We start from the raw sequence: 72089 nt of genomic DNA, 5'->3' as shown, positions 1-72089 counted from the left end.
TGATGCTCACATCTTGTCATTGTCCATCTGTGCCCTGCTATATTTCTTTCTATTATTGTTGTTCTCGCTTAAAAGTTTGGTTCTTATTTAAGTGTTCAAATTGCCCAGCTGCATCTTTATCTAAGTTTCTAGAATTATATTGACATTCGTCAATACAACTACTACCACAAGTATCGTCACACTTATTTTCAGCTCTAGAAACTCGTCCATTTCTTCAAGAACGAGTGAGAAAAGTTGACTTGTTAATTCCAAAAAGTTATTTGCCTTTTTGCTACTTTCGGGTATATTATATATATATGCTTTCGAAATTAATTGCATCGCTTAACTACGGTGAAGTCTGAGGGGGAGAAGAAAAGAAACAAAATCATTTAAAATGTGATAATTTGGAGTTGATATTTTCCATCAAGACATTGAAGCTTGTTTTAATTTCACACGGAGGATGTAATAGTAGTCGGGCCAATAATTAAAGTTAAGTTTTCGCAACTGATTGAAAATTAGTTTGGCTTTTTTAACTGTTATTCCCTCCATCTATGTAGGTTAATAAATATAAATATATATATAATAGTAAAAAAAAGAAGAGAAAGAAAAGTGCGTGAAATCATTGATTTTTACTCCCTCTGTTTGGATATATTAGTCTTTTGACTTTTTTGCACGTACATTTAAGAGCTTTGACCGCACAACTAAAATTATTATTTTTAAAATTTTCTTTTTGTGAATAAAAGTATTAGTGATATATTTTTATTCACAAAAAAAAAAATTTAAAAATAATAATTTTTAGAGTGCGGTCAAAGCTCTTAAAAGCACGTGCAAAAAAGTCAAACGACTATTATATCCAAACAGAGGGAGTAATATATACAAAGGAGAAGAGGAAAGTGGAAAATGATGAGACTCATTGACTATTTTTCGTAAATTTTGAAATATAAAAAATTTGATGTAACAACTAAAAAACAAAACGTAAATAAATAATTGGGAAACATAAATAAATGAATGATCGGTACAGAGTACAAATTTGATTGCGTAGCCTCGTGTTAAAAAGTGCTCCCCGTTTAGATTAGACTCCAATGCGAAAAAGTTAGGAAAATGGAAAATACATAATGTAGATTGTATATTTTTTCTTCATAAATAAATTTTTATTTGTGAAAAAAAATTTAGTGAAACGGAGACATATTACATCTTTTTGAATAAATTCTTATTTTTTTTAAAAGAATATAAAACACCTCATTAGCATTTATATTTAATAATTTATATTATCTTATCTAATCATTTTAGAAGATGGTCAGGCATCTCAGACGGGAAAATATTTTTGGGGCCAAAACAATCCATTTAAAAAAGATGAACATTACTTCAATCAAATCTTCATTCTTGATTCAGGATATAGATTTGTTTACTTTTTATGAGCCTGTCACTGAGTACACAAATGCAGGGATGAGCAAAAAACCAAAATAAAATCCGAACCGAAACTGATAAAAACCGAGTTGTAAAAAATCGAGCCGAAACCGAAACTGAAAATTTATAAACCGATCCGAGTTCTTGGGTTCGGTTCCGGTTATTGATTAAAACCGAACCGAAAAAATCTGAACAGATTATTTAAATAATTAATTAAAATATTATTTTATACTCCCTCCATCCCCCTGAGTTGTATACATTGGGGGACGGGGACGCGGCACGGACTTTAATGCTCCTGTAAAATATAGTTGTGTAATTTATTTTTAAAATTTTCTTTTTCTGAATTAAAGTTTGGATGTTATATTTTTATTCAGAAAAAGAAAATCTCAAAAATAAGTTACGGAACTATATTTTATAAGAGAATTGAAATGCGTGTCGAGCAGTTGAAAAGAAGCGTATACAATTAAATGGGACAGAGGGAGTATATATATAATTTATAAGATTTCATGCTAGTGCTAGGTCAGTTTATGTACTCAATGATTCCAAACAGTTGTTGAGATAATGCATAGTTGCTTGCCTGCTTGTTGTTTCAGTGTGTTAAGATTACTAACACAAACACATGAAAAGCAAGATTGAAGTAGCACAGTTTTCCTTCCTTTTCCTACTAATTCCTAATTTCTTTCCCTGCAAATCAATATCAGAATGTGTTGTTTTTCGTTGCAAACAAATTTAGATGGACACACTGTCATCTCTTATTGTCTCTCAGATAAAAAAGTATCATCATTTTGAGGAACTGATGAATAATGGTGCATGTAATTAACTGACTTCCTGTCTTCTTCAAACAAAAGAAATAATAATGCATCATTTGGTGGTTTTGTAACTGAAACCGAACCGGTTATAACCGAACTGGGGTTTTTAAACCGAACCCAAACCCGAAACGGCAATTGCGATTTTCGATTTTAAAAATTGTAGATATATGATTTCGATTTTAATTTTATCCGAAAAACGAGCCGAACCAGTTCATGCTCTCCGGCGCAAGTGAACCCACCACCATATCGTTCAATCATAAGAGTTGTTGTACAGTGGAAACTGACAATATAATTAATTCACTCAACGTCTTTGGTGCTTTTAACCTACCAGTTGAAATTTTTGTAGTACAAATTATTTGATCATTGTTGCTAGATGTTCATCATAACAAACTCATCTTAATAAAACATTCATCACATGCACACAATACTTTATCAGAAATACTTTATCAGACTAAAGTTCTATGGAGACCATTTTTTTTTTGAGACCGTAAAGACCGTTTATGTTCTGCAAGTAAAATATGCATAAAAATATTGAAAAACTCATAATTTTACAAATCATGTTGTATAAATATCATTATATCATTTAAAATCTTGAATATCATGTATGTTTTGCATGTAAAATATTATATAATATTTTATCCTGCGGAATATGTTTAGTTTGCAGAACATTTGTTCAATTTGCAGAACATACACATTCTACTTATTAAACATAGATGTTCATCAATAATTTTAATGAATTGGTGATATTTCTTCACAAAATAATGTATTCTGCAGTATTTTGATTTGCAAAATTATGAGTTTTGTAATGTTTTTATACAATATTTTACTTGCAGAACATAAGTGGTCACCACGGTCTCCAAATAAAATGGTCTCCATAGAACTTTACGCTACTTTATCATCCGTAAATTATTATCCACCCTTAATCCACATGAGATTTATATTTAATACTCTCTCTGTCTCTCTCATTTCTTTACAATTTTTTCCACTACTTGACACATATTTTAAGACACATATAAAACATAGATTTGTAATTTATTTTTAAGACGCATATACATCAATTTTTTATTCAGAAAAGAAAAAAGTTCAAAATAATTTATCAAACTACGTTTTATAAGAGCATTAGAAAGCGTGCCGATCCCCCCTCCCCCAGTGTAAACAAATGAGAGGGACGGAGGGAGTATTATTATCCTTCCGCCTTCTTTTGTTTAAAATACTTTTTATTTGACATAGTTTTAAGAGATATGTAAAATATAATTTTATAAATTATTTTTAAAAATTTTATGTAAATAATTAAATATTAAATTATTATTAAAAAACAAATTATAATTAAGACTAAAATACATGTCAAGCTTCTATCTCAGCATGATAAGTTGATAACTAAGAAGAGCAAGAGGGAGTATAAGGGAGATAAGTTAATAATTAAGAGAAAGTCCAACAATGTCTTCAATTAGTGTCTTAATTTTAGCATTTGGATTAAATGTGTGCTTTAACAATGTCTTAGTTGTGCCTTAAACAACTACTCCCTCCATTCCACTGTATTAGACGTTTTTTGACTAGTTTTAAATTCCATTATATTAGTCGTTTTTGTATTCTCAATGACCCATTTACTCACCTACTTATCATTAATGGCTTATGTTGACTTGTTATAAAAACTTTTAATTGTCACACTACTTTCTTTGTCACCCACCTGCACTCTTTTATCTCCTTCTTTGTTTCCGTATAAACTCATATGCTCACCCACTCTATTTTTTTTTCTTTTTTTAAAATACTCTCTATTTCATTCTTATTTTTTATAGTGCTCATTTATGTATTTAATTTGATTTTGAAATATAACTAAATACAACAATTTATTTTTTTAAATAAAAGGAATAGGATTTTTTTTTCAAACTTTAAGGATATAAAATAAATTCTTGTAACAATATTAAATGAATACGGTGATATATCACTTAATTAATTTGATAATTTTTTTTAAATATTGTTTCTTTGATTGTGAGAATATATCACACTTTCCACACACACATGTATATTCAAACTAAATTACTTAAGAGTGGTTATATATGAATAAAAGTTAATTTCCAATGTAATTTTTTTAAATACAAGAAATTATTTAAAATATAGATTTAACCTTTATTCAAAACTTTGAGAATATAATTTTTTTTGTTAAGCAGGCAAATTCATTAATATAATAAACCCAGGATCTTTACAATGCCAATATTAAACAAATTCTTGCAACAACATCAACTAAAGATGACGATATATAACTTAATTTGATCATATTTACGGTAAATATAAATTGTAATTAATTTCAAATTAACTAGATTATATTAGAACGATCATATATAAATATAGAATATAAAATAGATTTTGTCTTTTCTCAAAATCTTGAGAACTTCAAAATATATTATTTAAAAGTGATTATATACGAATGAAACTCAACTTTCAAATGTAACTTGTTTAAATATAAGAAAATGATTATATATGAAAGAAAATTAACTTTCTTAAATACAAGAAATTGTAGAAAATATAGTTCTAACCTTTTCTCAAAATTTTGAGAATACAAAATAAATTACATAAAAACTTGATACAAAAACATTGTTATATTATAACTAAGAGTGGAGTTCTGTGGGTATCCATTACATTTGAGAATTTGGAGTCTCTTAGATCCACCGTTAAATTAGAAACAGATCCTGCGGTCAAGATTTAAAGAATAAAATACGGTTTACAAATTTCACCCAATATTAAACCTGACTTCCGCGCACATTTCTTCAGAGTCGTATCCCCCATTCTTCGGTGACAGATACAATAGCGGCCGTTACCAAGAAGCCCTTATTTTTCGCAGTGATTGACCAATCAATCACCTTATGCTTGTGGATTTGCAGGACACATTATCATTGTGGGGAAATGAGTTTGGGTATGCCTACTTTCTCATCATTTTGTCCTTTAATCGCCTTGTATGTCGGTTTTCTGGCCACTCAATTGCAGGATTTTATGAACCCATGTAGCACGCTTCAGTGGGTTGTCCAGCACTTGATGGCTTTAATTCGTCGATCCCCTCATGTTTTTTGGGGCATTTAAGTTTGTATGTGTTTTAAGTCGGCAATGCAACTAAATTTCAGTAGATTGTGATCTTTAGGACTAATTAGTGTTTCCGGTGAATTTGGGTCTTAAGCTGCGTTTTTTATTCTTAAAATTTAAAATGCAAATTGGTGTTTTGTTCTGCACTTGGTAACTGTTTTGTTATTGAGTTGTGTATGCCCTCTGGAAATTGCTTTTGATGTTCTGCATTTGGATGATGCGAACAAACTGTTTGATGATATTCCCCACACACGGAAACTCTTCTAAAATTGAGAACGTCTGTCCTGCAAGCTTGTAATATGCCATTTTAAATATCTAATGGGTTGTATTACGGTTGTGGTTTAAATATCTAGAGGAACTCTGTATGTTTTGTGTGGATATTTGGTACACTGTGAACCTCTGTTTGTAGCATACATGTTATTTTTTTTGAACTAGAGTGCTGCAGTAAGACATTGCAGAACATTTGTTTATAGTTTGGAGCATTGGTTTTTTTATTGTTTTTTTTCCTGTTTGGTAAAAGTCTACTAGCTATGTCATGCCTTTCTATGTTGCCGAAGTAGATTTTGGTGATGTTATTGTGACTTTGTACAGCTAATGTGAGAGAGACATGATCATGAAATTCAACTTTAATTGTTTGAATATAATATTAGTGTTTGAAAAGCCTTAACTGATGCTAGTATTTTTGTTAATTTTGCACGAAGTTAGGTGTTCTTTACGTGTCTTGCTAAGTGTATAATAAGCTTCTCTGCCTCATTTGCTTAGGTCGAAGAAAAAGCAGTAGACTCATCGCTAGCCCGTAGGTATACAACTGGACTAAGAAGAAACCTGAATACATAAGTATTGATGACGGCGGCTATAGTTCCAGGCCTTCTGGAATTGTTTCCGGCAGTATTTTGCTTAAGAAAAAGGTACGTGGAAGCGTGTTCAGCAAGTCCCAAGTGGAGGTGTCGAGACAATTGCCTAGATTGGACATACGTAGTGAAAGGATGGATGTAGATAGGATGCATTCAAACGTTCCTGACGAAGAAGACGATGAGTTTGTCACTCCTCGAGAGTGCTTTGATAGCTCTGGGAAGAAGATTGCAAGACGACCACATAACCAAAAGGCAGTACAAAAATTACGCGGTGAACCACGCAACCATCAAAACAAAGTACTGCAAATTCGACAGAAGCACTTAATCATATGTGCAGAACACAACGAAAGACTCATAATAAAATGTGCAGAACGAAAAACAACCATTACGTTGTAATAATGCAAACAAGTCCTGCACAAAAACTAAGGCACAGGATAGCTTGTAGTCTTGTAGTACAGGATTTAAAATGAACAAAAGATGCTGTAAAAAATCCGCAAAATTTACTTGATTCGGCCTTCTTACTAGACATTAGACACTTGTTATAAAGAAAAACACAGATGATCCAAGTATTATAGATATTGCCTCCTGATTATAAAAAACGAAAAGGAGAAAATGAAAGAAAAAAATGGTTTGAGCAGTGCAGGACCTTCTTCTACGAACTCTCATGGAAACAGTCACAGGCAGTTGTAACTGCCGCATGACATAAGGAGCACGTGACATTTACTCAAAAAATGCACAGGCTGGTGTTTAAAAAATATAAAACTAACAAATAAAAGATTACATCAAAAAACATAACAGCCATTGGATTAAAACAAATTGGATGGCCTGGATTGAGACTCCAAGACTCCAAAAATATATAGGACTCCGTATAACTTTTGTCTAATTTTAAACTAAATTATTTTAGAGTGATTATATATGAATAATCTATCTATTATATATATAATGCTGCAAATTAAATCATGTGAAATTACGATCATACCCTTCTTATTTATTTATATCTTATTATATATACCGCTCCAACCTTTCGGCCTTCCTCTTCAGTCTTCCCCATATCATTCATTCGGGTCCTGTTCCTTGCCAACCGGTTGCCGGGAAAGGGTTATCTAACACACTGTACGGGGGCCATTAGATTTAGATTTCAAGGGCTCAGATCCAATTTTGAGTTTGGAATGTATCCGCGGATATTATCCGCGGAAAGGGGAACTCCCATTCCGCGGATAATATCCGCGGAAAGGAAAATTTTCCTTCCGCGGTTATTTATAGCGGATCCTTTGAAAACTCAAATTGGATCTGAGCCCTTGAAATCTAAATCTAATGGCCCCCGTACAGTGTGTTAGATAACCCCTTCCCGGCAACCGGTTGGCAAGGAACAGGACCCCATTCATTCTGCAAAACAATGATCGTGAATCATTTATCTACGGTGATCAGCCGTTATTGCGCTTCGTTTGGCGACGCTGAATAACAATGGCACCGATTGAGATTGATGGCTTCGGCTTTGGAAGCGGCATGAGGTCACAGAACTCTCTGAATCGCAGTTGAACATTGAGCTCATCAAGGTACTGTACTATACTACATATCATTATCTATTTATTTTAGAGTTTATAGTTTAATCAGTAATCATTGGGTAATTGAACTGGAATACGAGTTTAGCAGGTTTTATTATATTTCGATTTTGTAGTTTAGTTACAAATTTTGATAATTAAACTGGAATAAGGGTTTAACAGATTTCAATTTTGTGGCAGACAGTTGCAGATTTTAGTTTAATCAGTAATCATTGGGTTATTGAACTGGAACACGAGTTTAGCAGGTTTTATTATATTTCGATTTTGTTGTTTCAATTTTGATAATTAAACTGGATAAGGGTTTAACAAATTTCAATTTTGTAGCAGAGAGTTGAAGATTTGCTCGAAATTCATCATGTTACCTCCTATGGACTAGATTATCTGAAGAGCTGATCTTTGATGCTATTCATTTTTTGCTAAAAATTGAAAATGAGTTGTATGTGATGTTTCGTCCCACTCTTCAGGGCCTGAGTCCGTGTCGAAAAAACTATAACGGATTGGATTAATGAGGAGCTTCATGATGAGTCATTTAATCACGTGCTTGATTCTGTTTCACTGAGGAAAAGGCTTGTGGATTTGGTTGATCGTTGACTCATGTTCTACACAGTTCGGAGCTGATTACTGCAGCAGTTTAAGCAAGTGAGGCCAGCAGGACAAGAATTTGGAGTGATTGACAGATTGAAAAATGAGAAAGCAAATGATGTGGCTTGGCAAGGCAAATGCTCTGGCACAATGTATGGCTGCTATTTCCTTTCTTGTTTTCTGAAGTTTGAGCAGGTGAGCACAAGGCACAGCTCACTATGTGGCAAACTGAACAATCATTTACCTTAGTGAATACACAGTGACATAGAGATGATGATCATTATTTCTGGTGTGAGGATATTCATTTTTGATTGCTGAAGTTCGGTAATTTTACAAAGAATTAATATTTTTGGAAATTTTATGCAGCTATGGTGGAGGCTGGAGGCACGGGTAAAATGAGTGAGCAGTTCACCATCAGATTATATATTAATCTTAGCATGGCCAACATCACCACAACAATTGCAACGACTTGAAGCTTTTAATTGATGTCGTCAGTTCCTTGCTTCATCGCTCTCTCGGACATCTTTTATCGCTCAAGGTTTATACATTTCCAATTCATCTCTCCATCTAATTTACATGTCTCTATCATTATTTCAGTTTCATTTTTAAATTCTCACGGCACAAATAGCTTGCTATAACAACTCACTAATCACTATAATTTAATTCAACATTGTTCTACTATCTAATTTACGGTATCTCTCCCGCGCACATATTTGATCGCCTTTAAACTTTTTTTGCTAAATAATAAATTTGGTGCTGTTTTTTGCATCCATCTCGGTGTTAACTCATCAGTTTGATCATGAAAATGTGTGGTATTTGATGTTGTGCATGTGTGTGCATTAAATTTGAAGTACAATTATATGCCGATTATCATGGCCAAAAGATGATGTTCTACAGAATGGTTTTGCCTTGGCATTCATTATACACTACACACTTAGCTAAAGTCGATAAATGAATAGTTTTAGAATATAGGTTACTTGACTCTTTAACACGTACTGTTAGGTCTTTAACCATATAGTTACAATCATTGTTTTTTAAAAAATTGAATAAAAATATAAGATTAATATTATAATTCAGAAAAAATAATAATCATAGCTATGCAGTTAAAAAACTTAGAAATGTGTGTCAAAAAATCAAGCAACTTATATTTCAAAACAGAGGGAGTGCATCATAGCAGGACGAAAGACTTTTTAAATGTATTTGCGGTGGACAAGAAAATGTGTGTTCTGTTGTGTGTGTTTATGTAATTAATCAAGTATGTTATGTCGTTGCCACAGTGGATGCTAAATTGCTATAAGAAGACCACAATATCTACTTAATTCTTGCATAAATTAATACACTCTAAAAATGGGATTAATTGGTAAGCTGATATGCCAGACAAGCATCAAGTGAGACAGAGATGTGTTTCATAAGGTCTTCAGTAGCAAACCACACCGGATGGCTCCTGATATACAGGGTTGTGATCTGCATGAAGGTGAATTTGGAAAAGTTGGTTCCATTATCATTTGGAAATATACTGGTAAGCCCAAATATGTTTCGTGTTTGGTTTTGAGCTACGTTTGCATAATATGTGAAATGTCATATATGCTTCAGCTACTATAATATATATAATCATGAACGCAAGTGTTTGGAGTTCATTTATATTATTTCAATGTAGGTGTGCGTTTGGTACATCTTCACGATATTTGGTGCACACGAGTGTCTATATTCTTCTGCTAAGCTCTCTGCGTCGCTGTTATATTCTAATGTCCAAAATATTTTGGAGTCAGGAGGGGAATTGAATATCAATATAGATTATGTCTGTAGAATTTGTTCAGGTATTTTACAGTTTCTGTACTATGACCAGCAAAGTTTGTTGGTGAAAAGTGGTTCTGCCAGGGACTTTACTTTGATGATTGCTGATGCTGTAAAGAAAGATTAGTTTGGTGAATCATCTTTTAAGTTTTCCTTATATTCTTGATTTAATATATCCAGGATAACAACTTTAGAAGTTATTATTACAATAAGTTAATTAGAACATATTGTGCCTATAACCACGCACCGTAGAACCAGTTTGGTATAAGATCTTGTAAGCAGTGGAGTGAAGGGGTGGCTTATTAACAAGATTGAAATCTTAGTGTCAGTAGAGTTGTTTGAACATGTGTGTTCTTCTAAGTTCATCTGAGTGTGCATTAGATGTGGACTATAAAACTTAGTCATGTCTTTCTTTTCTTCATATTTCACAATTAAAAAAATAAAAAATCAACCTTGGGCCTTGGATACTTGGAGTCTACTCTTTACAATTTTTAATCCTCTTTAATATTTATGATTTTGTGTTCTCTTATTAGAGAATTATTATATTATAATTGGAAATAAATTAGGCATTTAGCCATTGCCACATCATTTCAAGTTAATTATTAAAAAAAGTACCACTCTGAAGAATGGTATCAAAGAATTGTTAAATCTGAACTCATATCAACAAAAGAGTCTTGAAAATGTTTTTGACAAGTCCTCTTGAATCGCTAATTGTAATCTATATCATGCTCTTTCCTTATTTATTTGATTTTTTTGTCTAAAAAAAAAATTATGTCTGAAGAGCATATTTCAATTTCTTTATGTTCCTAAATGATAGGTAGTAGTATTATTGACCGGCTAAATTAAATATTTGTGTTGTACAGGGTGTTAGATCTGGTATGAGCTCTTTTCGAATTCGTTGGACCTACACTAATCTTGATGGTTCAAATAAGGGAAAGAGTATTGCTGAGAAAGTTCAGTGCAATAAGAGAAGGAAACAGGCACGCCAATATTTGTAAACTCCTCCTTCATTATTTATGTTAAGATTATACTGTTTTATAGATAGATGATAATTTTTTCAAGGTTGTAAGTGCTCTAAACACAAGTTTAAACTTCTCTGAACAATTAGAGCTTTCTAGATTATAAAAATTTATAATCATATTGGCATCCTTTTGCTACCATTTTTTATTTAAATATCCTTTGTATGTTAGAAAATATTTATATTTTGGAATTTATAATCTTATTGATTTATAAAATATCAAATTGTAGCTGAAAGTTACTCCATCTTGCTATCTTGTTAATGTTACCCTTTGTCTTATACAAGTAAACAGCCATCAGACTCATGCACCTACCTGTAACTGGGTAAAAAGGAGGCCTTCTTATACTAAAGTTTTTGATCGCTTCGAAAAGGTTTTATCTTTTAAGTTTGCTCATACCAACCCCCTGCATTTGGATGTCTTCCATAGTGTTGTACGGTTTGAGTCTGGAGTGGTTGCAATGACAGCTGCATTCCTAGGAAGTAAGAAAAATGTTCCAGAGGACAAAATTATGGTAACATGATCTCTGGTGGGATTGAAAGTATCTTAATGGCATCCACAGACCTTTCAAATCACTGCAAAATAATTTCTTTACTGCCTAACACTGCAACAACATTTTTGCAAACTAACTACATGCACTTTCTAGAGGATTACAAGCTTGCGTCACTTGCATACCTCCTAAGCTACAACTCTTAAATAGTGATACTGACAAGAAGACAAAGGTAACATTTGAGCCAGATCCACAGCCGTCGAAGCTGGTTCGAATGGCAAACTTATGTGTTGTTTCCGGGCGTGCAATGAATGGGATCGGTTAGATTCATAGTGAGATAGTTAAGAATGAAGTGTTTAATGAATTTTACAAGGCAAGTACCTTAGTAAGATACTACCTTGCTATCTTTCAGCCACTGCCTTAGTGGAGTCGGTACAGGCTGACCTTATGATATAATGATAATGCTTTCTGATTAGTGTACTGATATTCTTTTACAGTTGTGGCCTGAGAAATTTCAAAACAAGACTAATGGGGTCACACCAAGAAGATGGTTACATTTCTGCAATCCAGAGTTAAGGAAACTCATTACCAAGTGGATAGGAACTGAAGACTGGGTGTTAAATACAGACAAATTGGCAGGACTTAGAAAGGTAATCTTCATTCACATTCTAATTTGTAATACTCTTTCACTTTGTTGAACTACAGTATAAGAAGTCAGCCTAGAACTCCAGCCAAATGTGTCCATAACTATAAATAATGAGATCTTGAGCATAGTTATATTGACAAATGCATTTCACTTTAGAGGTGCTTTCTTTTGCTTATTATTTAATGACCATCATTGAGCTTGCCATGTATTATAGTTGGTTTAGATATACATGATACGTCCAAGAAAAATCTCCGGTTATAAAAACATGTGGAGTTGGAAAGTAAAACCCACGTCTCAAAGTTCATGTTGGTATGATGGATCTCACTGTAGTTTATTAATTTTTTCCACACGTCATTGCTCAAATGATTCCAGTTGTTTCTCCGTCTACTCAGAATGTGGTGCAAGAAAAAGCCTTGGAAACTCCTACCAAGAACTAGAAGTTGATCAATTGACTTTCACATTAATGAGCCAAAAGTGAATTACAGGATCTGCAGACTCTTCACGTCGAGAAAATGACACATTCAGAAAGCTCTCCGACTAAGGATACCAGCCTTGCGGTTACTGCTGGCTACCTTGTAGATGATATATTCTAAGAACCAAAAAAAACTTGACAGAATGATACCATAATTCTGTGTTTGATCCTCAATAATTTCTATGTAATTTATGATATATATTCAAGAATTTCAAGAACACTTTTCCTCTAAAGAGAGTAATAGTTTATCTAAGCTATGCCTCTAGCAAATTATTGGTGTTCTACTTTTTTTTATGATATTGGAATGTCCAAAAAATTATGATTTTGAATTCATTCTAAATATTATCGTTTTCTCTTGATAGTTCTTTTGGAAAGTGACTATGTAGGTAATGCTGACTTATCTCTCCTATCTCCGCAGATACTAAAAGCATTTCCTAATTTATTCCTACATGTTTTTGTAAAAGCCTATGATAGGTTGCAGTTGTCCTTGCCATGGCAAGGAAAACTCTGCATTTAAGAATACAAAAGTGGCTATATATTTTTAAACTTGACGTATATGTAATTTTCCACCCTGACATTAAAACCTACAAGAAATGAAATTAGAGCATGCCTGTGTCTCGCACGGGCTATAAAGCTAGTTAACTTTAAAAAAGTAACGAGGAGTTTCTTCATGATTAAATATTTAAGTCAAAAGTATAATTTATGTTACTCATCAAAAAAAATAATGTAACTCATAAACATATTTATCCTTCACTATATAGAATAGGAAATAATATCAAAATAACACATAAAACCAAAATTTTAATTTTGTGGAGGGAATAGAATTTTATTGGAGGGAAGAAAAAATTTTGTTGGAAAGTTCACAGAGGGGAAAATGGATGAGAGTAAAAGAAAAGTAAAGGAGAGAATTTAATGTTGGCAATTCCCGTAAGCAGTAACATGAAATCTAAGCTGTATTAATTACAAAAACAGGTCATAGCTTCACTTCTTAATACTAGCTTATAGCCCGTGCAAGGCACGGGAGCTTTTTAATTATTTATAATTTTTTTAAATATATTTTAAATGGTGTGAAAAAAATTAATTTATAAATATTAAATTAAAATTGTATGTATCATGCCAAAGTATTAAATTCTTTCTATCAAATTTTAAATTATTTTAAGTAGAATATGTGACGCCAACTCCTATTAGATTATATTTATAAATGTATTTTATATTAAAATTATTATAATGTGATTTAAATATGTTTTTAAAATTTTTTATGGTTCGAGATTAAAATTGATAAACATAATTTGTTTTGAATTAAGAAGATGGGTCATAAACATGCAATAAGATGGTAGAATTTGTTTTGGATTAAGAAAAAGTTATTGTATTCGTTCCTCATATAAATCGGGCTTATTAATCTTAAAATATATGAGATAAAAATAATTTTGTGATGGTGCGATTTATATGATTCTACAAATAAAACTGGTAGAAAATATTTATTTTGGATAAAAAAAATCATAAACACGTGAAAGATAGAATTTGTTTTGTATTCAGAAAAGAAATTATAAACATGCAAGTAGATATCAGTTGTCTTATGAAACAGAAGTTAATTTTGTTCTAATCTAACGGTGCTTATTTGTTCAATATACGATTCGATGGATAAAATTAATTTTGTGACGGTGCGATTTATACGATTCTACAATTAAAATTGGTAGGAAATTTTATTTGGGATTAAAAAAACCAAAAACACGTGAAAGACAGAATTTGTTTTGGATTCTGAAAAGGAATTACAAACATGCAAGTAGATATCAGTTTCCTTATCGAACATAATTTAATTTTGTTCTAATCTAACGGTATTTATTTGTTCAATATACGATCCAACGGATGATAAGCTTTTGGATCATAGGACTATGCGACCAAATTATCTCCCTTATGCTTATTATATATAAGTATATAATATAATGCGTGCAAAATAACAAAACGACTAATATAGTGGAATGGAGGGAGTAGGACATCCAACAAGTATCTCATTTTTGAGGCACTACTAAGCATGTCCTAAATCAAATTTCACAATAAAATATTAACTTCTCACCATTTCAATGAATCTCTCTCCTCTTACTTTTTCACTTCCCTCCGATACTTATTTAAATAAATTATTAGTTTAATAATAAGGCAAAATTATAGGGCATATTGTTGGAATTCATGTATTAAAAAGATGTCTTAAATCATTAGTATACTAAACAATCGGACTACAGACTAATGACAAAAAGTGGGTGAATCTGTTTTTTCTCTCCGTAATATGTGAGAGTCATATCTTTTTCTCTCCGTTCTGTTTCTTCTGAAATCGAATCGTGTGAGTTTTTATGTAATCATGTCTCGTTATAATGATTTGAATGATCAGTTAGCAGGCTTGGATATAGAAGATGAGGAGAATGCAGCGTTTACTTTTGAGGGAGTTGTGGAAGAAGAGGTCAATAAGTATGAGCTTTGTGTCGTGGGAAGATTCCTGACAGAAAGGAGTGTTAACGTCCGTGCAATGAAGACCAAAATGGCTGATATCTGGAGGCCTGCAATGGGGATTAACATAAAGGAGATTGAACAAGGAATCTACTTGTTTCAATTCTATCATAAGGAAGATATGCATTGGGTCTTAAGAGGCGGTCCGTGGTCCTTTGATGGAGCGATGTTAGTTTTGGCGGAGGTGCCAAAAGGCGAGGAGCCATTAGAGGTTCCATTATGGCATGTGAATATGTGGATGCAGATTTTTGATTTGCCAACGGGGTTTATGTCGGAGGAAGTTGGAAAACAGCTCGGTAATTTCTTTGGTGAATTTATTGAGTATGATCATAAAAATAACACGAGCATCTGGAGGGAATGTATGCGGATTAAAGTAAGACTGGATGTGCGAAAACCATTGAAACGTAGAAAGAAGATCCTGAAGAGAAATGGTACTGAAGTTATTGTCTCATGTAAGTATGAGAGACTTGGAGACTTCTGCTTTACATGTGGTATAATGTCGCATACGGAGAGATACTGCAGGAAGTTTCTGTCCCGTGAGAATGATAGCGAGATTAAAGAGTGGGGAAGCTGGTTAAAGGCGCCATTGCGAAGAGCTTCAGGTCCAGCCAAAAGCAAATGGCTTCGGGAGGATGGGGATGCAGACTGGGAACGACGACAGGAGAGAGTCAACGATAGCAAAAATCACGGAGAAAACAGTTGTGTCAATCCCGGAAATCAGCTAATCAGGGGGAGCTTATCTCGGCCAAAGATGCAGTCTGTTACAACAAACTTATCTCCTATTAATGTGGAAAATATAAGCGGCGCATTACAGAAGGAAAGTGCAGATTCAAATTTGGATAATGGGCCAGAGGAGGATGAATTGGATGGGCTGCAAATAACGGAAAGAAAAAGAATGAGGGGAGGCCCAAGTACCTATGAGGTGATGGACACGGAAGGGGGACTTAAACTTAAAGCAGGAGTAGACGATGTTAGCATGGAAACTCATGATAGTTCAAAAAACTTGTCAGTGGCGGGTGCTGTGCAGCAGCCCCGCCTAGCATTATGACGGCCTTAAGTTGGAACTGCCAGGGGTTAGGGCTTCCCCGGAAGTTACAGTTCCTTAAAAATGTTGTCCAACAACATAAGCCTACGTTTGTTTTTCTTTGTGAGACGTTATGTACTAAGAGTAAGATGGAAAAGGTTCAGAGATATTTAAATTATGAAGGTATGGTAGTGGTGGAAGTTCAAGGTAGGAGTGGAGGTATGGCGCTTCTCTGGAAAGAGGAGGATAATGCTATTCTTAGGAGTTTTTCGAACAATCATATCGACATTGAAACAAATGTTCTGGGAATGGGGAGTTGGAGGTTCACAGGCTTTTATGGTGAGCCAAACAGAAACAATAGAAGAAGGACTTGGGATCTCCTGAAGAATCTATCAAGAGATGCTAACCTCCCGTGGTGTGTCATGGGGGATCTGAATAACATTGTAGTCCAGAGTGATAAAAGAGGTGGGGCCCCTTATCCAAATTGGTTAGTAGAAGGTTTTAACGAGGCCTTAACTGAAGCGAGCTTAATAGATATGGATATAATCGGTCATCAGTTCACTTGGGAGAGAAATAGAGGTACTGATAACTGGGTAGAAACAAGGCTGGACAGGGTGCTTACGACCGAAGGTTGGATAGACTGGTTCCCTATGTCAAAGTTGTACAATTTAGAAGGAAGCCCTTCAGACCATAGTCCTATTTATCTAGATACGAGACGCATAATTCAGGACCTCAGGGTGGGCAGAAAGTTTAAATTTGAGAATGCATGGATGGCAGAACCAATGTGTTTTCAGTTGGTAAAGGATAACTGGGAGGAATATGCTACTGAAGATATTCGTAACAAAGTGCGGCAATGTGGTCTGAGATTGGAAGCCTGGGGTAAAGAAGTGACGGGGAATTTTAGCGGGAAAGTCAAAGAATGCAAGTTAGAACTAAAGTTACTGAGAAGCAAAACTGATGTGCAGTCTGTGGAGCGATTCAAAGCAGTTAAACAAAAATTGTTTTTGATTCTAGATCAGAGAGAAATGTTTTGGCGTCAACGTTCTAAACAGCTTTGGTTGAAGGCGGGGGATAAGAATAGTCATTATTTTCATGCTGCTGCAAGTGAACGAAGGAGGTTTAATTCATTTCAAAGACTCCAGAACTCGGAGGGGGATTGGTTCGAATGGAATGATGGGCTGCCAAATTTGATTTCGGCATACTATGAACATATTTTCACTGCCAATGAGACTCAGTGGGAGGAAGTGGTAAATAAGGTGCCAATATCTATTACGGAGAATCAGAACGCAGAGCTCTTGAGGAGTGTGTCGGAGGAGGAGATTAAATCTGCATTATTTCAAATGCACCCGGATAAAGCTCCGGGCCCGGATGGCATGACTCCTGGTTTCTTTCAAAAGCATTGGTCTATTGTAGGGGCAGATATAGTGGCAATGGTCAGAAAATTCTTTACTGAAGGGGTGCTGTTAGATGGTTTGAATGAAACGAATGTGGTTCTTATCCCAAAGAAGAAGAATCCAAGCTCTGTAAGCGATCTTAGACCCATATCTTTGTGTAATGTGCTCGTTAAAATAATTACTAAAGTTATGGCAAACCGGCTTAAGGTGCTGCTAGACGTAGTGGTGTCAGAAACTCAAAGTGCGTTTATTCCGGGAAGGCTAATTTCTGACAATATTCTGGTGTCTTATGAAGTAATGCACTATTTGAAAAATAAGAGACAGGGCAAGGATGGTTTCATGGCCGTGAAGTTAGACATGAGTAAGGCCTACGACAGGCTAGAATGGGATTTTTTGAAAGCGATGTTGGGTAGGATGGGGTTTAGTGCGCATTGGATTAAGTTGGTGATGGCTTGTATCACCTCAGTCAGATATAACATTGTCCATGGGGAGCATATCATGGGTCCTATTACTCCGTCTCGTGGGATTAGACAAGGGGATCCCTTGTCTCCATATTTATTCATAATGTGTGCTGAGGGATTATCTGCGCTATTACATCATTATGAAGCCAATAAGTGGATTCATGGTATCAAAATCTGCCGTCAAGCTCCTGCAATTTCTCACATGCTGTTTGCCGATGACAGTTACTTATATTGCAAAGCTAATACGGAGGAGGCAGGTCGAGTGGTTGAGTTATTGAAATTGTTCGAACAAGCATCAGGGCAGAAGATTAGTGTGGAAAAGTCGTCTGTGTTCTTTAGTACTAATGTTATTCCATATAATCGGAATAATATTTGTCAAGTTCTTTCAATGAACGAAGCAGACATGCATAGCAAATATCTGGGTTTACCCAACTTATTGGGCCAAAAGAAGTCGGTTTTGTTGGGTTTTTTGAAGGAGAAGTTAGAGAATAAAATTCGTGTCTGGGAAAGAAATCATGTGTCGAAGTCAGGCCAAGAAATATTGATTAAAATGGTGGGTCAAGCCTTACCTACCTACGCGATGAGTGTCTTCTTGTTGCCAATGGAGTTAATCAAAAGTTTGGAGAAGATGCTTACTAAGTACTGGTGGAATTCTACGCAAAGAGGTAAGAATAAAATTCATTGGGCTAGCTGGGAGAAGTTATGTAAGCACAAATCAATCGGAGGCTTAGATTTCAGGGATTTTAGAAGCTTTAATCTTGCTATGCTAGGGAAGCAGGGCTGGAGGTTCTTGACTAACCCAGATAGCTTAGTATCCAGAGTTTACAAGGCTAAATATTTTAGAAACGGGAATTTTTTGGATGCTCAGTTAGGTGCAAGTCCCAGCTTCACTTGGCGAAGCATATGGGAAGCTAGGGAGGTGGTGAGTTCGGGAGTCTGTTGGAAGATCGGCTCAGGTGAACATATAAGAATCACAGGCCAACCGTGGCTAGCTAAGTCAGATAATGCTTATATTACTACGGTGTGTGAATCAATTCAGAACGGTACAGTACAGGGGTTAATGCATTCTGACAGAAGGGAATGGGATCAAGAGGTGATCAAAGATGTTTTCAATGACAGAGATCAGAAGTGTATTCTGGAGACCCCCATTCAAGAAGATGGTGCAGAGGATACTATTCTTTGGATTCATGAAAAGTCAGGGACATATTCAGTAAAAAGCGCCTATAGGCTTATTCAAAGGTTGAAAGGAGTGTTCAATGCAGAGGAGAGATCGAAAGTCCTTACTTATCTTTGGAAGATCAAAGCTCCCCCTCGAGTTTTAAATGTTGTTTGGAGAGCAGTTTCTGGGTGTTTTCCAACATTGCTACAGCTGTATCAGAAGCGTGTCCCAGTTAATACTCAATGTCCAGTCTGCTTATCGGGTGAGGAATCGATTTTTCATATTTTAGTTCTTTGCCCGTTTGCTTACAGTTGTTGGAGCCGAGTTTTTCCAGGGATGAATTTGCCTCAGGTGCAGGATTTTGAGAGCTGGTTAGGGGCTATCTTTGAGAAGAATGATCAGACTAAAAATGCAGAAGTGGTATCGGTCTGTTGGGCATTGTGGAAAGCCAGGAATGAGTTGGTGTGGAACAGGAAATATGCCAAAGTTAACAGAGTCATAGCTTCAGCAAAGCAGTACCTTTTACAATGGAAATTTGCCCAAGTTAATTGTTCGAGTGCTCCGTCCAAGTTTGCGTTTGAAGGGGATGGTGCTATTACTTGGGTTAGACCTCAAGGGAACTCAATAAAGGTAACAGTTGATGCGGCTTTGTTTTCAGACAGCAGAAAGTATGGTTTAGGTGTGGTAGCTCGTGATTCAGCAGGTAGGCTTGTTGCGGCTATGACAAGATGTTTCCCAGGAGAAGTCACAGCTGAATACGCAGAAGCAGTAGCCATTAAAGAAGCTCTGTCATGGATCAAAGATCAGAACTGGCTGGAGGTTTCCCTCGAATCAGACTGTTTGGCGGTCGTACAGGCAATCCGTAGTAAGGTGGAGATGAGATCGAGCTTTGGTCAGGTGGTGGAAGATTGTCGACGGAGTATTCGTCTTTCAAACATTAGTTCATTGTTATTCATTAAACGATCTGCAAATGTAGTTGCTCATTGTTTTGCAAGGGCTTCTTACAAATATCCTGATCGTAATTTCAATGGGAGTTCTGTTCCTGTTGATCTCCAAGATTGTATTTTGTCGGAGGCTGTTAGTGAATAAAATTCCAGCATTTTGTCAAAAAAAAAATCATTAGTATACTACTCCCGCCATCCAAATTAGATGGGCTAATTGACTTTGGGCACGTAACTTAAGGTGCATTGACCGTCTATATCTAAAATTTGTTATTTCAATTTTTCTTTTGCAAACGAAAATTTCATATTTAAATTTTTATTTACAAAAATAAAATTTAAAAAATAAGTAATGTAGCTATGCGGTCAATAAACCTTAAAATGCGTGCCCCGAAGTCAATGAGCTCATCTAATTTGAGATTGAGGGAGTATTTTTTATTATATTTTTAAGACACTTCCTAAGACATTGTTGGATTTACTAGAAGGGCAACAAGTATAAGAGAATTGATGTAAAAATTGAACTTCAAACTAGGGCTGAGCATTCGGTTCGGTTAATCGAATATTGAACCGAAATATTTTGGTACCTAATTCGGTTATGGTTTTCTGGCTATTTCGGTATTTCGATTTTTTCGGTTTTTTTACCGAATTAACCGAAAAAATCGAATAACCAAAATATTTAAAATAAATAAATAAATAAATAAATATATATATATATATATATATAATATTATATATACATAAAAGTTTATTTTTTAATAAACCTTAATATCTTAAATAACATATTATGTAACCCTGTACCCTACTGAGGCACACTAATGGCTAACCCAGTTCGGCAGTTCAATTAAAAGTTCAAACAACCCCCAAACCACCCTCCCTACACACGCTCAACGATTCACCTTCACCTTCGATGCGACCCCGGCGGCTCATTACACACCATCTTGCCGTCTTCTTCACCATAATCGTTTGACGATTAAGGTATGCTGTCAATTCAATCGAACTTCACCTTCGATTTTTGGGAAACCCAGTTCAGTTGAACTCATGGGTTATTTAGTTCGACTCATGAGTGGGTGTTTTGTTGCGTCAAACTGTTAATGTAGATACTTTGAAGTGTTGTTATTGATGACTAGTTTAAATGATGCAGTGATGTTTTTCTTCATTATTTTAGTGATTTTTCGCTATTGTTTTTGTGATTTTTGTTCACTTTTATAAAATTTCGGTTTTTTTTTCGGTATTCGGTTTTAACCGAAATAAAAAATTCGGTTCGGTAAAATAACCGAATTAAATTCGGTTCATTATTTGATTATGGTTTTTGAGCCTATTCGGTATTTCGGTTATTTCGGTTCGATTTTTACCGAATAATCAGCCCTACTTCAAACACAATACACTGAAAAGAAACTAAACTTCTAGTGCTATCGTGTCAGCAACAGTAAAAATATCCGTGAAAAATGGAACCCAATTTCCAGAACACAGGGCATCTTTGTTTCCAAGAAGTAGGAGCTATTTATATTTACAAATAAAAAATTTTGGAGTTATTAGATGCTTTTTAAAAAAGAGATTTTTAAATTTTTAAAGAGTTTCTATAAACCCATTGGAGCTCTATTTTTTATTTTGTTTTTTAAATTTGAAGTTAACGTTTGTTTAGAGAGCCCGTTTGTTTAGAGAGCCCATTGGATATGCTCTTAGAATGGTAGCTTCTCTCTCAAAGTTCTACTTCTTTTCCAAACTCTTTATTAACTTATTTAATTCTCAATTTTAATCCACTTCTTTACTTTAAGTAATTAATCACTTATCTTAAACTTGTCCAAACGGTCCCATGATATGATATTAGATACTCCTTCCATCCCATTTTAAGGGGATAAATGTCACTCCTTTCGTCTAAATGTATCAATTGAGTCACTGATTCCCAAATTGACTGAAATGAGCACTCATTAAAAAAATTTGTATAAAAAATATCACTCTATCGTTAGTCGAAATTTTGAAAGTATGAGTTTCACACATTTTTTATGAATAGTATTACATCTAAATGAAATATTCCGAGTTCTACTATTTTCGCTAATATTTTCAGATTTTTAAAATTTTATCAACTATTTATTTTTAATTTTTTGATTGTTTTATTTGATTTCACATTTTAAGTGTCCACTTTGCAAATTTCACACATATTAAGAAACAATTAATGAAATGTTTATATCATTATCTTCACACAACACAACTTTATTTTCATACATATTAATTATGCATAGCAACACTCTTAATTAATTACTCTCTAAATACGTGTAAATGTGTAGTTGGAGTATATACTCCCTCTGTTTGGATATATCAGTCTTTTGACTTTTTTGCACGTACTTTTAAAAGCTTTGACCGCACACATAAAATTATTATTATTAAAATTTTCAATGTGAATAAAAATATTAGTGATATATTTTTATTCACAAAAGAAAAAATTTGAAAATAATAATTTTATGTGTGCAGTCAAAACTTTTAAAAGTACGTGTAAAAAAGTCAAGCGACTATTAAATCCAAACAGAGGGAGTATAACAGTAGTGTAAAATGAGTTTTTACTAGCTCTTCGTTTCTTTGCATTAATGCACTAGTGTAAGGTTTGTTGGTTGTATTCAATATTATATTGGAAATAGTATAAATTTTACATGGGTTAAAGATTATGACACATATTTTGAGAAATATTTTTTATGCAAAGTAAACACTTAAAATTAAAATGAGATGGAGGGAGTATTCAAAAACTTTTGCAATGGTCCTCAGATTGAGAAGGGAGTCCATGGATGACAAAAAACGATATTCAAAAACTAAAATGGTCCTCAGATTAAGAAGAAAGTCTGTAGATGACAAAAAACATACTCCCTCCGGCTAGGGCTGTAAATCGATACGGACTATCCGGTGTCTCGGCTCATATCCGGCTCGAAAATATGATACATGTCTCATATTCGTTTTGAAAACGATCCAAATCTGGCGGAAAAATTAAGCCCGTATAATATATGATCCCGGATACGAGCACACCTATACCCGCTCAGATTCGGGCTCATATAACTTTTCATAATATGATCCTACCCGAATAACCGAATATGATCCGCGGTTCATATTCGATTCAAACTCATATACATATTATATTTTAACACCATCATATTTGCAAGTAAATAGTTATCATTTTATAAAATTTTAATATCTTATTTAAGTTTATATCTTCATAAAATATGATTTATTTAATGTGATCATACTTATTATCTTCATATATATTTAATAAATGATATATATCAATATATAACTATAAGTTTTAATTTAAAATTATTATACTTTATAATATTATGTTTACTTAGACTAATGATAGTTATTTGAACAACTGAAATAATAATGATACTTAGTGTTAGTGGATCATATCCGGCTCATATTCGATGGATCATAAACTACCCGGTTAAAAAATAGAAAATATGATACTGGATCATATCCGGTTCAGATCCGAATCTCAAATACCCGGGATCGGTTTAGATCCGAATAAAACGATCCCGGACCCAAATCTGGACAAGCTAAAAATAATATGATCCGGTACTTGAGCAGAGGGGTACCCGGGATCACCCGGATCATTTTACAGCCCTACCTCCGGCTCCGTCCTCCCGGATAGTATACATTTGAGGACGGGGACGCGGTACGGACTTTAATGTTCCCGTAAAGTATAGCTGTGTGATTTATATTTAAAATTTTCTTTTCTGAATTAAAGTTTGGATATTAAATTTTTATTCAGAAAAAAAAATTACGGAACTATATTTTATGACAACATTGAAATACGTGTCGAGCAGTTGAAAAAAAAACGTACAGAATTAAACAGGACAAAGAGAGTAACATTTAACCAAATTTATTTCCCCATTGATCAGACAGACAAGTTTAAAAATTCAATCTATAGGCCAAACAAAATTTCTCAAAGGAGTTCCAAAGAATCATACAAGAAACATATAGATTTCAACCTACCATTACAAACTGCTAATGTTCTATATCTCATAAAGCCTCAACATTCTGATGATTACACAAACATGCACAAGGATTGCAAAAAATAAAAGGAACCAGTCTGTCGGGGAAGGCTATTTTTTATAGCTATCAGCAGAAACATCCTCCTGATTCTCCTTGTGACTGAGATGAACTTACCGTTGACTTCAGATTGACATCAACCATATCTTCTTGCTTAGCAGAAGATAATGTTTCCATTCCTGGCAAGGCTGCAGCAATCTTTCGAAATAGTGCCTGGACGCATCATCATATCAGGAAACAGTTGATCAAACAAAGTATCAATATACAGACAAAACATTACAAGAGATAGAAAATCCTTTACAATTACCTTTACAGTGGTGTTATTGTTACAAATAAGAGACCAGTACATCCATTTTTTGCTTTATTTATTTTATATATATATTGACTCACACATACTACCAGTCTCCGGGAAGGCTGAACCCTCGTGTCTCAACCACTTGTTGAACAAGGGTGAGTGTCACCACGAGGGCAAGTGCCCTTCAGTAAGACACCCAGGTTATTCGTTTTAGAAAAAGCAAGGTTGCAATAGACAGATGGGAATGAAATTTAAAGCACGACTATGCTTGAAATTTTTAAGGCCCTCCAAACTTTTAATTTTCAAAGGATTTGCATATATAAGGATTATAAAGCTAGAAATTCACCTTTATATTGAATCCTGCTTTGGCACTGGTTTCAATAAACATGACATTTTGGTCACCAGCTTTGGCTTCTGCTTCCTCTATAGAGACTTGTCTGTAGATAGCCACAGCATGCAAAAGTTTGATTTTGAAACAGAAATGAAATAAATACTACAATTTCACATTAGAATGGCATACCAAGAAATTGGCTGTCACATTTAACAGAGCATTTAAATATACTAAGATATAAAAGATTAGCTAAACAGGTCTATTGATCCACAAAAAAAAATTTAGTCCAGCATAAATCACATGCGATTTTTCTGTGATTATATGCTTTAAAGTCAGAGTATCTACGAACTGAATATTAATGACAACCACCATATTATAAAATGCTTCTTACGATTAAGTATATACTGCAAATAATAGAAAAGTCTCATCTGACTACTGAAGGTCCTATCCACATATGTTCAACATGCCTTGTACACATTACAATTTCAACAGACTAACATGCGATTGTTTTCGAATGTATTTTTGTCATTTGTACTATCTGATTTTTTCATGAGTACAGCAAACTTGTGAATATCAGCTAGTAATACTTTTTAAAAATAAATAGCTTAAAGTTTCTATAAAAATAACTTGTGTACCAGCGACTAGTGATCAGTTTCATGAACACGAACAGTGTAAAAACAGTAGCACCGATCAGAAGTCAAATACTATTTGAAACAATGAGACCCCCAATATCTCTCTACAAGATGAATCCACACCTAACTATACATACAAAGAATTGGTTTTTCATCATCTAAAACAGATATAGCCTATCCATATATATGCACACTTGTGCAATTACCAAAATTTGAATCTACTTTGCCCATTGCTTTTTCTATATTTTTGGGTTTTAAATGAACATGGTTTACATCTTCTGTTAGCTTGAAATATATGAATATATGTCTTATGTACCTCTTATCCACAAGGTCAGTTTTATTCCCAACAAGTACTATGATGACATCACTGCCTCGCTCACTGCGAACCTCCTCAATCCATTTGGCAGTGTTCAGGAATGATTGCCTACCTGATAAAATTGATAAACTTTATCATTCAAAATACAAAGCATAAAAAGTGAATGCAATTTATATCAAGTCATATACAATGTAGAGGACTCATGCTATAGGAATTAAGTTCAAGGGTAACGGAGTATTATTTGTTGATGTACTCAGCTTGTAAATTGAGATTTTCAACAATAATTACCAGAAATTGATATGGAGCCAACTTTTATAATCAAATGTTGTTTTCCCTCAAATACATGTTATCTATGGGTGCCTTGCAGTGTTCTAAAATTAAACAAGGGAGGGACATTGGTAGCTTGCATAAATAATATGTGTGTGTGTGTGTACTACTCCTGGTCCTATTTACAGGTCATTTGACTTTTTGCCCGTAGGTTTATGTTCTTTGATTATCTGATAAAAAAATTTAAATTTTTAAATTTTTAAAATTTTAAAATTTTCATTTCTTGAATAGAAATATTAATATAACATCAATACTTTTATTCATGAAAAGAAAATTTGGAAAATATCAATTTTACGTGGTCAAAGCTCCAAAGTTACATGCCAAAACTGAGAAGACCTATATAAAGGACCAGAGGGAGTTTGATCATGGATTAACACTGAATTAGACCAAGCAAGTTTTCGAACTTGACACGTTTTACTTATCTAGTAGGTTAGGAGAGGTAATTGTCAACCACTGCCAATATATGAAGATAATAGACATCTACTAGTTAACCAAAGTTAACCAAAGAGAATATAATTTTTCATACGTCAGCGGGCATAGAAATATAGAACAAATTGCATACTTGCAACATCATATACAACAACTGCAACAGAGGAATCCCTAATGTAGCTTGGAATGAGACTCCTGAATCTTTCCTGTCCTGCTGTATCCCTGTAGATGAATACAAAAACAAACTATAAGCATCATATCAACAACAGCAATCTATAATTGCAGCTAAAAAGCTACAGAAAACATGTAATCCTTTCCACTAAGAATGACTTCATAAAAAATATGTCCTCACGGCCCATAACCTAAAACATGTTTGGTCACAGACACAGACACACACATAGAAAATATTCACAAAAGTCTTAATTTCTCTTGAGTCCAAAGTTCCTAACTGTATATCAAATATTACTTGAGGACATTCATACTTGATGCTTTACTTAATTACTTTTAATCTCAGTCTGGCCTCCTTCATTAGTTTTGCATATTTCCAACATAAAAGGCAAGAAAACAATTACTAATAACATTAATTAAAAGGACATGTAACAGCATATCATCATTTAATGAGATCAGGTGTTATATAATGAGTTTTTTCTATTAAAAAAGTAGTATGCCATCAAAGAAAAAGAAACAAACTTAAGTTTTTTACTTGGAAAATAAATGTTTCAACTATTTGTCCTCCTGTTACTATTTAGCATATACCCACTGCTCAAATATGTATATAATTATAGCATGAGATAAAGACAGCAAGTATATACTATACAAATCGAACTTTCTAGCACAATATTAAATAGAAATGAATATAATTTAAATTTCGAGTGAACAAGAAAGAATGCATTAAATATAGGCCAGCAGAGATGAAGCCATGCAGGTTACCTGTATGTTGTTTGCTATTAAATTTCAAGTAAATTTCACTATAAACTACAGAGGACTGATAAAGATGCCTAGATGATAAAGATATACAGTATTACTATCAACAAGGTGATTATTAAAATTCAAACTATCTAAATTTATGGAGCTGAGCGCGATTGGATAGTCCAACTGGTGGGTTTAAACTTTGATGTCCCGGATACTTAGGTTCAACTGCCGCTCACACGAAAAGTATTAGAATATATACTTATTTTGAAGGCATATAAGCCTAAATATTCAAAAATAAATAAGTTATGGAGCTCAACTACTTCGACACCAACAAGTCAACAACACTAAACTTCAATCAGATAACCGAAACATAATTAACAAGGCACGAGAAAGTGTTCAAGCTCTTAAAAGCTAAGGTGTCAATATTAAATAGTTGCTTCACTAGACATCTACACAAATGTTGAACCAAGCCTGTGATGAGTTAAATATGATTGAAAGTTTCCATTTCCCGCGTAAGGACATTTTCGATTAAAATACATCAAAAAAGCATTAAGTAGTGCATAATACTATATACATCACTCGTATGTTCTTACCAGAGCTGCAATCGGACAGTTCGATCCTCAAGGTACATAGTTTTGGACAAAAAGTCTATCCCAATCGTAGCCTGGAAAACAGATAAGGACAAACTAAATCAGGATAATTAAGCAACAGATGGACAAAAAATTTCTCTGTGAAGAGGAAAGCATATGTTGAGCACCAAGTCACACATACAATATTTGACGAAATTACGAACATGTACATGGATAATTCGCTATAAAAGAGAACATATACATAGATATTATATGACACAAAAACATTCAAGTTGTCGACCATTTTTTAAGATGTTACGTTGTCCGTACAAACCAATATTCAAATTACTTATAACATTAAAGTATAAAGAATCATAATTGCACTGAAATAATCAATAATCATAATTAATACATGAACCGACGATACATGTAAATTATAACACATGTAGACGATTTTCATACAAAAAGAAATGATTTGGTTCATGGTTGTATCATGTATGATTGTATGGACATACTCAGATATTTAATTACATAAAGAGTAACCTACGTTGGGAAAGGTCAATACAGTAATTTACTCCTGCAAAAAAGAAGTTGACAACATAAAGCCACATGCTCCGACATTCTTTCCTTAGAGCAGTTAGTTATCTGGCTAAGCGCAAGAAGCTTATACCAACTCACTTACTTTTAATAACTCCCTTACACCAACTCACTTATTTTTAATAGCTAATCCACTCTAACCAGTTTAGCACAGTGGCGGATCCAGCCCTAAAAAGTTACCTGGCAAATATATATTTTTTATAAGAAATTTCATAATGGTAATAATGTATACACTGAATGCTCGACCACAAAAACTTATAACTACTGGTCTTGGTGCAAGAAATCATATAATGAATGCAGAGCACCCCCAAATATTAGCAGAAAAGCTTTCTATGATTATATATATTAATTTTTTTGCTATCCATTCTGTCAAACACAGAGTGCATTCCACCACAAGTATATTGTTAAAAATAGGTGAACTTTTTAAGAGGTAGAAAACAACCATATGTCGGTCAATTTGTAAATTTTGTGAGAACTTGCAATCTAATAAACTAATTGTAACTGCTAGGCTTGAAAATTACTTCTGTAGCACTCTCTATTTTTAGGTTCAAAAACTAATCTCACGAAAGTTTTGTTTTACAATTCTAGGTTTTACATAACAATTTCTCAGCAGTAGTTTTTACCGGTTTTTAACCTAGCATTTTTCACCCAGCAGAAGCTGGGCCATTTTACTGCTAGGTCTGCCTCTGGTCTAGCCTCTGTTAAAATTTACTGCTTAAAAAAATTTACTGCTAAAACTTTACGAGTCGCAAAAAATCTAATTTTCAAAACCTCTAAGGGTGAAATGACAATATTTAGTGAACAGTTAATCATGCTGAACATAAATGATGCTTAGATAATAGTATTACTTCAATTTAGCAAGGTAAGGATAATAATACACTGTATTCCATTGGAAAAAAAATGGAACAAATTGGTAAAAGACTCTGGCTCTTAAAATTTCCACTAGTCTCATAAAGATGAAAAAATATTGGGAGTGCCACCAACGGTTCCGACCTTTTGCTTAACTCACGATTAAAAAGATTATGTCATTGATAAACAAACATTTAATATGTTATCATTTACTTCAATTTAAACCTTATTTTATGTTGAAGTTTTGGTGATCAACAAACTTGTCGGCACTTTCATATTTGATATACTTAAAATTGTCACATTACAAATAAATAAGATGCAACAAACTTTTGCTAAATGAAAACCATATAAAATCCCAATCCGAAGGAATTAATCCATAAAGGTGGTATTGTATATACAGGCACAGTTAAGCAAAATAACATAAAACATAGATTCATACAATTACAAACAACAAAAACCATGAACCCAAATATACAACTATACAGAGAAATATGCAGATTTGTGTCGAAATAAGAACCCGTTATAACGAGAAACGGTGATCAGTTGAGTCCAAATCACTGTTTCTCAGTTGTAATTTATATTAGTTCTCAGCTACACTCCCTAGTTGTGATCCAACAAATATATTAATTATTGACTATAAACAATATAAACTCCGTAATTTAAAACTCTTGATAAATTACGATTCCCTTCTTCTTTATTCATAACTGTTCCGATCTCGAGGCTATTCATTTATCAAGTGTTTACTCTATAATCATACTGATCACCAACAATACAATCTTCTTATCGTCTAAACATAACAAACACACAACAACACATCAGATCAGTATTATTAAGCTCCAAAAAACACAAAATCATCAATTTAATCATACAAATAAGCATAAACACAAGTAGAAGAACGAGTAAATACCTGATAAGTGTTATCAAACTTATCGTACATGAATCGAGTGATGATACTCGTTTTACCCACAGATTGATCGCCCAGAAACACCAGTTTATACTTGGCTAATGCCGAAACAGGCGCCATCGCGATTGAATCGGACCGGATCAACGACGATTTTCCGACGGATGTTACAAAGATCTGGCCGGAAAATGATCGCAGATTTAAAATTTGGTGGGTCTTAGTTGTATACGGTTTGGTATATATGCAGAGTAGAGAGAATGCGTCACGCCTCCCAAAAACAAACAAAAACACCTTGCCTAAATGACTATGAATATGTTTTTTTTATATGATTGAAAACAAATAAAACTCATAAATAATTGTTTACGATGAGTTAAGTTCATCTAGTCCACATATTTACTCTAATACTGTATACCACGTATGTATGTTCTGCAACTATAAAATGACATAAAAATATTGCAAAATGTATGAAACTTGTTATTTTCTGATATACATTCTATAAATATCACTATTTCATAAAAAATATTGAAAATCATTTATGTTCGACAAGTAGAACACATATATTCTGTAATATGTAAATATGATATACATTCTATAAATATCACTATTTCATAAAAAATATTGAAAATCATTTATGTTCGACAAGTAGAACACATATATTCTGTAATATGTAAATATGTTCTGCAAACTTAACATGTTTTGCAGAATAATGTGTTTTTCACAATTTAACTTGTAGAATGTTTAGGATTTGTCAAAATTTTTAACAAAATAATGATGTTTATAGAACTTGATTTGCAAAATAACACATTTTGCAATGTTTTTATACCATTTTATAGTTGCAGAACATACGTGGTCTACGGTATTACTGTAAATATGTGGATTACATGGAACTTTGTTCTGTTTATGATGACCTTAACAAAAGTACTTTTTCTTTTTAACTTATTTTTTTAATTTTGTTGTTTTTAAAAATTTGAGATATAATTTTGTTTTAAAAAAAAACTAGTTTATAAACCGGGCTTCACAATTATATCTTAATATTATCCGGAATAAATTTATAAATAAATGAACATTTCATATAGCTATTTATAAAAAGATAAAGTGCATATAACTATTACTAAATGATTTGAATGAATATATAAATTCTTTAATTTTATTCTCATTAAATTATAAAATATATCAAAAAATTTAATATATTGGTTACAATAAAGGTTTAAATATATTATTATCTATAAATTTTAAACAACAAATGATTGAAATATGCAAGATGTCTAGCACAAAATTTTGCAGATGATAATCTTAATATTAATAAAAAATATTAGTAGTACATTATGTCAGTGTTCTAGAAATAACTAATTAATTTTTAAAAATTTCACTAGCTTATCAATTAAATTCTTCTTATATTACGATTTTCAGTTTATAAAAAAAAATTTAGTTTCAAATAAATTTTGAATCATTGTATCAATCAATTAGTTTCGATTCTCGATTTTTACGATCAAAATTTTAACAAACAAATATCATTCGATTATAAAAAAATTTGGATAGGTGTTATTCTTAAACATTTATTTTAACACTAATAATGAAAATAAAACATGCTAAACATTTAAAAATCTATTGAATAATATTAACCTCATACATAAAATATTCTGAGAGATTATGACAAAAAAAATAGTCTGAGATACTACCTCCAAACTTACTAAATTTCAATGTTCTGAAAATCGGTCGATTCGAACGAGTAACCATCGAACTCGGACGGTCTCTCATATTACAATATCCAAAATCGGTAAAAAATGATCAATTTGGATTAAAATCGGTATAAAATGATCAAATTCGATAAATTCGATCAACTCGATTACTAAAAAACCCAAAAAGAAAAGGAGGGGAAAGTACAATACAGCCCAATAAAATCCAATATATAACCTAACTAGCGTACAAGCATCTGCGAGGCACGTGTTCATAATTTACAATATGTAATTTAGATTTATAAATTTCTTTAAAAAAACAACTAATAATATTAATAATACCTTATTTGGATCGGTATATGCATGGATAGATTTTTATTCAACTCAAACTAACATAACATAATTTGTATACGAGAGGTTTAGACTGATATTAGTTTGTCTAGTAGATTGTTCGATCAGAATTCGATAATTAAAATTGATTTGATATAATCACATATCATGTATGACGATGAATAATTGAACTTTAGGGGACATGCATATATATTAAAATAAGGTCATGTTCTTCTTATAACTCTGAGCCTAAGGACCCTTAGAACCTTCGAGTATTAATAAGGGTTCGGCAGCAAAACTGCACATGTAAAAAGTGTTATGTTTATGTATTATATTTTAAAATTATTATTGAACACACACAACGATGTAAAAATCATGTATTTAGATTTAGATCATAAAAATCTATTTAAAATTTAGGTTTCTACAGCAGAACCTTAATGGTTCTAAGGTAGATTTTAAGGATGGGTTCTCTCTTGAGCGCAACCCTATAAGAATATACTAAAATGAATTAGTCAAACAAGACACACACACACACACACACACAGGCAAGTGATCAAATACAAACCAACTCTTAAATACAAACTAAAAACCTGTTTCCCGACCACTATTTATAACTACGAGAATCACTTATTTATACCGCATTAATCATTATTCTATACAGTATTTAAACAACGATTTTTATCATCAAAATTGAGAAAATCTACTTACCTAAACTATAGGTGATCAATTATAGATGATCAATTTGAGTCATTGGAAGGTTCTTAGCGGTAAGAAGTCGTAAGAGAAGTTGTATGATGGTGGTAAGTAGTCGTTAGTTTTGGTAAGTTATGATGGAAAATGTATGTTACTATCGGTGATGGTAGACAATGGTGGCAAATCATAGAAACGTTTGGTAATGGTGGTTAGGGGTGTGCATTCGGTTCGGTTAACCGAAAACCGAACCGAAAAACCGAAATAATTTCGGTTCGGTTAACCGAAATATAAATTTCGGTTCGGTTTTCGGTAGCCAAATTTTGATTTTTCGGTTTTTCGGTTATTCGGTTTTTAAACCTCGGTTAACCGAAAACCGAATGGTTAACCGATTTTTTATGTACTTTATAAAAAAATTAGTATTTTTAATTAATAATAGAGATATTCTTATCAGCGTGTGTATCTACTGTGACCTAAAGACTAAAACTAAATACGAGCAGTTCATTAACTATCTCAAACCCATCGGCCATCGCTGCTACCTGCTTCCATCGGCCATCGCTACCTCCTAGTCTGCTACGGTGAGTCGGTGACCAAGCTCATCCAGCCTCAAGCAATCCAACCCAATTTCATCCAGCCACTGGTGAAGTCACTGGTGAATGGTGATTCACTTTCTTTAATGTGATGCAAGAAACACTGTATTTTGTTTTTAACTAGTTTGGCAGTAATTTCTAGATTTTCATACACTATTTAGGAATTTCGGTTTCTAAATTCGGTTTTCGGTTTTAACCGAAATTTAAAATTCGGTTCGGTTACAAACCGAAATAATTTCGGTTCGGTTTTCGGTAGAGTTTTTTCGTGAATTTCGGTTTCGGTTAACCGAAATAAAATTCGGTTTCGGTTTCGGTTAACCGAATGCACAGCCCTAATGGTGGTAAGAGGTCCATTGTTACGGTTCGGGTGAAGATGATGGTCATATACGTTGCATATATGTGTATATATATTTTTATATTCGCGAGATATACTATATATAAATTAGTGATATGTTATATACAAATTAGTGATTTTTGTAGTTAAAATTAGTGATAAAAAACTGACCAGAAACTGATTTTTAGTTTTTACACTAATTTGGTTTGTATTGGAGTAGGTCTCTCTCTCTCTCTCTCTCTCACACACACACACACACTAACTGTAATATTCCGTAATTTTTAGAATAATATTAATTGATTAGTAATAATAATAAAGGTATTAAAATTGGATAATGATTAAGATTTATAATTGGATTAGAATATTGGGTCTAAAATATGGATCAGACTTGTATTCGGATAACAGGTAGCTCTGAACATGGCCTGAAAATATACCCTAATGAGAGTCGACCCCCTCTCTCCCGTTTCTCTCCTCACCCGCCGCCTCTTCTCCCCATCTACTCCTTACCTTCATACATTGCTGTATTCGATTGGGATTTTAATGGATTGTTTTTAGTCCATGGATTTTAATGGATTGTATGTGATTTTGATTTTGTGCGGATTCTTGATAAAACGTCGCAAAGTTGATAGGATTTAAGCACAATGCTTCAAAATCCCATTGATTTTGATGGGATTTCAAAACTTAAAATACACTGAAGAATGCCATAAAATCCATCATTTTATGAAATCCAAAAAAATCCATCAGCATTTGAATACCATCAGATTTTACTGGATTTTAAACAATCCCAATTGAATACCATCAGATTTTAAAACATAATTTAAAATCCCAATTGAATAACACCAGATTTTGTAGCATAATTTAAAATCTCAATTGAATACCTCAAGATTTTAATGGATTTCAAACAATCCCAATCGAATACCCTCGGATTTCATGAATGATAAAAATGCTTTAAAATCCTAATCTAATACACCCCCAATCTAAAAAATCATAGTCACTGTAGGAGACCCATATTATTCTTTCTCTTGTTTTTTTTATATTTTTTTATTCAATAATTTTCAATAATCTTCATCTTTTAAATGAGATTTTTGATCCTTGCATTCATCCTTTTAGGTGTTTTATATCTCTCTTTTTAGAGTGGTTTGAATCTCCTTTTGAAGTGGTTGTTGTGTTTTAGTATGTTTTGGTGTGTTCTATACAGTGTTCTAAAAGTCGGTGATTAATCGGGATTAATCGCTGATTAATCGTTGTTTGGTCGGTCACCGTCTCGATTAAGCGTTAATCGGTGAAAAAAATAGTTTTTTTGAAAAATCGGTCAGAGACGGGATTAATCGGTCAAAAGACGGTAAAATCGGCAAAAATCGGTAAAAAATTGGTAAATTTAAAAAAGTTAAAAATCATAGTAAAAAAGTTAAAAATTAATTTTGAGACACATTGTACTATTGTCTTATGGGATGAATTGACCTACATATTTAGAAAATGGATATTTTGTGGATAAAATCATTAATTTTTTTTTAATTTATAGAATTATATGATTATAAATCTACTGTAAATATAAATATAAATATATTTATATTTATCTAGTTTAAAAAATAATATTAAATTGATTCCGATTAATGATCCGATTAATCACTCCGATTAATCCCCGATTATCCGATTAAGCGCTAGACGGTGGCTTTGCCGACTAAGTCCGATTCTCGCTTTTTACAACACTGGTTCCTTATTGTTATTTTGGTCCGTTGATAATGATTCAATTGGTGTATTGGGAGATTTGAGAAACCTGTTTTGAATCTGAAATAGTGGTGATTATTGCAAGAGCTCACCTTGCACAACGAAAAATTGTTCAATATATGAGCACGTCTGTACCCCCGCCTCAGTTGGCGTAACTGTCGGGTATGAACACGGGACTATCACCTGTTTTTTATGTGCGCAGGTTGTGACATTACAATTTTCATGAATGTTGGTGTCGACTAGATTGCTCGGGAAACCTTTCTAATCATTTTTATCGTAAAGAATATTTATATTCTGTTTATTGAGCAATCTGAAAATAAAATGACTTGTTATTTAGCTCATTTTTATTTCTCAATCAGATTGTATTATCAGTTAGAGGATTTACCCTGACTGTGTTTCAGTGTTTTAATGAATGCATTTTGTCAAAAAATCGTGTTGATAATGTAAATCTCCTTTCTTCCATCCTAGTCACTTTGATTTCATTATTAATGATGTATTTTGAATGATATTTGAGTTTATAATGTTGGAGTAAAGTATTTTTGATTAATTTTAATATAAAATGATCTGGTGACATTTTAAGTTATGTGTAAGATATATGTAAATCATCCGTGATTTTTTTATTTGAGAGATATTGTAAGACTCCATCATGATTGGAGATATTTTCATAATACTTAGCATCTCTATGTATTTAAATAATGTACGCATTTCACTGAAGTTGAAGTTATGGACACATATAGTCATAATTATCGTGTCGGTGTAATTTGGGCTTTCAGATAGTATTGTGCTTAGCATCTTATAGTTCATGTAAGTTTTGATTTTGATGATGACTATGTATTTCTGGATGATAAGGGTATGTGTGAGAGTATTTTTTTTATTTTAATGGTTATACTTTTTTTAACGATTATATTTTTGATTATAGTAATTATGTACAAGTTTAAGAGGCAGTATTTTAAATCAGAACAGTTTGCTTGTGAGATAAATGATAATAGTTGTTCTGCACGTTTCTAAAGTGAAGAACAATTGTTTTGCAGTTATTGTATTTCTTAATATTGTATTCTTCTGTAGCAGAACAATGATATTTTTAGCGTTGTCATGCTAACACGTGTTCTTCATATAGCGCGACACAATTATATACTTATATATAATAAGCGTAAGGGAGATAATTTGGTCACATGGTCCTGTAGTCCAAAAATTTATCATCCGTTAAACGGATCATATATTGAACAAATAAGCACCGTTAGATTAGAACAAAATTAAATTCTGTTCTATAAGGAAACTGGCATCTACTTGCATGTTTATAATTCCTTTTCTGAATTCAACACAAATTCTGTCTTTCATGTGTTTTTGGTTTTTTTTAATTCAAAATAAATATTTCCTACAAATTTTAATTGTGGAATCGTATAAATCACACCGTCACAAGATTATTTTTATTCATCGGATCGTATATTGAACAAATAAGCACTGTTGGATTAGAACAAAATTAACTTTTGTTTCATAAGACAACTGATATCTACTTGCATGTTTATAAATCTTTTTCTGAATCCAAAACAAATTCAGTATTTCACGTGTTTATGATTTTTTTTGATCCAAAATAAATATTTTCTACCAATTTTATTTTTAGAATCATATAAATATCGCACAGTCACAAACTTATTTTTACCTAATATATTTCAAAATTAATAAGCCTGATTTATGCGAGGAACAAATACAATTTTTTTTTTTTAATCCAAAACAAATTCTACCATCTTATTGCACGTTTATGATTCATCTTCTTAATTCAAAACAAATTGTGTTCATCAATTTTAATCTCGAACCATAAAAAATTTTAAAAAAATATTTAAATGACATTATAATAATTCTAATATAAAATACATTTATAAATGTAATCTAATAGGAGTTGGTTTAAAATTTGATAGAAAGAATTTAATACTTTGGCATGATATATACAATTTTAATTTATTATTTATAAATTAATTTTTTCACACCATTTAAAATATATTTAAAAAGTTTATAAATAATTAAAAAGCTTCCGTGCCTTGCACGGGCTATAAGCTAGTATTAAGAAAATTCGTAAAAGTAAGACTATTGTTGTGATTTTTATATTTGCTCATTGACATGTTTTCTATCATCTCATTTGACCCATCTTATCATTCTTTATTCAGATATTAAGTTTCATTTTTATCCTCATCAGTTTAATTTATGTTCAACTTATACTTTATTTGTTATTTCTATACGAGTTTTTAACTTTTTAATTATATATATTTATTTTAAATTAGATTTTTATTCAAATATTGTAAGTTCTTAGATTGAAGGAACCGTAACAATTTATCCAATTTTATGTAAATTTGATTTAATTTGCTTTGGCTATTAAATAATAATCAAATTAATTCAAAAATTCACAATTACACAAGTTTTGATCTCTTTGAATAAATTTAAACTAAACAAATATATTCTAGATGGAAACAAAATGATAATAAGATTAATTTTCTAAACATAATCAAAGGATGAGTTCGGTTTTAAAATAAATTGTTGTGTGCATATAAAAGATTTGAAAAATATGATTCTAAATATGTTTATAATATATGTTTTCATCATAAAGTTTTTATAAGAATAAATGCTAAAATATTTTTAAAGATAAGGATTGAATCATATTTATTCAAAAAAAAAAAGGATTGAATCATATCAGCAATTTTTATCACCTGATATTTATTAGGTGTTTTAAAAAATAAGTTATGATAAATTTTCTAATACTAAAATATATAAAATTTTCTAAATTCGAGAATACCTCCTGGAGCTATAATACAATCAACTTGTTATAATATATATTAATTTTAATTATCATCTTAGTCGGCTAAAAATAATTAAATTAATCAAAATATTGAATATATTTTAAATAATTTTAAATTTATAAACCCCAATAATAATATAATTTTATTCCGTATACATAGTCTTGTCAAAATTTGTCATTTTATATATATCAAATATTCTGTCAAGTATTTTATTTAAAGTTTTGAAAATAACAAATTTGAATACATGATACAATATACATCAACAATGCAAATAAAACAAAGAAAGAAAAAAAATTGACCAATTGACTAATTTTCACCCCAAACAGAAATTATGTACTCCCTTCGTTGATTTTAATTGTCACGTTTGGGTTTGTGCCGGTCAAATTGACCAAAGTTTGACTGAAATTTATTAATATTTTATCAAACGGAAAAATAAAAAAAATATGTCACCGGAAATAACTTTTAATCTATTTTAATATGTAATTTTTAGTTTTTTAAAATAATGAAAGAGGGAATAATAATTTTTGATCAAAAATTAGTTAGTTTCACCAACAAATAGAAATGTCACGAGTAAAATGGGACGGAGGGAGTATTTACAAAATTCAAATATATATTCTGAAGCGAAAGGGGAGAGAACAAAGTCACAACGAGAATCTGTCATTTCTGATACAGAAAGCGCAATAGAGAGATGGCTTCAGCATTGAGAGCAGCTATTGTAAGCCACATTAGACTCCCTGTATCTCAATCTCAAACCCTAGCTCTAAATCTCTCCAAACTCTCAACCGTCCGATCATTTTCATCTCACGGCGACGATCATCTCGACAAGACTCAAGTCATTGATAGAGTTCTCGAGGTCGTCAAAAGTCACCCCAAAATCGATCCCTCCAAGGTCATTTCTCACTTTCCCCTTATTTTAATTGTTTTTAAAGTTCTAATTTGTCATTTTTCGTCTTAGTATTACTGGTAAAACTGTGATTTTGTAAATGAGCTGTGTCAAGCCGAGGAATTAGAGTCGACAACTCGGGATTTAATTTGAATGTTATAGAACCTGTATAAATGAGTAGGCATAGAAACAAGGAATTCGAGGTTAATTATAAGCTACTTCTGCTAGGCTGAGATGGGGAAAAATGTTTATACTCCCTCCGTCCCCTGAGTAGTATGCATCGGGGGACAATGACGGGGCACACACTTTAATGCTCCCCTAAAGTATTGTTTTGTAACTTATTTTTAAGAATATTTTTTTAATAAAAATTTAACACCTATATTTTTATTCAGAAGTATAAAATTTGAAAATAAGTTATAGAGCTATTTTTTATAAGAGTATTAAAGTGCTTGTCGAGTAGTGTAACAAAAAAGTATAGAATTGAATGGGACAGAGTAATTCTTTTGTTTTTGAGTATTACTCCCTCCATCCCAAATTAGATGAGCTCGTTGACTTCGGACACGCACTTTAAAGTTCATTGACTGCATAGCTACATTACTTATTTTTAAAATTTTATTTTTGCAAATAAAAATTTAAATATGAAATTTTCCCTTACAAAATAAAATTTTAAAATTTAAATTTCGGAACTAGATGGTCAATGCATCTTAAGTTACGTGCCTAAAGTCAACTAGCTCATCTAATTTGGGATGGAGGGAGTAATTTGTTGAGACTCTATTATATAGGATTGTAATGCTACTACTCCTACCGTCCCTTTAGATTTTTAACATTTTTTTACATTGCTTGACACGTATATTAAGATGTACATAAAATATCGTTTCATAATTATTTTTGAATTTTCTTTTTTCAGAATAAAAGTTTGAACATTAAATCTTTAATCAGAAGAAGAAAAAGAGTCAAAATAATTAATGAAGCTATACTATATAAGAGCCTTAAAATGTGTGCCGAATCTCTCTTTAAAATGTTAATAATCCAAAGGGACCGAATCGACAGATGGAGTATATCATATATGATGTGAAATTGTTTTTAAATGTATTTAGTGTTTTATATTGTTGTTGTACAAAATCTAATCTAATATGATATTGGTCATCAATTTGAAGTTGTTTAAGTACATTCCATTCCCGCATTATTAGAGAAATCTTCCGGATTTTGGGGGGAAATTGCATTTCAAAATATACTCCCTCCGTCCTCATTTTTTTACAGTTTTTTTCACTACCCGACATGCATTTTAAGGCTCTTATATAACATAGTTCCGTAACTTATGTTTGAGATTTTTTTTTGTGTATATAAATTCAAACATCAAATTTTTATTCAAAAGAAAAAAAATGAGAAAATAAATCACGGAACTATGTTTTCTAGAAGCATTAGAATGCGTGCCAAACTCTCGTTCCCCAAGGTAAGCTACCTAGGGGGACAGAGGGAGTAATTTGATAATCTTTAAAGCTTGTGACTTAATGAGCCAAACACGAGTCGAGGTGCATTTATGTCGTAAAGAATGAGCTGAGCTCATCAAAGCTCGGCTTGGTTACAATCCTGCTTGTAGTTGGTTGTTGATTTTATGGATCTATCTTTCATGAAATATATGTACTTGAAGTTATAGAAGAAAGAGATTGATTATTTACTTTTGAATATATGTATACTTGGGATGACATTTTGTTCTTTCTTTCAATCTATGTTATATATGGAACAAATAATACATTATAACTCTGCACTGAAAACACTATGTGCTTATTAGCTTATCACTCTTTCCAGAGATTTAGGGATGCTTAGAGTGTATTAGTGAACTTCCTAAACTAGTAATTATCGGAGTTGGGGGTTCTATATGGGAGCTTGCACCATAATTAGCTTTAGAGGAGGATCAACTCTTTGATAGTAGAGATGAGAGATGTCGATCAAGTAGCAATTCTGGTATTTGTCGCAGTACTAGATCCCTACATATCTCTTTGTTGTTTAGTTGGCAGCCCAAGTGTAGAGTGGTTAAAAATGTAGGTACAAATTTATTTTGGAATGGACACTGTTGGAATCCTCTTGGTCAAGTAGTTTCCAAGGACGTTCTTTCGTTTTGTGGACTTGTCTCAGGATTATTGTTTTCTTCTCTGAATAAATGAATATGATGTTGATTCCCATCATGCACTTATTGGGAGAATCTGTAGGTATCAGCCTTATGTACCTTGCCAGTTGTTGAAGCTTACATTTACTTGGGAAATATAATAAGCAACTCAGTTTTTCTTTCCAATAGTTGCTTCATTATTACTAACTAATTATTTTTAGTTTCATTTTTGCACAAAACCATTTTGTATTACGTCTGTGATCATTCTCTTCAGGAAAATTTGAAAAACACAATGAAAACAATCTTGTCTGCTAATTCATGAACCTTTCTATTTACTAATTTTTACTCATTAAATGAATGTATTAAAGCTTAGAGTGAGCTTTCAGGTGATGTATTGACATCAAACTCTAGGACTCCACATTGCAATATGCAGTCACTCGAGCAAAATATATGAGGCACGTTTCAAAGTGTTTAAGAGTAATATGAAATAACAAATTGTGTACAAAACATGTTTTAATAAGTTAAAATAGAAGGAACTGTAGAAAGCACAAAGTGAGTTCCAAATTTTTACCCTAGTAATAGTGGGCAACCTTAAGTTTAAGCCCAGATAATATATTATAAGTCCTGATCCACTTTGTTTCTAGGAAAAGAAATGTAATTTAAGGCAAGAATGACACCTGAAGAGTCGGCTACATGACATCTTGGTTCCTGACAGTTATAACATACATGTTCATATATGAAGATCTGGGCTTTTTTCATGTCATACATGGACCGTAGAGAAGTATTATTTTTTGAAGATGGAGTAATATATTGACCAAATAATCAAATTTTACGAAAATGAATTGTTAGCTTAACAACTCCGTCGCAATCATATGCAGGTGACTCCTGATGTTCATTTCCAGAAGGATCTTGGATTGGATAGCCTAGATACTGTAGAAATTGTCATGGCCTTAGAGGAAGAATTCAAGTTAGAGATACCAGACAAGGAAGCTGACAAGATTGATTCTTGTGGTCTTGCTATCGAGTACATCTTCAACCATCCGATGTCAAGTTAAAGTATTTGGTTTTTATCTTGCTACATTTATGTATTCTGTCTTTGTTTTGACTGGTTACTGCTTTATAGTAATCAAATCATAGAAGGGATGCAAATAAAGAGTGCCCGTACATCTGGTTGGTTAGGATGGATATTTTGCATTTGTTCCAGGACACTGGTACATTTTTTTTACCATTCACAAATCTAATATAATAATGAATCATTTGTTTGTGTTTTGGCAAAATTTACTCTTTTGTACTCCCTCTGTCCCATTTAATTGTATACGTTTCTTTTCAACTGTTCGACACGCATTTCAATGCTTTTATAAAACATAGTTCCGTAACTTATTTTTGAGATTTTCTTTTTCTGAATAAAAATATAACATTCAAACTTTAATTCAGAAAAAGAAATTTTTAAAAATAAATTACACAACTACGTTTTACAGCAGCATTAAAATCCGTGCCGCGTCCCCGTCCCCCAATGTATACTACTCAGGGGGACGGAGGGAGTAATTGAAAGTGGAAGTAGTTATATGCCAGCCTAATGTCTGCACCGACTTATCATATATAAATGCAAGTGCCATAATGTAGTACTCCCTCCGTCTCCCGTGGTTGTTTACGTTCACTGTTTGCACGCATTTTGAGGCTCCCGGAAAATATAGTTTCATAACTTTCTTTCAATTTTTTTTTTTTGAAGAAAAGTTTAAGCATCAAACTTTTATTCAGAGAAAAAAAAAATTAAGAAATATATCATGGAACTATACTTTAAATGAGTGTCGAAAAACGTGCCAAAAAGTAACGTAAAGAAATGAGGGGGATAGTGGGAGTAACTATCTTACATGTTTGTTTTCCTGTTCATATTGACTTGCGGTTTTTCTGTATGCAACTGTTTGCACGTTTGTTTTCCTGTTCATATTGACTTGCGGTTCTTCTGTGTGCAACTGTTTGCACCATGATGTAATGTCATTGCCTATGTATGTTTGGTGTTACTTTGATCTGTACCTGCACTCCTGTCATAAACATTGGGGGCCTGTGCTATATAAAAAATTGGGGCCATAATATGATTTCAAAAATTTAAATTTTTTTTATAATGATAATAATTTTTTATACAAGAACAACTTGATGATATTAATAAAAAAAAATATAGAGATGATGTATTTTCCATAAAGAAGGTGTAAATTCAAAGATGAAAGTTTTGATATAAGCCCTACTTCTAGTTTTTGCTCATATATTATATATCTATAAATGGATCAGAAATATTTGAGGGCCCTTAAAATTTAGAGGGCTTATTTAGTTGAGATGTGCACTCCTCAATAGCTGTACCTAGTCTGAGAATATCATGTCATAACATATAACACAAACCCATCATGGGAATTGTTTGTATATGCATGGAAAATCATATTGTAGGATTATCGTGTTGATCACTGAATAATTGGTGATCATGGAATCATTGGCTTAATATATTATTCTATTTCGAGGACTTTTCTTTAAATACCTCTTTACCTCATCCAACATTGAGGGTTATGAATGATCGGTGATCACAGAATTGTAATCATCACTCTGCCTGTGGAGGCTTTTCTAGAATATTTTGAGGGTTATGAATGATCGGTGATCACAGAATTGTAATCATCACTCTGCCTGTGGAGGCTTTTCTAGAATATTTCTTGAAGGTTTCGATTATTTTTTAATGAAGTTTTGGGTTATTATTGTCTTAAGTAACATCGAAGAATTCTTGTTGGATATCCGGTAGAAGCTCACCCAATATTACTAACATTTATAAAGACCTTTTTGTTGGTTGATGAGGCTATCTAATGATAATATGTAATTCCTTGTCAGTTCTATTAGGTGGGTTGTCCTCATCCACTAAAATCATATGTTTTTCAGATTTCTTGATTAGTAGGGTTGTTTTTTTCGCTGATCATATGTTTTGAGATTTCTTGATTAGTAAGGATTTTCTAAGTATTTAGATGGTACTTGGTAGGTAGGATGGGTTATAGCCTGGGTAGGAAAATATGCAATTATAGTATCATGTTTTTTACCGGGGAAAATCACAACATCCATATACAATCTTATTTTGGGGAAGCTGTATATCGACCACTATGACACAATGCAGACACAGGGAAGCAGAAACTATTTGTGAAAGCTTAAATTCAAGGACATGTGAATGCTATTATTCACCGATTAAATCAAGGGAGGAAGAAGAGAAGAGGCCGGAGGGGGAACACACATATATATTATGCATATATGCACCTGCGCATTTAAAAAATGTAAATATAAAATTATATGATTTCGGGCATTTATTGTGTAGTGGTATTGAGGCATGTGTGTAAATAAAATTGGTATATAGGATAGGACATAACCTTTAAATTGATGCAATGTTTCATAATTTTAATCATAAGGAGTCTATATTATATTATCAGTCAAATTAAGATTATTACACAATTTAATTCAACCCTTGCAAATTAAAATATTATGATAAATACAAAGAAGGTGGTGCCAACAATGTGTTACCACAAATACAAACTCCGTCGATAATAAAAATATTATCAAGGCTATCATTACTATTTCCTAAACAATTATTGATATCATAGTCAATGACTAAAACACATGATATTTCAAAAAATTAATAACGAATTAGTTTTGAATTAGAGTTATTTAATTTAAAATCTATGTTACAGTTTTGTATTAATTTATTAAATAACTATCAATATTATATTTTAATTAGTGTTTCATGTAACATTGCCCGTTAGATGAATTACGAATTAATATTTTTTCAATTGTATTAAAGATTGAACATCCGGCAAGCCAACTTAAATATGTTCATATTCAATAATATTTCTATCTTTTTATAAATCATAAAAAATATAATAATATGATTAAAATAAAACATGTCACCTGAAATAAATTCATATCATAATATGTATTTGATGATAGTAATTTTTTTAGAAAAATTAAAATTTAAAACAAGACCAAATGTTAATGCCTAAAAAGTTTTACATGGGAATAACATTAATTTAAATAAATAAATAAAAAAGGATATACTCTAGTAATAATAACTTTAATTTTTTTTTATAGAATCTATGTTTGGCATTGTTCATAAAATAGTAATTTATCTATAATATTTTTTATAAGAACTCAAAATTTTTGCGTGGTATGATTATAGTTTCGTACCTGCTGCATAACAATGCATGTTGGTTTGGCGAACGTGCTAAAAAAATATACATATGCCGTCTTTTTAGGCCAGAATTGATCGAACATAACATGTTTTTTTCCCAGGAGAATCATCCAGGTGATATTGTTCATAGAATACTAATTTAAGGTGATTCTGTAGATCCTCTTCTTCAGGGTCGTCTGGGACTTTTTTAGGCCCTGTGCTGACTTTAAGAATGAGGCCCTTCCAAATGACAAAACAAAATTTTAATATATTTAAAATAACATGATATCATAAACAAAATTAGACTACTACAACTGAAATATTGTTTTTTTTAAGTAGTTAGACTTAAATACGTGTGTGGCCGTGTGGGATTTACTGTTTGTGCAGTCTACTAGTTTGTGAGGAGAGAGAAGGAATAAGAAGAGACGTGCATGGCTGGGTGTTGGGAGTTGAGAATTGATTAGTGTTTAAATAAAATAATAGTATAAATTAAAGAGATATTAATATTATATTATATTTATCATGAGTATACCAAAAGATAGAAAGAAGTAGTAATAAATTGGGGGCCCTAAATTTTCATGGGCCCTGTGCTGTTGCACTTGTTGCACTCCCTCAAAACCGGCCTTGCTCTTCTTAAAGATTATTGTTGCAGGTTGAATCAAGGTGACAGATTTAATTTCCATGCCATGATATTTATTGACTTTCTAGGATCTCTGTTAGCTTAAAAATATAGGCTTGTTTTCGAATAATATATCGATTCGCAAAGATATGAACTCTGTCATTACAACATAATATATCCATTACACACGATCACATGCCCTTTTATTTATTTATATTATAAGCTTAAATAATTAGTTTGAGTACAATATACTACAAATAATGAGTTTTGATTTTCTGATAAAAAGAAGTGTACAATTGAATTACATTTTTTTTAAATGTTACGTAAACAGTGACAACTGGCAACTTAAAATATTTTTAGTATTTTAATACTGTTAAGAAGCAAATCATCTATTAAGCAGAACGAAAAATATAATTAAAGAACAGGAACTTAAAATAGAAATTAGCGTTTAACTACAGCTAATTAATTATTTAGAGTTAGTCAACTCTCAACATCACATTGAAACGTGGCCTCATTAATTAAATTTAAATAATACTATTTACGATAAAGATCGAACTAGCAAATCAATTCGAACTCCATCGTTGACCCGTAGGCAACGCTGGGCATGCACTCCTAGACAGCAAAACCATAACTTGATAATTAGTGAGTGTATAAATATCACCTTCAGCTTTACAAGAAAGCCAAGAAAAAAAAAAGATGGTGAATATTTTTGCAATCTTGAAGCCTGTAGTATGGCTACTAATGAAATTTTACGGATTATCACCTCAAATAGTCGAAACCGAGCCCGGAACGAAGATAAAAATATGGGTACCATCGAAAACAAAATCAGCAAACAAGCCAAATGTGGTGTTTCTGCATGGTTTTGCAGGTGATGGCATTTTTTCATGGATGTCACAAGTAATGGCGATCTCCAGCACCCATGCAGTCTACGTGCCTGACCTACTCTTCTTCGGTGGCTCGTACACCGACAAGCCGGGGCGGTCCACGGCGTTTCAAGCAGAGGTTATGGCAGCTGCATTGCGAAAAGTGGGTGTCAAGAAGTGTACTGTGGTTGGCTTAAGTTATGGTGCATGTGTAGGCTTCAAGATGGCTAAGTTGGATCCGGAACTGGTTGAGTTTATTGTTGCTAGTGACACTATTATTGAGCTCAATGAGTCCTTTGTTCGAGTTGTGCTGGATCATTATGGGTTTGATAATTTTGTAGAGTTTTTGATGCCAAAAACAGCTGACGGGCTTATCAGGTTTCTTACAATCTGTAATCACGGACCTGTCAATTTACCTCAGTTTGCTGCTAAGGATTTTCTCAGGGTAATTCCTTATTTTTAATGTCTAAAATATAGGGTATGATTGGCAACTGTTTTTTGTTTAAATATATTAGCCCTTATTTGTTTCTTAAAAATATATATATTTTAATAATTTTAGGATATAAATATTAAATAGGTGTTTCGTATTCGTTATTTGACAAAAAATAAGGGCTTATTTCAAAAAAAAAGTAGAGTTTGATATAATTTTCTCCACAAATAAGTCTTTCATTGCAAGATAAGTTGCCTATGTTGAGTGTGTTTATACTAATGGCCTAGTTAGAAAAAACTGAATTTTGTAATATGATTACGATATTCAGTCTTTTAGTAATTTACAAAACAAACTTTAAAATGTTTAAATTTCATTTATTGATTAATGCAGGAGTTCTATAACAACAGGAAGGAGAAGGCCGAATTGGCGGAAGCTTGGGTCATTCCTGATAATGAAGTAAAACCCATTAGTCTCAGCCAGGTTTGTGACTTATTTTAAAATAATGTTCTAAATATCCTTTTGCTTAATTAAAGACTACTACTCTCTTGTTTTAAATTGATTTAGATATGATATTAACATAATTTGTTGTTAGCAGAAAGTTCATCTGGTGTGGGGTGACGATGACAAAATTTTCAATTCCAATGTTGCTGAGAGGACAAAAATGTAAGTATTTTCTTAGTAACCTTTAATTTCATAGTATGATTCTTCTGAAAATTGAGTAGCTTGAAAAATATTTTCACAATGGGGAGATATATAAAATATTGTAAACGAAGTTGATATCAAAAAATAAAAAATGCAGGCAATTGGGAGGGCATACAACACTGCACTACATAGAAGATGGAGGACATGCAGTTCAGATGGAAAAACCTGATCTTTACAACGCCGAACTAAAGAAGGTTCTTTCTTCACGCATTATAAACTCCAGAGAAGATTAGAAACCTTACAGTTGGGTGTTTATTCAAATATATTTCACTATGTTGTAATAGATGTAATTTTGATTAAGTTCGGTGTTTATTCTATATGTAGTATATTGGGAAGGCTGTTACTATTTTTCATGTACTACTCAACAATTATGTGCCTTAATTTGTGATCTCTAATTAAAGTTGCATCATTATTAAATCAAAATCAAGAAGAAAAGTACGTGAGTGAGCAAGTCAAGATGATTATAGTAAAATTTTAAATTCAGAATTATAGTAAAAAATCATCTCGGAGAACTAAATTCTAGTTACACAAGACATGAGAAAGTATCGGTGAATTATGTAGCTAGTGCCCGTGATCATTTGTTTGCTCATTACCACATCCAATGACAAAAAATTGTGCTCTGATCTAGGAAGCTTATCAATTATCATGCTAGCCATCTTGTTATTTTTCAGGGGATCATTTAAGAAGCAATATATATTACTCCCTCGGTTTTAATTTACATGTCCACTTTGTAAAAAAAATTATGTTTCAAATTATTTGTCCACTTCAACTTTCAATGCAAAATCATATTTCCAAAGTAAATTATACTCCACATATCTCGTATTTATATTTCCTAGATCAATCTCACTCCACATGTTATGGTCATTTAATTGAATTAATTTGTGAACAACCATTTTTCTTAAACTGTGTGATTTTTTGAAAGTGGACATCTATTTTGAAACGGAGAGAGTATTAAGCAATATTGAGTACATGTTATCATTTCAATTCTATAACTATTTGCGAAAAAGTAAAAAAAGAGGAAGAACAAGAATATTTGTAAAATTTAACTTGGTGAATATAAAGGCAAATGATTGACCTAGCTATTTCCCTACCCAGCAAATTGCATGTATATATGATAAGGTAATTGTTTGCTTCTTTGGAAAGCCAAAGACTTATTTGCTTTAACTCAATGAAATTGGTTTAGCCATCAGTCAAGGCATTCTTTGCCATGCTCACAAATGACTAAGTGCTTGAATGCTGACCGGTAATTTTCACCCATCTCAACAACAAGCTCTGGTTCACTTTAAATGTTTTCTTTATATTCTTCTTAGGACCTTTGCTCTCTAAAAAAGTGCACTTGAAAATAATCAATATAAGCATACTAAATAAACATATACTAGATATGCTAAACATATTAACCCTTTTAACCACCCGAGCAAAAAAAACATGGATATCGTTATTGTTTCTAACGGCTAACATGTCTCTCGGCCAAGTAATAAAAGTTTCCAAGGCTTGTTGCATAGTCAAAATAACACCAAATGAAATATTTGCATTACCTTGAATGACTTGAGTAATTGACACCATTACATTCTCTCCTCCAAGTCTTAGTCCATGAATGGCATGCTCAAGTCACTTAACAACAAGGAATTCATGTATTTCCATAAGCAACAATGTTGCCTAATTATCCAACACATTACAAGAAACTGGTCCATTTACGACGGAAATCAAATATCCGTCGTAAGTAATTACGACGGATAACTTGGTAGCAAAGTCGGTTATTCAAATATTTCCCCCTAATTTAAGAAAAAATAAAAAATACCAATGCTTAGACCGACATTGTTTTACTGGAACTTACGACGGAGAGTACAGATCTGTTGTAAATTTCATGAATTTAAATTTTATAATTCACCAACCGTAATTAATGCCACCAGCCACATTTAAATTGACCATTACGGAATAATATATTTAAATGAACTCATGACGGTCTATTTTCTGTCCGTCGTAAGTTAGCGTCAATAATCAGGCAGTAGCTACTACCTCCCTTTCTTCTTTTTAAACTTCACTTTTCTACCAAGGCAAGATAATTTTCTTAACGATTTCACACAAAATATGATATAACAACAACGATCATCACTCCAATCAAATCAATGTAAGTATATAATGAATCTTTACTTATTCTTTAATATTTATATGTGTAATTTTATTTGTGTTGTTATGTATTTTTGTTTATATGCATATTGAAATTGATATGAATATTATTCATGCATATATAGATGTCTTATGATCGAAGTTGGACCACTCGACGAATAATTCCCGGTGGTTATGGAATAAGACATTTCAGTTAGTTCAAGGACTGAATATGGCAGTAGCTGCAAAGGAAGTTTTAACATATTTTACAATCTAATATAATAATGTAAAGTATACTACACTATGAAAAATAATCATAGGCTTGTAAATTCAGAAAAAAACTACTATTTTTACTTCTACACTACTATCCCGAGTATTTGCTACAAACTTTTAAGTGTCTGCAAAAAGTATTTTAAAATGTAGTAAGCTCTTTTACCAAATTTTTTTTCCACGGAACTATCAAAGAAAAAACAAGAATATTCACAGTATCAAGTGTTTCTCAAGTCTAGGATATAGGCGAGTGGAATATCAGAGGACATTGCTTTATGTATTCAAGACATGATGAGTACATACTACAGAGTAGTCATCATATCCATGTGTTCCTTGTTCGGTTATGCAAACAGCTTCAACAGAACAGCCCTGTACAATCGTTCGGAAGATAATAGAGATTTTTAAAAAAATGATAAGTGGCCTCTGATGTAGTGATGTGTAACTCGATCAGATTAACAGTTAAAACCGACCAGAAAATTGTCGTTGAGTCATAGATATATGGAGCTAATTTTTCAACCCAAAATAACATTACTTGTTAGATTTTGACTGTTTTAACTTGCAATATTGTTGTAGAAAGAAACTAACCTACTGGCAACTGTATAGGTAGCAATCTGTTAACAAGATGGATATAATGAAACTCCTTCATTTCAAAATTTTTCTAGTTCTTTTAGTTTTGGCTTAATGATCTTTTAACCCTCAAAGTTTGGAGGGTTGTTCCGAGTCAGCCTCGATGTTCTAATTCGTTCGATTCAACCCTCCAAGTCTCTCGAATGTACCTTTTAACCCTTATACCGGTATGATTTTAAAAAAACGGTAAAAATCGGAGGGTAAAGTAGACAAATCCTAATTAGGGTGAACTTTGGGCATAAGGGTTAAAAGGTACAACCCTCCAAACTTTGATGGCTAAATGGTAAACACTTATATTTTTTTTTTGAAGAAGGTAAACACTTATATTTGTTTTTTCAACTCATGCATTCAAACATCTATTTCTCTTGTTACACTGGCTTCAATCACAAACGAAATGAAGATGTCCTATTACTACACTATGCTGCTGTTGATTATTGTATGTGTTTCAACAAGCCCCAATGGAATTTGTCGGGCTGATCCGACAGAAGGATTTACTACTCTGCCATTAAACGATGATAATATAAAGCTGCAGAAACCATACAACGAACCACTTGATGATCGTTACAGTTTTGATGATGGAGTTCGTAAATTTTGGGTATACACTAATGACAAGCCTTACAAACAGGGGAGCCCAACCAGATCACGGACAGAAGTTCGGATTAATGTACCATATTCTCGCTTTTTTGTTTAAAAATCTGAATTGATATGATTTTTGTTTAAAAATCTGAATTAATGTACCATCTGGATTAAGTTCGGATTATAACTTTGATGTGATTGAGCAAAACCTGTATGATAAATGGTTCAGGGTGAATGTGATCCATAATACTTTAGCATGAAAACGAGGAGAACTGAGGAGTTGAATTAAGCTTGGAAGTTTGAGTTAAACTAGTTATTTCCTTTTATTCTACTCGGATTTAATTAAGCAAGATCAGATGTTAAAGGACCAACTTTACTAAACTTTAAGACTTTAGTAGGAGTCACTAAATGCATCTAAAACCATTAACATTAGAATTTTCTCACATAACAAATTAAATTACCAGACAAACACAGAAGTTAAATCAGGATTACTTTTGTCAGGCAAGAATGAAAGCACACAAACACATTTCATGATTATATCTAGGCTTAATGACCTTTTAACCCTATTATTATACAAAATCTTAAGGAATATAGCGGACTCATTAGTTTAAGAACCACGACGAACATGTGGATTTTTGTGCTTCTTTGTGATTGAAGCCACTGTAATAAAAGGAATAGATGTTTGAATGCATGAGTTGATGAAGCAAATATAAGTGTTTACCTTTTAGCCCTCAAAGTTTGGAGGGTTGTACCTTTTAACCCTTATGCCCTCAAAGTTTACCCACATTAGGATTTGTCTACTTTACCCTCCGATTTATACCGGTTTTTTAAATCATACCGGTATAAGGGTTAAAAGGTACATTCATGAAACTTGGAGGGTTGAATCGAACGAGTTAAAACATCGAGGCTGACTCGGAACAACCCTCCAAACTTTGAGGGTTAAAAGGTCATTAAGCCTTTAGTTTTCAAATAACAATTTAGACTCAGTCGTCTGCAACTCTTTTCTACTCATGAAAAACTAAGCATCAAGAGAGGTTTAACTATCATCATTATTAATACCATAAAAAGATTGTTATATGCCAAGTTCTCTTGCAACATTTTAGGATAGATTGTTCAAAGGCGTTGCGCAATATATTGGCAATCACACGTGTGTTTTGGCCAGATGGTTGTGTAGGCACGAGAGATATCGAAAAGAATTCTCTGAATTTATGGCATACATGTACAGAGGAGTTCTTGGTATGTCATTTATTCGTATATATTTTCAAGCTTATCTAATTATAGATATATTTTTCATGATTGATAATGGTCCATTTGTTCAATTTCTGAGCACTACTACACATGGGATCCAAAAGTTTCCACTGAGCAGGAGGCAAGGGCTTATATACGCGGACACATGCGCAATAACCTGCGTCATACAGTTGGTGATGATAAGGAAAGAGCTGATGAGTGGATTTCTACTCATGGAGGGACTTATGCAAATTATAGGCCTCCTTATGTGAAACCCGGTGTGGTCCAGAAGGCTGCCTGAAAAGAGGGGAAAGCACCTCACACCTCAGGCGCGCGTTCTTTTGACCGTCGTGCACTGGTATATTTCTTTATTTTATTGAATACTTATATAGTGTAAGCTAAAATAGTACATGATATTAATAAATGATATTAATTTAGTAAAAAGATTATTATACAAAAAGAATTCAATGATCGTTGTTCACCACATCTGTAACATGTAAGTTAACACGCCTGATATTCACAATATACACACGCTTGTTTGCTTTGAAACTGGAGAGAAAAACTGATATGCTATTTCCACTAAGATAACACAGGAGTACATGCAAAGAAACTTAAATAGTAACATGATAAAACTAACTCCTACAAACTAGCAACACTCCCATAGAACTGCTCCACACCTCCTAACTGCACCATGACTCTCCTAAACTACCTGAACGTGGCAACATGCGCATTTATTCAAAACAAAACAGACAAAACAATAATAAAATAAAACTTTAAAATAAACAAGTTTAGATTAATATTCCAACAGTCTCCCCCTTAATCTAAACTTGTCTCATGCAATCTTCCAGCCCGTATGGCTTTTAACTGAGCCCGTATGGCTATTGAACTAAGACCGTCTTACTATTGTACCGAGCCCGTATGGCTTGAACTGAACCCCTATGGCTATAAACTTCTCTGCCCGTCTGGCACTTTTATTTGCCCGTTGGCTCATCATCCTCAACCTTTGCAATTTTCACTTCTTGTTTCTGTCTTCTGTCTTGTCTAGGTTTTCTGCACTCTGCTGCATAGTGGCCAAAGATGTTGCAGTTATAGCACTTTATTCTACTCTTGTTACGTTCACGAGCTCTTGCCTTCCATTCTTCCTGAGTTAGCAGCAGCTGATTCCCATTGTCTTCAACATGCCCACGAGTCCGCTTTTCATGAGCCTTTAGCCTCCCGATTAACTCCTCAACAGACATGTTGTCCAAATCACCAAATTATTCAATTGTTGAAGCAATGTGCAGAAACTTTGATGGGATTTTCCGTACTAATTTTAGGAATGGCTGGGGAAACTATATATTAACAATGGCACATGTTTTGCTTATGATATTGAAACAACCCGGGTCAAATCCCGAGTCTTTTTCGAAAATCGGGTCAAGTCCCGACCTCCGAATCCGAAAATAAGCCCAAATATACTGGCCCAACTGCAACAACTTGGGTAATCCACAAGCCCACCACAGGCCCCCAAAAGATCATGATTTGTTGGTGCAATTGGTAGTAGTACTTATGCTTATAAACTGAACTAAAGTCCACACACTCCTCGATGTGGGACTGGGGTGTTACAAACTCCCCCACTTAAATTCCTGACGTCCTCGTCAGGCCGAAACGGATAGCCCATAGGCCCAGATCGAACCTCTCTAGCCATTGTGGGATAATACCGGCTGGCTTCGTGTCCCCGCCTCCGGATCTCTGTCCATTGCGGGATAATACCACCAGCCTTCGTATCCCCACCTCCGGCAACTTGACGAATCAAGCTTTCGAGAGCCTGCTCTGAATACCATATGAAACAACCCGGGTCAAATCCCGAGTCTTTTTCGAAAATCGGGTCAAGTCCCGACCTCCGAATCCGAAAATAAACCCAAATATACTGGCCTAACTGCAACAACTTGGGTAATCCACAAGCCCACCACAGGCCCCCAAAAGATCATGATTTGTTGGTGCAATTGGTAGTAGTAGTTATGCTTATAAACTGAACTAAAGTCCACACACTCCTCGATGTGGGACTGGGGTGTTACAGATATAGTTGAGAGATGGGGTTTCATTTGCCATGACAAAATCCCCTTAGAGTATGAGAAATATAATTATTTGAAAATGTTGTTCAAAACTAGCTATTATCATCTAAAAAAAGCTCATTTTAAAATTTATCAAACATTTTTACCTCAATGCCAAATGGGTCTTAACAACGGCTGTCTTAAAAAATTTCCTGATTGACTTTCAAGCTGGAACTAACCTTACAAATGAATGTATTGGTTCTATCAATTGTTATCTCTAATATAAGCTATATAAATATGTAACTCTACGGAATCAACACAGTAATATTTGTTTCTCGTGATTATGAAACTCTTTGCATTCATAGAGTCATTGGATAGTAGAATAGTGGTAGTAATTTCTTTTTATTAGGCTCATTAGAGATTACACTTTTATGTATATAGTTTATAATTTATTATTTATAATTTAAATTTTAACATCATTTTATTAGTATTTTAGTATTAATGGATTGAATTTTAATTTAATTATATTATTCAACTGACTATATTTTCTCCGATTACTTAAAAATGGACAAAACCTAATATATATATATATATATATATATATATATATATATATATATATATATTAGGATCTTAGTACATTTAATCCGAATTTAGTACACGTAGATTTAAAAATAAAAAAATCAGATAATTCTCATCTTTTCCAAACATAGCCGATCGTGTAATTCCTTTGAAATATTCAGTAATCTAATCAATCGAATTTCAACGTAATTTTGTAATCTTGGTTTTTTGACAATAATAAGTTTTATGATTAGAGTTAGAAAGGGTTATGTAATGGTTATATTGAAATAGATCACGTTAAAGTTAAAAATAGTTATATAAAGGTTCTTGTTAAAAAAAGATATTCAAAATTGTATATATTTATAATTTTATTTATAACATCATTATAATTTTTTTAATGAAATATTATGTGATAATGTATTGTTATGAGTGTTTTTAGTATTTGAAACTGTTTATAATACTAATAGACTCCACATTTGTAGTCTTGTAGTACCAAAAAAAAAATATAACTAAAACTTTGGATTACAAATTATACCCTTGTTGGCTTATTATAGTATAGTACAGATTGGGTATGTCCGTCTTGCCTCCTTGACCAAACAGATTATGAATTTACTATATTGTCAAAATAATATTGGGCTTATTAAGGTCACAGCCCACTAATAAGTTGGTTTCCACTAATGGTCTCTCGTTCTTGTGCTTGTTAAATTAAATATTTGATTATTAGAAAGATATCATATTATCTCCTGGTTTGTTTAGCACAAGTAACTTATGCTTCTGACTTTTGGTTTCCCTGACCCGTTTGTGTAAATAAGCGGAAGTATTTTTAAAAAATCGAAAATTAGCTTTTCTGTTAGAGCTTCTGCTTCTTTTCCAAACGCTTTATTTACTTATTTACTTCTCACTTCTAATCCACTTTTTTACTTCAAACAAAGAATCACTTTTTTTAAACTTGTCCAAACGGCCCCTATGTTCGCTAGTTGTAAAAGGTATATACTGACTAGGAAATGGTTATTTGTTATTATTGATATTTATACCAATAAAACATTGAGATATTTAGAGATTCTTTAGTCACCAGATACATGAAAAGTAACGGCATTTAAACTTAAAAAAGTGAATAAAAAATTCTAGAAAAATAAAAAGATTCGATATTTTTTTTAATTATATGTACCGCTTATGTGGTATATCCTTTATATACACTCATATATGTATATCATATACATGTATGTATGTTTGAAGAGACAACAAAATTGCTTAGTGACAAGAGTTGTTATCACCTATTGATAAAATGTATAATATTCTAGCTGTTGATGATGATAGAACATGTCTACTTATACTCAAAGAATGGCTCGAAAAATGGGGTTATCAAGGTAAGGTTTTGAATCTTATTTATTTTTTGTCAAATCATATATGAAAATTTCTATTGTACCATGTAAAATGAAAAACCAAGATAAGTTATCGAAGTTTCACTTTTGTGGGGTAATGATATCTGAAGTACCTAAATTTGTACCGTGTACATGTTCATAAGTGCAAGGAAGGTTGTTAATTTGATTAAGAGAAACGTTAGGATTTTCTTAATAATTTTCTTGTCATTGTTTGATAAATAATGTATTATCAAGGTAAATCTAGTTGTCTTTTATCCCATAATTTTGATATACTTACTATTTTGGATTTTTTTGAATTTGTGTAATGATCGCTTGGCCATGACATCTTGGGTTCTCTTCCCTTATATCTTTTTTTTTTTTTGAAACACTCTTCCCTTATATCTTAATCTTCCTCATTCTTATCTTGTCAAATGTGAGTGTGTAAATTAATTATTTAAAGAAATTTGTATAATATTATAATTAAATCCTAATTTTAATTTTTTTAAGTCTTCTTAACGACTCTTTTAATTTATGTACACTAATATCAATTTTGGGTACTACTAATTTCAGTGACAACAGTAGAGAATGCACATGAAGCTCTAAGCATGCTTGAGAACAAATCTTTTGACCTGGTTATAACGGACATTCATATGCCAGAGATGAATGGTTTTGAACTTCAAGAACGAATTAATCAAAATTTTAACTTGCCGATCATTTGTAAGTTCATGTGTACAAATTAATGAATAAAGTTGATTGTCAATGTACTAACTAAAATTGATCTTTTGGTCCAGTGATATCAGCTGATACTAGAGCTGAAGTTATGTGCATAGGTATTAAGAACGGGGCTGAACGCTTCTTTGTCAAGCCATTAGTGGCCAATAACTTTAAAGACATATGGCAGTTTGTCGAGTGGTGGAAGAGAACTAGGAGCAATAACACTACTCCACTCACACAAATTAATGGAAGCTCAGAAGAAAGTCGGACAGCGGTAATTGATAGTCATAGAGACAATGATAATAATACTCTTTCGGGTAATACAACTGGTAAGAACTTGGAAGCTAGAGCTACTAATATTTATAAAATAAAATTATAGCTAATGTATAATTTTAATAACAAATTATGGTTTCAATACAGGGAGAGGGAGAAAAAGACTTGTTTGGACAAGTGACCTCCACACCCGTTTTGTGGAAGCTATCTTAGTTATTGGTTATCATAGTAAGAGATCCTCTTCTTTTTTAATTACAATCATACCCCTATTTCAAGTTAAGTCATAACTTTTTATGTGAAGTGATAATTATTCACAAGACAATTTTTACGTCAAATGAACTTTTACACAGGAGCTGTACCTACAAATATTTTCGAGGTCATGAACGTAAAGGGGCTAACCAGAGGACATGTAGCGAGTCACCTGCAGGTTTCTATATAATGTTGCATTGTTATAAATTTATATATAATTTCTCTAATAAAACATTTCTTTTGATAAAATAACATTAGCTATATGATACGACATGTTATAGACATATATATTCTCTATTAATTCTGAAAGGATTATGCTTTCATGGAAATACAATAAATATATATTTTTTCGTATTGGTAATCATATTTAAATTGCAGAAGTATCAAAAGTTTCTCAAACATGTTTTGGCTGGCAAGAGCAACATTGAATTTTCCAATTGGACAGATCTGAACTATCATTCAGAATTTGTGTTTGGAAATCCAGACACAGTGTTGCTTAATCAGCTCAGAAATGAGCAGAGGGAAGGAAAATTAGCACCCCACAATCCTCTAAGACAACCTAAGCAAGGAAATATTAATATGACAGCTCGAGCTCCAAACGGATCGTTGTCATTATTCCCACGCCTGCCACCACTTACCATAGGTGACCAGCCAATTCTTTTCATAAATGACAATAGTTTAAATATTTTCAATAAATTAGTTTTGTTACTACTAAAATTACATTTTTATAACATTTGTTCAGAGGGGTCTTCAAGGAGAGCTATATATGCAACTTTGATGCAAGAACTTGATTCTTCTACAAATGTAGCTTCAACGGGACTCGGAAGTGTTAATTCACATAAAGCTCACACTCAAAACATGGGTAGTATAATTGGAAGCAGCACTTCGAATTTTATCCATAATCTTAGTTATTCGACCAATCATATGGACTACTACCATCAAAACCCTCTTGCTCAAGAGCATGAAAACTATTCTAATAGTGCTAACACCAATATGCCTCTTGGTGGAAATCATTTTACACCTCCTAGCAAAGTTCACCTTGAAAATAACTTCCAATCTTATCAATTAGTCGATGTGGGTGAGGAGGACAACAATAATTTCTCTCATGAAAATAACTTCCACCATGATCAATTAAGTCAAGTATGATGCATAACATACCTCCTATAAATATGCTCTCTTCTCTTCCAAGTAGTAGTATTTTTTGTTCACTAATTGTGCTTTTGAAATATCTATTCAGCTTGAAAATAAGCATGGAGATCCAAGTATGGGAATTTCATCTGGTGGAAATCATTTTGAAAACACCTCAGCTATGGATGCACTTGTATGTTTTAGCAGTTTTACTTTATTTCAACACAACTGTGAATCATCTTACACCACCACTATAATAATTTGAATTTTTAAAAATATAAATTTGATGCGTAAATAATTTTTAATGTTGTTGTAATGTATGTGTAGGAGCTTGATGGTAAAATAATGACAGATGAAAGCTGGTTCAACAATATTGGGGGTAAGTTTACCAGACCCAAACCTATTCGAGTAGAGTATTAATATTATAATTCAACTCGTTGAATCACTTTGATGAATTATTTCAGGAGAAGGTGACAACGACTACTGGTTAAATATTGAATTTGATGAGGATGTGGACAAGGACCAAAATCGCGGAGATATATAGTTCTTGTGAGCAATGGAAGTTATTCATTTGCAAGTTTAAATTTTATTTAAAGTCAACTTATTTATTTACATGAAACTACAAAGAGAAAACTTGCTATTGTGATGTGTTTTCAACAACAGATGTGTTTATCTTAAACTTTATTAAACTATGGAAGCTTATCCAAGTTGATGTTCTAAGTTGTTTTTTACAAAAATATTATGAACAAGAAAAAATTTACTACTTCTTCTCTATATTTTAACATCTTAATCCTTATTTATCATTTTTTTATTTACGGTTGAGATTAGATTAATACTCTTATGACATATGTTCTCCATTTTTTTCTTTTCTTGGGTGTAGTTGTGTGAAATAATCATCACAACCGGAATTATAGAAGTTGTTATGTATGTGATAAATGTAGAGGTTGGGCGCTATATAATGGGGAAGCTTGTTCGATACATCCTGAATTTCTAAAAAAGTTAAAAAAAAATATATTCATAAATAGGATTTTGTAGAAATAATAATTGTGGTTGGACTTGAATTCGAGATAGGAAAATATGATAATCAACATATATATAATTTGAACTATACTAGGGTTAGCTTATTTGTGGTGGCTATAAATATAGTTATGCCTAGGAATTGTGAGAGATACACACTAGAAACTTGTGTCATCAATTTGAGGTTTTGATATTCTAGAATGTTGAGTGAAGCACCCAATCAATTCTTACCAGTTAAGGGATTTCTACATTTTTTTTATGTGTTCTTACTTCTATTGTGTTTGATAACAATGCTAGCATAAAAAATCCAAATTGTTGAAGTTTTGACATGACCTAGTGCTGTCACAATAGTCATCAAAGCCAAAATTAAGCTTTAGTATTTGGCTTTGAGGGGTCAACTGAAACACATTTTAGATTTGAACTTCATTAAAAGACTGAGTCATTTTTGAAAGATGTCTGGTCACCTTTGTGAAAGTCTTCATGAAATGAATAGTACATGTCACAATAAGATCCTTAATTAGAAGTACCTTGTTCCTCAACATGCATGGTCCAAGCGTTGAATTGCACAAGAGTCTGAAAGGATATTTGTTTATTTTATTAATATGTTTATGTATGTATATTATAATTAAATCACCATAAAATATGTTGATAATGATTAAATGGAAGTTGGTAGTTAGTCTCTTTATTAAATAAGTAAAAATAATAGTAGATGGTCCCATTAAAATAAGTTATAATTACAATTTCTATATACGAATTATCTAAATATTTCTTACTAATTATTATACAAATTATTGTAAAATAAAGAATATGCATAACATAACTAATATTTTGATAAATTTTTTATGTCAACTTGTCAAAAAACCGCACATAAAGAAATTTATTGATGACAGAGGATTTAAAGATAGGGAATTTCACAAATATTTGCTAATAACTATTATTAAGATATTAAATTAATTAAAAAAATCATGTACAAGTTAGGTTGTAAAAATGAGTTTCATATTAATTAAATCCTTTTTAAGATTAATAATGGTTGTATAATAATAAAATAAATTAGCAACTTTGTTTTGAAAAATAGTAATGACATAAATATTGGAATTTTTGGCCATGCCTTTGGTGGGGATATTCTAGTTATTTAGTGGACGTGTTATGAAAGATCCCCTGATATTCAAACATCAAACTCAAAGGCAAGTTTTGTCCAAATCTTGGATAATAAAGTGCAAGCCCACTAGAGCATGACAAGGTGACTCCGATGTGTTATAGGACAATATAACAAACAAGGGGTTAAACGGTCGGCACAAAACTAAAATTTGTACAAACCTTGAATAAAACCAATCTAAATTAAACATTAACGTTTCATGGTATACTGGGAAAAAAATGACATATTCCGTATTGATCAGATGTGGTGCACCATGCTTTTGTTTTAAACCTTTTGTGGTAGAGTATAATTAAATGTTTAAATACTTCTATTTAAAGATACTATAAGTAAATTTTAGGGCTCCTAATTGCAACAAGGTGGTTTTTGACATATGTTGTGGCACATATAAACATTAATTGAACTAGTCGATTATGCCTTTTATTAGAAGATGATGATTTAATTATAGTATGTGTTGTATTTGGACTAAAAGAAACGATGTCGTTTTTAAGTTCTGAGATGGTAATAACTTAAATGCATTATTTTTCTTACTTATCGAACTTCTTATCATTTTTGTGGTTGAACATTAATGTGCGCAAACTAAGATCTTCTTACAAGTCATAATTCTGATTAAAAGGTATGAAAATTTTAAATAAAAGGAATAATATATGTGGTCGGTTTGAGTTATGTTATGGGTGTAAGGCTATATGATTTTTGTCATCAAATGTGAAAACTATTTATCTACCACTTTTAATGTGTCAGTTTAAAATTTATGCGTTGAATAATTAGCAAATATCTTAAGGTGAATCTTAAATAAGTATCCCTGATATTGCATGATGGGCTAGTAAAGGATTAATTCCACCCCTCCATCTTGTATGTTGTGTCATATAATTTGATAAAAAAAAAAGTTTGTACTTTTTTAAGGACCGCGAACGTCTTAGGAAGAAGCCTCATTTGATTTATAACATGTGTGTAAGAGAAATAATTCATTAAATTAGTCTCTTTGGTCTTAATAATTTTAAATTCTCTATTTAATATGAGAAATGTAATAGATTTAACTCTCTCACCCCTCTCATATTCACATTCGAGCTTCTCCCATATATACTTGTTTAGGCATTTTAAAATTCATGATTTTAGTGAAGGTACTAGATTTCATAAATTTTAAGACTTCAAATAACATTTGGTCATAGATAACATACAGGCAAAGCATAATATATTTTGCAAAAGGCCCAAAATGTGTGTGAATATCCAAAAGATGGCTAAGTAACATAAAATTGATGTTTTTTTTCATATTATCTTTTGGTCCTAAGGTAACATCATAATGCATCACGTGCTGCAATATCAAGATTACTGTTATGTTAGGTTGAAAATATGGCATTAAGATTTATCTACATTAACATACATAAGTTGTATGAATTCCATCAAAATGATAGAGTCTTCGAGTAGAAAAATCTCAAAAGTCCATTTTATTCTAATTTGATGGTACATAAAATATTAGAACCTTTTTATTTATCTCAAGTAATACTCAACACGTTAATATGTATCACGTAGAGGACATTGTGTCTCCCCAATTTGTGTAACTAAAAGTGACGTTTAATATAACTCTCCCTCCCTCCCTCTCAAAAATTAGAGTTTGGAAAGCCGCCGTCTTTTTTCAAGCTAGTTGAGGGGCTTCCATCGGTTTCTTCACCGGTGGAAAGCCCCAATCCCTTTATTTTCTTTCATCTTTGTTGATTTTCTTTCAATAAAACCCAACTTTTTGGGTGTTTGCGTGTCTCTTTTGTTGGAGTGTGTTTGGTTTGTCTCTCCTTCTCGAGTGTTTGTTATGTTTATGTTTAGTTATGTTTGGATGCGTCCGATGTTGGATTTATGGAGAATGATTTTATTGATGTTTTTTGGGATCTGGAAAACCCGCGTCAAATATCAGCCGGCGGTAATTAAGGCAAGAGCTCACCTTTCACAACTTGTTCTTCTGTTTGGGGTTTACACTTTCGGCATGTCTATAGATGGTATCCGGCATGTAGATAGCTGGGGTGCCGCTCCTCCAATATCAGTTTATGAGATTAGGGTTTTCGAACACTATTCTAACACCGGTTTTCATGTGATAAGGTCAATTGTGATGTTGCTGATTTCTGTGATTTTGGTGCAATTTGGATCACTTGGAAGATCTTTGATTCATTTTTAGCTCTAAGAATTTTTAAATTCTATGTGTCAAACGATCATGATATAAATCAGCTAATTGTTCTTAGTATGATATTTGTTTTCCAACCCGGTTGTATGGTCAGTTGGGGGTTTGTCCCGACTGTATTATGTTCTGATTAATGAAATTGCTTTTCTCTGTGTCAAAAAAAATAAAATATCAAGGTCACAATAATTTGTTGTTTTCTCTATTTTTTAAGTTTAAGATATAAATATCATTTAATATTTAAGTTTAAAGACTACATCCTATGAATTAAAAAAACTAATATCCAATTATGGAATGAATTCATTACATTTGGATAATGGATCATGAAACTACCTGAACTATGTTCTACAACCTTTTTTATAGAGTACCTAAACTCTATTTGTGTTTATGTCTTTTATTTGAGATATATTTCAATTTTATAACCTCCTAATTGTTGAGTGATGTGCACAATATTAGTTATCCTATTTTTACGATTGTAATCCTATTTTCTTGTACTTTTGTCAATTGTATATAGAGCACTATATTTTTTCATTTAAAAATAATGTATAAACATGTTTCAATTCACAAAGCATTAACACACAATCTCTTTTGAAGAAATTTAGCCATCAAGACACAATCTCCTATAAAGACACATGCACTTCATTTTAAGGCATTTACACTCCATTTTAGGCCAAATATTTCTTTTTACTAAATTCATTGAGTTGAATTTGTTCGAAATAGGTAATTCATTCATTCTTATTTGATTTTTTCTCATAATGTTGATATTTGGATTGGGGTTGATATTGATTTGTGGAAACTTTTGTTTGTGCTCAAAACAACACTTGACATCCACAAAGGGATGCTAGTCACTGGCTTATGACAGGCTTAATAAGACTCTCTATATAAGGCTTTTGTATGTGCTTGTTTATCATGGTTTGAAATATTATTTATTATAGAAGAGACTTCAATGATGGGAATGGAATTGTTAATTTAAATGATAGTTCAAATTATTTTTTGAATAATTGGAATTTTTCATTTCAACATCAAAATTATATCAGTCTTATAATTTAAGCTGAAAAGACATTGCATTTGACAATTGTATCATATTTTTGCTTGTCTACGAGTGTAACAAACTGAGAATTTTTTGGTTAAACTAATCTTTAATTGTACGAGTGGCTTTGATGAGATAGCAAAACACAACTGAGCATATAAATGGCCTAATGTAATGGTCAATACTGCTGTATTAAGGTTCATTTATTGTTGCTAAAGGCCCTTTTTTTAAAAAAGGCAACACTTTGAAAGTGTTGCCTCTGTGAACATGGCCTTAGCCCCTGATAAAATGCTTTGTCCCGATAATGCAACAAGAGGTTGATTCTTGCTTTAGAGATAATGCAACGGGAGGTGAACTCAACGGTAACATCAAACTGTGTTGCTTTATCTTTGAGACTACAAGCATAGATTAGTCGGGCCCATAGGATTGTCCATGTGATAGTGATGGGCCCATAGGGTATCCACGTATTAGTGGTGGGACCCATATGTGGGGTCCATATGGATGTCCATGTGGCAGCAATCGGACCCACGGTTAAATGCGACCGTCGATTTTTATAAGACGATATCATTTTTCCATGTTTACAACATTAAAGTTATTTAATTGTAACATAACAGAATCTTTAATATAACATTAAAAAGGCTAAAATGCGATACTAATATTATAAAAGTGTATCATGAGTAGTCTGTAATTACACAATTCCCATATAATTTCAACTTCAAGCATCCAATAGGGCAGGGCACTCATGTATGTAATCTACCATAATCTCCTCTTTCCTAAATAAGCATTGATATTTTCTATCTTAGGTCTCTACTGACATTTGAGAGAATAGGTGTGCCTAATGTAAACCCGTTCTTTAAGAGACGAACGGGATACACTGCTGCATTATTACGGGATCCTCATCCCAAAATTTGCTAAGTTGATTGAGGTGGCGAAGCCTGCAGTGAAACCAAACATGACATACAAATCAATAAACATATATAAACTAAAATAAGCAGCATCACACAACCAAGTTGCTTACAGAATTAAGAGGTTTAGAGAAGGGAATATCTTAAAGAGAACAACTTGCCTACGCAGTATCAAATACCTACAAATTTAAGCTACCGAATTATGTTAATAAGGAAACAGAAGGGTAAACAAAATTCCAAACTTTCACGAATCTATCCACAAAAGAAGCTCATATCAATGCAAAACAATCCTAAAAAACAAATGACAAAATCTAAAAAGAATTTATCCTATTGTCAAATATAGAATTCCCCACAAATGAGGCCCGGTCACACTACCTAATCTTCACCCGATTCCAATTGTAAAAATATGTTCAAGTCCATACATATTGTAAAATTTCTCAAGCACAAAATCCAGTATAGTGACTCTGATGCAACTAATGGTTAATGCGGCGTGGCCATTATATTGGTATATTTCATAATTGCGTGATGTCAAGTTTATTTTGACTACTTCACTTTGTTAATTAGTACACCCTCGCTCCCTATCAATTCTTTAGGTTTGTGGTTTGTGTAGGGAAGTTAAGAAATATGTATAAACTAGTGGAAAAGAGAAAAAAAAGGTGAAGTGGTGGACCTATTGATTTTTATTATATAAAAGAGTAGAGACAGTGGAGTAATTTTTTGAAATGTAGAGATATAATGGATGGGACATCCTAAAAAGGATATTGTAAACAAATGACTGGTACAAAGGGAGTATAAGGAAGGCGATAAGATGGATTTGCAGCACCCCACTGAAGAATGAAACAAGGGGAGGGACATAGAGGACAACAAGTGACATAATCATCAACTCGACACTTAAAGTAAGAGTTCAACAAGCTACTCACACTCTTGGACTTGTTAATATTGATAAAATCATCAACTTGACACATAAAGTAAGAGTACAACAAGCTAATCACACTCTTGGACTTGTTTAAATTGCTTATCTGCAGCAAGCACTTGACAACACACACATAATTCTCTGTACTAATTCCATGGATCTTTAATGGAACTTCAAATGGAGTCGCCGAGACAAGGAGAGTGAGAAGAAATAGCACAATTCTGTTTGACAAAGAAAATGAGAGACTTTGTTCGAGAGAGGAGTGTGTGCGCTTTTTTTAATGAGAGAGAAAGTAGATTGAGAGCCGGTTGATGAAATTATTTGGGGAGAAATGAGCTCAATTTTTTGGCTTCATCCATTTCAGATTGCAGATATTTCCGGCGACCTATAAAAATTATATTAATGATTCAAAATAAATATACGTCGAATAAAATAAATTTCTGACGGCTTATAAAAATTATATTAATGATTCAAAATTAATATTTGTAGAATAAAATAATTTTTATATTATAAACATCTCAATGCAATACAAATATTAATATATAAAAAAATGCAAAATTGGATTATAATACATGAGTGAAAAACATAAAATAATTTTCTACATGTAATTTACGATTTGAAACACGACATATATTAATTTTAGTTGTGTGTTATTCACTAACATTGTCATTAAGATGAATTTATATCATATATATCTGACTTTTTAATAACTTATTGATCTATCATGATTTTTAGATTTTTATTTTTCCACCCGACACTACAGTTTTGGTGGCACCTTAGAAGAAAAGTTTAAGAGGATTACCAAAGTACCAACCTACAACCAAGCTCCAACCACGGTAAGAAGCCACAAAAATTTCAAGCTTATCACACCATTGAGCCAGTTTCAAGATATCTGCAATGAATGTGAATCGAATTTCCACTCTAGCTTGTTTGCCCCCAAGAACTCCCAACTATACCTGGGTTGGCTTCTAAGATACCAAGCACCCTACCTTAATAAATTTCAAATCATTGCAATTTCAAAAGAGCTCTCAACCTTAATAAATTTCAAATCAGAATTCGAAACTTCATTTCAATTATTTTGATACCGAAAAAGGCTTAATTTTCTTTCAATAACCATATTTTTGGAAAAGGTGTATATCAAAAAACAGAAAATATTTTTAATAAACCGGTCTTTTAATATTATTACTAGTTTGTATGAAAAGAAAATACTTGAGAGTAAATCTTGTCATTAATACGAACATTAATCATGTAGTGACTCTTTTCTCCAAGTTCTTTGGATTGGTTGTCCGCACAAACATCAATTTAAATCTATTTGATAACGGTCTATAACTACCATTAGGGGTGAGCATTCGGTCGGTCTGGTCCAAAACCGGACCGAACCGAATAGACTGAGGACCGAAGTTTTAATTTTTTTCGGACCGAACCGGACCGAAGTTTTATAATGGACCGGACCGGACCGAACCAAAATAATTCGGTTCGGTCCGGTCCGGACCGAAAGAACCGAAATTATTTTTAAAATAAAAAATTATATTATAAATAAAACTAAAATTCATCTTTTATTTTAAAATTTTCATATTAATTAATCACCCCCAATTCATTAAACATAGATATAATTAAATTTACAAATTAGATATTATAATTATAACATATAAGATATATAATATAAATATTAATTAAAATCATATATATTTCGGTCTATTCGGTCCGGACCGAAATATTTTTTTACGGACCGGACCGGACCGAACTTTATTTCGGTCTATTCGGTCCGGACCGAATGGACCGAATTTTCAGAAAATTAGGACCGAACCGAACCGAATTTACACGGTTCGGTTCGGTTTTTCGGTTCCGGTTCGGTTTTGCTCACCCCTAACTACCATTACTTGCAACAACTTTTATTTTTTTAATACTGTATACAGCATTCACTTAAAATGTTCTTAAACCGAGTAAACAAAATTGTGGAAGTGTTGCATGAATAATATTTTCCTGTATACAAAGCAAATCTCAATAACAAACATGTCCGATAAACAAAACAAATAATATAAAAGAATAACCAACAAACATATATTAGTAACAGTTACCTTTTCATGCATCAATATCACATCAAAGACTATATTAATTTCTCGTGTTTGGATTTGTTGACTCCCACATCATACAAACTCTTACTCTTATCAACTAATAATCCCTTATCGCCATTCAAAGCATCGAGCTAGCATAGTGTAATTCATTATTGTTTTAGATGGAGAAGATAAGCAAGCACAAAGAAATTGTTTATGTTAAATTTAATGATATCTGACCTGGGGTTGATTTGACAAAAAATCGGATTATCAAAAATATTTTTTGTTTTTGACATTTATTAAGGTAGGTAGTTTTTATTTTTGATATATTGAAAAAGACAGTTTTGAAACTTTATTCCGATATATCCGAAACCTAAAAAGGTAATTTTTATTACTAATATTTTTTATTCAAAAATTCCAGAAAATTAGAAAAATAAAACGGAGCTATCTGAGAGGGGCTACATACACGCCTCTCGCTTCTCCTTTGTATACGTATATTGATTTAATTATTTTAAAATAAATTTAAAATAAATTATTAACTAAATTTATTTATATTTGTATGTAACGTATATTATATTTATGATGTATTATATATTATATATTAAAGAGAATAATAATTAAAATATAAATATAATATAAATTTATTTAAATAGTTTATATTAATACTTAAAAAATTAAAAAAATAAATATATAATATTAAGAAATATATTTGATATGATACAATTTTAATTTTAAATAAAAGATTTTATTCTGCTAGTAATTAGTTATATTTTTATGTGTTAAGTAAACTATAAGTGAATATGACCTTTATTAACATTTCAATTATAAAATAAATGATGTCTAAAATCATTTATATTTGTGTGTAATATATATATATATATATATATATTATGTATAATATAGTACATATATTATTTCATAATTATTTGAAATGTAACAATTATTGATGGTTTTCTTTTAATAATTGTTATTGTTTTATTTAAAAAATATAAAATCTATAATAAGTATGATGGAACTCTATTTACAATAATGCAATAGTATGTTGCGTGCTACACTGAAGTTACTCAAATTCAATAGTAGGTATATATAAAATTAAATAGGTTTGAGCAGTTATTTATAAATAACACAGCTAATATAAATCTGTGACATTTCAAGAAAGATCGCTTATGCATCATATGATGTAGTGTTATCATAGGTTTATATTTATTGTTGTGCTACTATCACGATAATAATCATGCTCACTTTTGTTTTGAGATTGTTGTATGCACATTTGGTGTGGAATTTGAGATTTTGTGTAGACTTATACAACCTTTTTCTTTATGAAAAGATGGAAGGACGACACATTATGGCTAATATCTCATAAGAAAATGAAAGATTTTTAAAAATAATTTGAAGATTTATGAATGTTTTGCAAATGAGAAGGGGTATTACCCCATAACAAATTATTTTCCCATTAAAGTGAACACTTACTAAATCAAAGAAAGATCAAACTGTTAAAACCATCTTTTTCAAAATGGAATTTTTGAAACTTATACATGCATGATATGACATGAGGATTGAAATTTGGTAGACAATCATGTTCCATATGAAACTGATTATTTACAATCTATTATATAGGTCCCCACAAGTATGGGTCAATCTAAAGATAATGATGATGATATTTCTTTAAATTTTTAAGATTTCATCAATGACATTAGGAGTGAACCACAACCAAGCATGGAGGATGTAAGAGTTACACTAAATTGAAAGCTTACTAGTCATTCTTCTTTAATAGCTAGTCTACTATTGATTAGGTTTATGCTTACTAAAAATAACAATATTCGTTCTTCCTTCAACGAAGCAAAATTTTTTTTATGTACATTAGAAATATTCGTTCTTCTTCCAATGAAGCAAAGAAAATCTTATATACATTAGGAATTGGGTATGAAAGTACATGCCGTTCGATACGGTGACCAAAGAGATGAGGATTAGACTATATGTCATATATTCAATATTAATATGGAGTGCATAAATCCTTCTTTAGATAAAATCATATCTTGATAGAAGAATGATTTATTATTTTTACATGATTAAAAATAATTTATTCGGGAAGATAAAAAATATTTTAATATGAAATTTTAAATCATGTTACATTAGAGTTTTAAGGAGATATCATGATAATCATTTTTTAAACATCATGTAATTTTAATGTTAGTAATAGTAAACTAAAGAAATATCAACACTTTGATAATCCTCATCTCCGATTTATTACATCCCGAAAATTACGTGAAAGTGTATTTTGACCTAAGTGAATAAAAAATGAGTTTTAAAATGACTTGTAAAAAATAACTTTTAACTTTTCGATTAATTAATAAAATCAATGTCCTAATGACTAATACATAAGATTATTATATAAATTAAAAGTTAATATTTTTCACAAATATCAAAATAATTAAATATATAAATAAATAAATATATATATATATATATATAGAAGAAAGTTATTTGGAGTACCATAATTATTGGAGTCCTTGGAGTCCTAATCCTGACCCTTGATTTAGAATCAGATCCAATGGATGATAGTTTTTTGAATTAATATATAAACAGTTTTTTTATTTGTTTCACAAATAGGCGCGTGTTTTGACTTTTGCTTGTATCACTCGGCAGTTACAACTGATGGAGAGTTTTGTGGATAACGGGAGGGAATTGTGTTCTGCACTCATGTGTTCAAATTTTTTTATCCCCTTTCTTTTTATACTTTTTTACCAAGTATACTAGTCTTCATATACTAATGTTACTGGGAATTGGTTTCGCCCGAAGCATCATACTCATGATTTGGGCTAAGATTAAAAATTATCACTCTTATTTAACCTACGTTCATCACCACGCTGTCTATAATGATCATTATTTAAAATACTTTAAAGGGAAACCCTTAAATTTTAAATAATAACAAATATCGCCTATTTCTAATTATTTCGAATTTATTATGTCAAACATATTTATATTTTATGTACAATAAACTACATTGGGTACTTATGGTGCAGTATCAATATTCTCCGAAAGGCGGAGTGCCTCGGCACTTGAACTAGTACAACCCTAGTCCACCACTCTGCTCTGCTTCAAAGTGTCAGATATAACTTGAGTCTTTCTTTTTTCACTTGAGCTTTTTCGCCAATTATATATGCTTGCGCTACTCTGCCACAGTGCTGCTACTCTTTTCATACCATGTACGTTTGACTGCACGATTACGTGCCTGCACATGTAAACAATGGCAAATGTTATAGCATTAAATATAGTTGCCAAACTTTCAACTTAAATTCCATTCTAATATTATACGAATTTGCATTCTTCTTAATCTACGATCATTCTGCTTTCACTTGCATCAACGAGTATATCACACATGGTTTAATCATGTTAGCTATAAGAACTCAATGTAGACATGGTACACCACAATTACGTTCTGCAGTTTACTAA

General features: G+C 32.2%; 6 protein-coding genes and 1 long non-coding RNA gene across 22 annotated transcripts; 5 read left to right on the top strand and 2 right to left on the bottom strand.

Annotated features, from left to right (window-relative positions):
* Positions 1-7297: 7297 nt before the first annotated feature.
* LOC108215597 (uncharacterized) lies at positions 7298-13015 on the top strand. Of its 16 annotated transcripts, XR_010291560.1 has the most exons (10): positions 7312-7680; positions 7867-7931; positions 8014-8463; positions 8635-8806; positions 9646-9787; positions 9926-10085; positions 10926-11056; positions 11508-11941; positions 12066-12218; positions 12587-13015. XR_010291560.1 is itself a non-coding variant. In XM_064092713.1 (9 exons), exons 6-9 carry the CDS (start codon positions 10065-10067, stop codon positions 12656-12658), a joined length of 363 nt encoding a protein of 120 aa, XP_063948783.1. In that variant the 5' UTR covers positions 7307-7680; positions 7867-7931; positions 8014-8463; positions 8635-8806; positions 9646-9787; positions 9926-10064; the 3' UTR covers positions 12659-13015. The 16 variants fall into 16 exon arrangements, 3 of the variants coding, with proteins under 3 accessions (XP_063948783.1, XP_017243595.2, XP_017243594.2); XM_064092713.1 differs by lacking the exon at positions 11508-11941 and having other exon boundaries at positions 7307-7680; positions 10926-11042; XR_010291561.1 differs by lacking the exon at positions 11508-11941.
* Positions 13016-24007: 10992 nt separating this feature from the next.
* On the bottom strand, positions 24008-30654 carry LOC108215868 (ras-related protein RABH1b). The gene is made up of 6 exons (XM_017388466.2): positions 30358-30654; positions 28029-28099; positions 26657-26745; positions 25768-25879; positions 24835-24925; positions 24008-24406 (listed from the first exon to the last, which is right to left on the bottom strand). Exons 1-6 carry the CDS (start codon positions 30472-30474, stop codon positions 24263-24265), a joined length of 624 nt encoding a protein of 207 aa, XP_017243955.1. The 5' UTR covers positions 30475-30654; the 3' UTR covers positions 24008-24262.
* An 8430-nt stretch (positions 30655-39084) lies between these two features.
* Positions 39085-42755, top strand: LOC108217708 (acyl carrier protein 1, mitochondrial). The gene is made up of 2 exons (XM_017390589.2): positions 39085-39377; positions 42357-42755. The coding sequence occupies exons 1-2, from the start codon at positions 39177-39179 to the stop codon at positions 42531-42533; spliced, it is 378 nt and encodes a 125-aa protein (XP_017246078.1). The 5' UTR covers positions 39085-39176; the 3' UTR covers positions 42534-42755.
* A 4186-nt stretch (positions 42756-46941) lies between these two features.
* On the top strand, positions 46942-48659 carry LOC108218277 (uncharacterized). The gene is made up of 4 exons (XM_017391177.2): positions 46942-47591; positions 47967-48056; positions 48172-48239; positions 48376-48659. The coding sequence occupies exons 1-4, from the start codon at positions 46980-46982 to the stop codon at positions 48509-48511; spliced, it is 906 nt and encodes a 301-aa protein (XP_017246666.2). The 5' UTR covers positions 46942-46979; the 3' UTR covers positions 48512-48659.
* A 3016-nt stretch (positions 48660-51675) lies between these two features.
* On the top strand, positions 51676-53385 carry LOC108217050 (uncharacterized). The gene is made up of 2 exons (XM_017389902.1): positions 51676-51876; positions 53185-53385. Exons 1-2 carry the CDS (start codon positions 51676-51678, stop codon positions 53383-53385), a joined length of 402 nt encoding a protein of 133 aa, XP_017245391.1.
* Positions 53386-54497: 1112 nt separating this feature from the next.
* Positions 54498-55037, bottom strand: LOC135152354 (uncharacterized). Its single transcript, XR_010291424.1, has 2 exons — positions 54855-55037; positions 54498-54802 (listed from the first exon to the last, which is right to left on the bottom strand). It is a non-coding gene; the product is annotated as an uncharacterized LOC135152354 (long non-coding RNA).
* A 1923-nt stretch (positions 55038-56960) lies between these two features.
* LOC108217049 (two-component response regulator ARR12) lies at positions 56961-59944 on the top strand. Its single transcript, XM_017389901.1, has 8 exons — positions 56961-57042; positions 57607-57753; positions 57828-58079; positions 58171-58251; positions 59015-59412; positions 59510-59593; positions 59728-59779; positions 59865-59944. Exons 1-8 carry the CDS (start codon positions 56961-56963, stop codon positions 59942-59944), a joined length of 1176 nt encoding a protein of 391 aa, XP_017245390.1.
* The last annotated feature ends 12145 nt before the right edge of the window (positions 59945-72089 follow it).

Source organism: Daucus carota, chromosome 4, assembly GCF_001625215.2.
Source record: "Daucus carota subsp. sativus chromosome 4, DH1 v3.0, whole genome shotgun sequence".
Taxonomy (NCBI): Eukaryota; Viridiplantae; Streptophyta; class Magnoliopsida; order Apiales; family Apiaceae; genus Daucus; species Daucus carota.
This window is presented reverse-complemented; position numbering and strand designations above follow the sequence as displayed.

Excerpts from the sequence above, each read along its gene's own strand:
- LOC108215597 (XM_017388105.2), top strand. The coding sequence starts at position 9,668 with ATGTGTTTCATAAGGTCTTCAGTAGCAAACCACACCGGATGGCTCCTG. Across the intron at positions 11,043-12,065 it reads GCAATAAGAGAAGGAAACAG|TTGTGGCCTGAGAAATTTCA; the intron begins GCACGCCAATAT and ends ATTCTTTTACAG. Across the intron at positions 12,219-12,586 it reads AATTGGCAGGACTTAGAAAG|TTGTTTCTCCGTCTACTCAG; the intron begins GTAATCTTCATT and ends AAATGATTCCAG.
- LOC108215868 (XM_017388466.2), bottom strand. The coding sequence starts at position 30,474 with ATGGCGCCTGTTTCGGCATTAGCCAAGTATAAACTGGTGTTTCTGGGC. Across the intron at positions 26,746-28,028 it reads ACTGTCCGATTGCAGCTCTG|GGATACAGCAGGACAGGAAA; the intron begins GTAAGAACATAC and ends ATTCATCTACAG. Across the intron at positions 24,407-24,834 it reads AAGCAGGATTCAATATAAAG|GCACTATTTCGAAAGATTGC; the intron begins GTGAATTTCTAG and ends TGATGCGTCCAG.
- LOC108217708 (XM_017390589.2), top strand. The coding sequence starts at position 39,177 with ATGGCTTCAGCATTGAGAGCAGCTATTGTAAGCCACATTAGACTCCCT. Across the intron at positions 39,378-42,356 it reads CCAAAATCGATCCCTCCAAG|GTGACTCCTGATGTTCATTT; the intron begins GTCATTTCTCAC and ends AATCATATGCAG.
- LOC108218277 (XM_017391177.2), top strand. The coding sequence starts at position 46,980 with ATGGTGAATATTTTTGCAATCTTGAAGCCTGTAGTATGGCTACTAATG. Across the intron at positions 47,592-47,966 it reads CTGCTAAGGATTTTCTCAGG|GAGTTCTATAACAACAGGAA; the intron begins GTAATTCCTTAT and ends TGATTAATGCAG. Across the intron at positions 48,240-48,375 it reads GTTGCTGAGAGGACAAAAAT|GCAATTGGGAGGGCATACAA; the intron begins GTAAGTATTTTC and ends TAAAAAATGCAG.
- LOC108217050 (XM_017389902.1), top strand. The coding sequence starts at position 51,676 with ATGAAGATGTCCTATTACTACACTATGCTGCTGTTGATTATTGTATGT. Across the intron at positions 51,877-53,184 it reads ATGGAGTTCGTAAATTTTGG|CACTACTACACATGGGATCC; the intron begins GTATACACTAAT and ends TCAATTTCTGAG.
- LOC108217049 (XM_017389901.1), top strand. The coding sequence starts at position 56,961 with ATGTATAATATTCTAGCTGTTGATGATGATAGAACATGTCTACTTATA. Across the intron at positions 58,080-58,170 it reads TCTTTCGGGTAATACAACTG|GGAGAGGGAGAAAAAGACTT; the intron begins GTAAGAACTTGG and ends GTTTCAATACAG. Across the intron at positions 59,780-59,864 it reads CTGGTTCAACAATATTGGGG|GAGAAGGTGACAACGACTAC; the intron begins GTAAGTTTACCA and ends GAATTATTTCAG.